Source organism: Gymnodraco acuticeps, unplaced genomic scaffold (genome assembly GCF_902827175.1).
Source record: "Gymnodraco acuticeps unplaced genomic scaffold, fGymAcu1.1, whole genome shotgun sequence".
NCBI classification, from domain to species: domain Eukaryota; kingdom Metazoa; phylum Chordata; class Actinopteri; order Perciformes; family Bathydraconidae; genus Gymnodraco; species Gymnodraco acuticeps.
In genome coordinates, this window is record NW_022992205.1 from 1,144,387 (window position 1) to 1,214,032 (window position 69,646).

At 44.9% G+C, this 69,646-nt stretch overlaps 3 protein-coding genes across 3 annotated transcripts; 1 reads left to right on the top strand and 2 right to left on the bottom strand.

Annotated features, from left to right (window-relative positions):
* Positions 1–22,478: 22,478 nt before the first annotated feature.
* On the bottom strand, positions 22,479–25,691 carry LOC117539425 (transcription factor Adf-1-like). Its single transcript, XM_034205607.1, has 3 exons — positions 25,554–25,691; positions 23,370–23,523; positions 22,479–23,193 (listed from the first exon to the last, which is right to left on the bottom strand). Exons 1-3 carry the CDS (start codon positions 25,684–25,686, stop codon positions 22,557–22,559), a joined length of 924 nt encoding a protein of 307 aa, XP_034061498.1. The 5' UTR covers positions 25,687–25,691; the 3' UTR covers positions 22,479–22,556.
* A 9,003-nt stretch (positions 25,692–34,694) lies between these two features.
* LOC117539473 lies at positions 34,695–45,243 on the top strand. The gene is made up of 4 exons (XM_034205659.1): positions 34,695–34,961; positions 37,915–38,674; positions 44,492–44,758; positions 44,996–45,243. Exons 1-4 carry the CDS (start codon positions 34,695–34,697, stop codon positions 45,241–45,243), a joined length of 1,542 nt encoding a protein of 513 aa, XP_034061550.1.
* A 2,374-nt stretch (positions 45,244–47,617) lies between these two features.
* LOC117539426 lies at positions 47,618–48,826 on the bottom strand. The gene is made up of 3 exons (XM_034205608.1): positions 48,773–48,826; positions 48,497–48,623; positions 47,618–48,382 (listed from the first exon to the last, which is right to left on the bottom strand). Exons 1-3 carry the CDS (start codon positions 48,778–48,780, stop codon positions 47,660–47,662), a joined length of 858 nt encoding a protein of 285 aa, XP_034061499.1. The 5' UTR covers positions 48,781–48,826; the 3' UTR covers positions 47,618–47,659.
* Between the last annotated feature and the right edge of the window lie 20,820 nt (positions 48,827–69,646).

The following is a 69,646-nucleotide window of genomic DNA, read 5'->3' on the forward strand; positions in this document are numbered from 1 at the left end:
CCTGTCAGCGCCAGATCGTTGTTAAACCCCAGTGGTAAAACTCTTAGCCTTCTCAGCCTTCTTAAAGTATAGTGACTATTTTCGCTACACCTGAATATATTCTTACCTGTTCTTCTTGTGCTCCAGGATTACGCTTCAGTGGATTACGTTCCAGTGGATTAAAACTCCGGAGGATACTCTTCAGTGGATTACGCTCCAGTGGATACTCTCTAGCCGGATTATCTCCTCCAAATAAAACCTTTGTAACACACTGCCGTGTCCTGCGTTTGGGTTCTCTCAGATAACCGTAACAGAACGATCTGGCCAGTATGGACCCAGCGGACACCGGCTACCAGGCCAAAACTACGGACGAACTCTGCCAAGCCCTGGCCAGTCAAGGTGCTCTCGTGGGGCATCATGATACAGTTCTCCGTGAGGCATTGGAGACTCTCCGGAACCTCTCCGTTAATGTGCAAAGGATCGGCACGCAGGTAGAACTGCTCACTTCACAGGCTTTTCCTCCGCAGCACGCTGCACAGCCGACAGCCCCCCCCCCCCCCTCCTGCCGCACTCCTCCATCAGCTACGAGAGGCTGTCATTCCCACACCTGAACGATACGCTGGAGATTTGGGTAATTGTAGAGCCTTTTTGTTCCAGTGTACGTTAGTTTTTGAGCAGCAGCCTAGTACTTATCACACAGATGGGGCTAGGGTAGCATATGTAATGAGCCTGTTGAGGGGAGGGCTTTAGATTGGGCTACAGCTGTTAGGGAGAGCCAGCCACACATTTGCTGGTCATATGATACTTTCATTTCCGAAATGAAAAAAGTTTTTGATCACCCGGTACAGGGGAGGGATGCTGCTAGGCGCCTTCTTTCTCTCCGGCAGGGCTCCCGTAGTGTAGCCGAATTTTCAGTGGAGTTTAGAACAGTGGCTTCTAGGGCTGTGCGATTATGGCAAAAATCATAATCACGATTATTTGGGTCAATAATTGATATCACGATTATTTTGACGATTATTCATTGACCATTTATTGAACTTTAAAACAAATAATATTTTACCAATAAACAAGATCAACAAATATGTTGGAGCGCACTTCCAAAACCATACTAAACATATATTATTAATATGATAAATAAAAATAAATTAGACCAAAATAAATGAAATCAAACATGTTGCAGTGCACTGTCACAACCTACTGAAAACTCCTTAACATATAGCCAACATTTTGGTAAAACATATTCAACATATTCCACTCAGTTAAACGTTGAAGGCTGGCCAACCGTCATGGTCCAGAAGTAACAGGAAATAAATGTTGAACTACAATTTAAGACCAAATAAAAATGTTTAGGCCACCATGGCAAATGCTGGTAGGGCTGCTCATGTCATCTCTTAAAGATTGTTCGCAAGAAACACCAGCCTGTTTATATGGTCTGGTTTCAGAGATGAGCGCAGGCAGGTGACAATATTGCCACCTGTACTGAAGACCCTCAGCCACGCCCCGACACATGGGGTGACGCCGGCCAATCACAAAGCTTTGATGTGTTCAAGTGCATTATTCTGGCACAGGAAGATTATGTTACAGGACATTAACGATAAAACAGAATATTGTTGTTCTATTTTTAGACACATCTCGCGATCGACTGGTTGGGCACCCCTGGGCTAGACCATAGGTCTGTTGTGGTAGCAAAGTAGTCAGCTGAAGCCACATCTCTCTCAACTTCCCCACGGCATTTGTCATATAGCGCAGGCAGCGCAGACCTGCTGAAATAATACCGAGACGGCATCGCGTAACGCTTGTCCAACGTGTTGACAAGTTGCTTAAAGCGCTGGTTGCTAACAGTGCTAACTGGACACATATCTTTAGCGATGTGAAATGTAATGGCACCTGTAATATCTCTGTGTCTCTGCGAGCTCGTCGCGTAGGCCGTTGCTCTGTACAATGCGTCCTGAATCGATGACTGTGATGATGTGGTGGATGAAGTCGAGCGGGCATCTGCTTTTTGTTGTATTATTGCCTGGTCGTATTGCACTTTGTGGTTGTATTTCAGATGATTAAAGAGATTGGTTGTGTTAGCGTGTGGTGCCAACACAACCTGGTAACAAATCCTGCACTGTACTTTGTTTTGCTCCACGTCGGACTCCTGAAAGCCAAAGTACTTCCAAATAGTGTAAATAGTTGTACCCTTCTTTTTAACGAGTTGCTGCTCTTGATCTGACATCTTCGCTAGCGCTGAACACTCACAACACATGTCACTCCCACGTGGCCGAGTGGGCTTTTAGGGAGGGGCGAAAGCGCACCCAGCAAAAATAATCGTATTTTGTCAATTATGCTGTTTTCATAATCGTCGCAAACCATAATTGTAATCGCGATTAAAATACGATTAATTGCACAGCCCTAGTGGCTTCCGACTCACGCTGGAATAACGAGTCACTACAGGATGCTTTTCTTCAGGGGCTGAACGAAGTAATTAAAGACGAGCTAGCGGTAGCAGGTAGCTTGGATAATTTAATTGCCACAGCCATTAAGATTGATAATCGCCTCAGAGAGAGACGTAGGGATAGGGCTAGCCGTCACTCCAATCCCAGCGACTTCTCACTTGATCCCCAAATTGGAACTGCCACTACCCCTATTCCCCGATCTTTCCCGACTCCTTACTCAGCCTCATCCCATGGAGAGGAGCCCATGCAAGTGGGAAGGGCCCGCCTCTCACCATCTGAGCGTGCTAGAAGGATCCATTCTGGGAGTCATCTCGTTTCCTCCTGTCCTAGTCTGCCAAAAGGTCAGGCTCGTCAGTAGCTGTGGGGATTCTGGCGAGCCCTTCCTCCTCTCTCAACCCCCGACCCAGAACACAGCTAGAAGCCATGCTTTGCTGCAACCAACAGTCCCTACCCCTGCTCGCCTTAGTGGACTCGGGGGCGGATGAGAATTTTTTGGACATTGACATTGCAGCTCAGGCAGGAATTTCCTGCGAAGTGTTAGATTCACCTCTTAGTGCTAATGCTCTAAATGGAAAATTCCTGGCCCAAGTCACTCACCGCACCAAGCCAGTAAACCTCATTCTGTCTGGAAACCATCGTGAGTTTATTCAGTTTCACCTAATTTCCTCACCTCAGGCCCCCATAGTGTTGGGCCATCCCTGGTTAAGAACTCACAACCCCCAGATTGATTGGGTAACTGGCAAAATCATTAGTTGGAGTTCTTTTTGCTTATCCTCATGCCTGCAGTCTGCCCTACCGCCAGCAGAGGCCGCCTCTCCACCACTCAAGATCGAGCCGCCTGACCTGTCATCTGTTCCCACTGAATATCATAACCGAGGAGAGGTGTTCAGTAAACAGCGAGCTCTTTCTCTTCCTCCTCATCGACCCTACGACTGTCCCATTGACCTCCTTCCCGGGGCCCCTCTGCCTTCCTCACGTCTGTTCAACCTATCTCGCCCTGAGAGAAAATCCATGGAAAATTACATCCATGACTCCCTGGCTGCTGGTGTCATTCGGCCATCCTCCTCCCCGGTCGGTGCTGGGTTTTTCTTCGTCTCCAAGAAGGACTGCTCACTGCGGCCCTGCATTGATTACAGGGGTCTCAATGCCATTACTGTAAAAAACAAATACCCACTACCCCTCATTAACTCCGCCTTTGAACCCCTCCAGGAAGCCACATTTTTTTCCAAACTGGACCTCCGCAATGCCTACCACCTCGTCAGAATCCGAGAAGGGGACGAGTGGAAGACGGCCTTTAACACACCACTCGGTCACTTCGAGTATCTGGTGATGCCTTTTGGACTGACGAATGCCCCTGCAGTCTTTCAGTCAATGGTGAACGATGTGCTCCGTGACCTCCTCAACCGGTCAGTCTTTGTCTACCTGGATGACATCCTCATATTCTCTCGTAACAAGGAGGAGCACATTATCCATGTCAGGCAGGTGCTGCAGAGACTCCTGGAGAACAGACTCTTTGTAAAGGCGGAGAAATGCGAATTCCATGTCAACACAGTCTCATTCCTGGGCTACATCGTTGAGGAAGGAAAGCTTAGGTCCGACCCTGAGAAGATCCAAGCGGTGGTGGGGTGGCCCAAACCAACCTCAGTCAAACTGCTTCAACAGTTTCTTGGTTTCGCCAATTTCTATCGGCGCTTCATCAGGGACTATAGCAGAGTGGCGGGTCCTTTAACCAGACTCACTTCCCCCACAACTGGCTTTTCCTGGACCCCAGAGTGCGATGCAGCCTTTTCAGAGCTAAAGAGACTCTTCACCACTGCCCCTGTGCTCATCCACCCTGATTCCTCTCGCCAGTTCGTTGTGGAGGTCGATGCCTCCAACACCGGGGTAGGAGCAGTTCTTTCCCAGCGCTCGGAACGAGACCAAAAATTGCATCCTTGTGCATTTTTCTCTCGCCGCCTCACCCCAGCTGAGAAGAACTATGACGTGGGTAACAGAGAGCTGCTGGCTGTCAAACTTGCCCTAGAGGAGTGGAGGCACTGGCTGGAGGGAGCTGAACTCCCTTTTATTGTATGGACGGACCACAAGAACCTGGCGTACATCCAATCTGCCAAGTGCCTTAACTCCCGTCAGGCTCGATGGGCCCTGTATTTCGGCCGCTTCTCATTCACCCTCACCTACCGTCCAGGGTCACGGAACCTCAAGCCTGACGCCCTCTCTCGCCAGTTTGCTTCCGATGGAACAGCTGCCAGTCCAGACACTATCCTGCCTGCCTCCTGCGTGGTGGGGGCTGTTACCTTGGAGATTGAGTCATTGGTCAGGGAGGCCCAGCGAGCGCAGCCTAGCCCAGGTAACTGCCCAGCTAATTGTCTTTTTGTGCCTACCCCTGTTCGCTCCAAGGTCCTGCAGTGGGCACACACCTCTCGTTTCTCATGTCATCCTGGTGTCCATCGCACACTGTTCATTCTCAAACAACGCTTCTGGTGGCCTTCCATGGCTCAAGACACCAGAGCCTTTGTTGCTGCCTGTACAGTGTGTGCCCGCGCCAAGTCCTCCCACCAGCCTCCCGCTGGCCTGCTTCGCCCACTGCCAGTACCTAGTCGCCCTTGGTCGCATGTGGCATTGGATTTTGTTACTGGACTTCCACTTTCACAAGGAAATACCATCATCCTAACTATTGTGGACAGATTCTCAAAGATGGTACACTTTGTGGCTCTTTCCAAACTTCCCACTGCCCGAGAGACTGCAGATCTTCTGGTCAACCATGTAGTTCGACTTCATGGGATCCCCACCGACATCGTCTCTGACCGGGGCCCCCAGTTCATTTCCCACGTTTGGAAGGCCTTCTGTCAGGCTCTGGGAGCATCGGTGAGCCTGTCATCTGGCTATCATCCTCAGACGAACGGGCAAACAGAACGGGCCAACCAGGATCTGGGGTCGGCCCTTCGTTGTGTGGCTTTCAAGAACCCTTCGTCATGGGTCCCACATCTGCCATGGATCGAGTATGCCCACAACTCCCTGCCAAGTGCAGCCACAGGTATTTCACCTTTTCATTGTGCCATGGGTTTCCAACCACCTCTGTTTCCAGCCCAGGAAGAGGAAGTTGCTGTTCCCTCCGTTCAGGCCCACCTTCGTTGCTGTCGTAAGGTGTGGAGGTACACCCGAGCAGCCCTGCTCCGCTCCGCTGCCCGCAACCGCCTCATCGCAGACCGCCACAGGACCCAGGCCCCCAACTACTTACCAGGTCAGAGTGTTTGGCTTTCGTCCAAAGATCTCCCACTCAAGACAGAGTCAAAGAAACTTACCCCACGGTATGTCGGCCCCTTCATCATCGACTCCATTATTAATCCATCTGCAGTCAAACTCAAACTTCCCTCACACATGAAGGTTCATCCAACATTTCATGTATCTCTGTTGAAACCTGTTGCCAGCAGTCCTTTGTCTCCTCCAGTGAGTGTTCCCCCACCCCCCCGCATCATCAATAATCATCCAACCTACACCGTCAGGCGATTGTTGGACGTTCGTCGCCGTGGAAGGGGATTCCAATATCTGGTGGATTGGGAGGGCTATGGTTTAGAGGAGAGGTGTTGGGTTCCCCGGCGAGACATCGTGGGCGCATCTCAGATACGGGACTTCCACCGGGATAACCCTGGAAGACCTGGTAGACCGCCTGGAGGCGTCCCCAGGGGGGGGTACTGTGGTGGTTGCATTCTCCAGCCACCTTCCTTGTGTGTGTGTTTTCCCTTTCCCTGTCTGTGTGGGCGTGGTGCCTGTCACTCCTGGCTCCCGGCTCAAATCTCCACCAGCTGCAAACAGTTGAGCACTCTCCTCCGCGACACACCTGATTCCCATCAGCCATTACGGATGGTATATCAGCGGAGGCTCCACAACCTGTCAGCGCCAGATCGTTGTTAAACCCCAGTGGTAAAACTCCTAGCCTTCTCAGCCTTCTTAAAGTATAGTGACTATTTTCGCTACACCTGAATATATTCTTACCTGTTCTTCTTGTGCTCCAGGATTACGCTTCAGTGGATTACGTTCCAGTGGATTAAAACTCCGGAGGATACTCTTCAATGGATTACGCTCCAGTGGATACTCTCCAGCCGGATTATTTCCTCCAAATAAAACCTTTGTAACACACTGCCGTGTCCTGCGTTTGGGTTCTCTCAGATAACCGTAACACCTGCCATGCCATGGAAGCACTGGCCATGGTTACTACTGTGACCATGGCCTACGGTTTTATGCGGGCTGTTCTATTCCATAGAAGCTAATTATGGTCTTAACATTGTGTTTTGATTTGGTTGCTTGATTGTTAGCAGCAGCAGCTTGGCTAACACCTTGCATGTACTGTTAAGCTTAATTATTTAACTCAGCCGGTGAGGGTAGTGCTCTCGCTCCCGCTCCCGGTAACGTATGGTTTTGATTGCAGTAGCGCTATATCATGGTATTTACTGCTCCGAGTACTAGACTCTAGTCTACTACTACTGTACTAGGATGATATGCAGATAACAATCTTCACTGTGTGTGCTGTGTGCTCTGCATGTGTGGCCATTAAAGAGGATTTCATCCTCCCAATATTATATTATCTAGGGTGCAGCCGTTGGCTGACACTTTTAGGCACCGGCCAGAGTTACTACTGTAACTACGGTTCTAAACCGTGTAAGTACTGGCCAGAGTTACTACTGTAACTATGGTTCTATGCCATGTAAGCACTGGCCATGGTTACTGCCGTAACTACGGCTCTGTGCTGTTCTCTTCTTTAGAAGCTAGTTGTCTGGTCTTAAACATTTGTGTTTGACTTGATCTCGCTTGATTGTTAGCAGCAGCCGCTTGGCTAACTACTTGCGTGTACTGTTAAGCTTCATTATTTGAACTCAGCTGGTGAAGGCAGTGCTCTCGCTCTCGCTCCCGCTCCCGGTAAATTTATTGTTTTGATTGTTAGCAGCAGCCGCTTGGCTAACATCTTGCATGTTTTGTTACAGCTTCTTTATTTAAACTTAGCTGGTGAAAGCAGTGCTCTCGCTCCCGCTCCCTGTAACGTATTGCTCTGATTGTTAGCAGCGGCCGCTTGGCTAACATCTGGCGTGTTCTGTTGAGCTTCGTTGTTTAACTCATCCAGTGAAGGCAGCGTTTTTCGCCCCCGCTCCTGGTAGACGTGCTGCTTGATTCTTAGCAGCAGCCGCCTGGCTAAGCTGCCCCGTTAAGCTTCTTTATTTAATCCAGCTAGGTGAAGGCAGTGCTCTCGCTCCCGCTCCCTCTGCCGGTAACGTTGGTGTAGTTACATCCCTCTCTGTGTTTGGCGGGTAGGAGCATTGCTCTACTCTTTCCGTTCAGCAGGTAGCCGGTGAAGGCTGTGTTCTCGCACCCGCTCCCGGGTACGTTGCACCTGGCATTCGTTATGAACTCAACCAGTGAAGGCAGTGTTCTCGCCCCTGCTCCTGGTAGACGTGTTGCTTGATTCTATTAGCAGCCGCCCGGCTAAGCTGTCCTGTTAAACGTCTTTATTTAACCCAGCTAGGTGAAGGCAGTGCTCACGCTCCCGCTCCCTCTGCCGGTAACGTGAGGGTAGTTACATCCCTCTCTGTGTTCGGCGAGTAGGAGCATTGCTCTACTCTTTCCGTTCAGCAGGTAGCTGGGGAAGGCTGGTTCTCGCGCCCACTCCCGGCTACGCTGCATCCGGCTACCTATAGACTGGTTCATTCATGTAGCGCCTGTATGGCTTCTCTTGAGTCCGAGGACGGCCATGACCGCTGCCCCCCTCTAACTTGGCCTCGAGCATTTGAGGGAGGGTCTCACGCAAAGCGCCTGCATGAGCTGTAGATTCATGCCTCGGGCTCTCAGAGTGGCTAGAGTCGCAGAGGTGGCACCTCTCCTCGTCACAACTTCCTCCAGCTCAGTCTGACCATTCCCAGCGACTTGATGGAGGGATGGCTATGGGTTCACCCCCTAGGTAGAGGGCTAGAAACAGGCTGTCCTCTAAGGTGGGTCGGTTAGCTGCCGTCATGGAGCAGACGAAGTCGCTCATGTTGGCCCTTCAGCCAGGGGCCGGTGCGGGGGCTACTAGCTTGCCGCCTGGCCCTCCTTCAGTTGCCACACCTCTACTTGAGGATGCCATGTCGCTAGCGGCTCTGGACAAACCTCTTCTATGAAGGGGGGGCGGGGCTCCGCTCACCCCCGTGGAGGATTCCCACTCCTCTGCTCAGAGCTCTCTGCAGGGCACGGAGGACGCCTTCATGGCGGCCATTATTCGTGCAGCCCTGGTACGCTTGCAGCTTCAGGTTCCGCAGGCCGACTCGGCTCATGCTAGCGCCTTTTTCAGGCATAACCCTGCCCCTTTTCACTCCCACTGTTCCTCCTTCAGAGGAGTACCTGAGGGAGCTCCATGCAGGCTGGAGAGACACCAGGGCCCTCTCCCACTCTGCTGCCAGGCAGGATCCGGCGAGGGTGGGGCTGGGTCGCTTGCCATCCATTGAGCCTACCATCGCCTCCCCGATTCGGGCTCCTGATGCCAGGTGCCCTCGGCCTCAGTGCAGGGTCACAAACGAGCTGCTCTGTAGGGCCTACGACACAGCGGCACGCATCTGATACTGGCTTTCTCTACCTCTCTGCAGCAGGCGCCGGCTGAGCCTTCTTTGCTGGGCCTCAGTGATGCATCACTGTAAGCCTTTGCCCTAATGTCTAGGGAATGGGGACGAGTTATGTCCTTATTGGTGCAGACTCGTCGCCATGTCTGGCCTACGACCGTCCCCTCTGTGACGGTCGTCGGCTGCTTTCCCAGCAGCAGCTCAGTTACTGGGCTGTCTGTACTTCCGACCCTTGGGTGGTTTTCACCTTAACCCAGGGGTACGAACCGCAGTTCCGGCCCCTAGCCTTCAGCCGGGCCAAAATGACAGTCGTTAGCGATCCGGCAGAGGCCCTAGCTCTGGCCCAAGAGTTGTCCGTCCTTCTGTCCAAGGACGCAATCGAGCCAGTAGACCCTCTGCTTAGCCCAGGGGGTTCTACTCGGCGTACTTTCTCGTGAGCAAGAAAGTCAGCGGATTTCGCCTGATCTTGGACCTCAGAGGAATCAACAGATTCCTGAAGGTGCTTCCACTCTATATGCTGACCACAGCACATGCAGAGCCGTGGAATTGAGGGATGCCTACTTCCACGTGGGCCGGGCAACATGGTGCCTTATATTCAGTTCCTTCGGCCCTTGGGCAGGCTGCCTCGGCCATTGGGCCCTTGGGCCCGCTGGGGTTGCGCCCCATGCAGATGTGGCTGAACAGCCTTCACTTGGACGCCAAGTGGCACAGGCGCAGGGAAGTCAGGGTGTCGCAGCGTTGCCTCCACTCTCGGTCACACTGGAGGGGCAGGGCCTATCTCCTGATGGGCGTGCCCATGGGCACCATCCCATCCTGCCAGGAGACCGTCACCATAGGTGCAGGTCTCTCAGGGTGGGGTGTCAGTAGTCTGCCCAGGAGGGTGCACGCCATGCCAACGTGCTAGAGCTTCGGACTGTGCAGCTTGCACTCACGCACTTTCTACCCCTACTGGGGGGCAAGAATGTGCGTGTTCCTTGGGACAGCAGGTACGCTGTTGCCCAGACAGCAGTCCCTTCTAGACAGTGGGCGTTCTCACTCCACTCTGAATTTATGTGGCTGCTATTTCTGCCCGACATCTTCGGGTCGACGGTGCCACGGCGGGGTGCCACAGGTCGGTGTCCCTCTTCCTGAGAGGGGCTTTACGGCAGCATCCCCCTAGCAATTTAATTTCCCCCTAGCAATTTAATTTCAACTTAATGGCTAGACCCTCCTTCTCTACAGTGGAATATCTGGTCTCACGGGGTAGCATCTTACGACTCAGGTACAGGATTGGTCGTTCTTCTCCAAGGTCCCCTTGGACCAAGACTGCTCCAAGGCCTACTGCAGAGGCGTCCACCTGTACCAGAAACCTTTTGGTGAAGTCTGGACTTTTAAGGACAGGGGAAGAACACAGGTAGTCTTTTAAGGTGCGGAAGGCTGTTTCACAGTCTTCTGACCAGGTTACTGGGTTCCTCTGATCCTTGCTGGTCAGTGCTGTGAGTGGCGCTGCGATGGTGGCAAACTGAGGCACAAATCTCCTGTACCATCCAGCCAATCCAAGGAAAGACCGGACCTCCTTTTTGGTGCGAGGTTGAGGGCAGCTTTGGATAGCTTCAACCTTATCCACTTGTGGCCGTACCTCTCCTCGTCCCAGTTAGTAGCCTAGGTACCGTGTCTCCCGTCGTGCCCACTCACACTTGGAAGAGTTGAGTGTCAACCCAGCTTTGTGGATCCTACCCAGTATCTCTGAAAGGTGTTGGACATGCTCCTCCCACGAGTTGCTGAAGATCACCACATCATCGAGGTAAGCAGAGCTGCAGTTCTCACAACCCTGGAGGAATCTGTCCATCAGCCTCTGGAAAGTAGCTGGTGCTCCATGAAGTCCAAAAGGCATCAACGTAAACTGGAACAGCCCTATTGGTCTTCTGAAGGCTGTGTATGGTCTGCTTGACTACTCCAGCCGCACTTGCCAGTACCCTTTACACAGATCCTGGGTAGTGATATACTTGGCAGCTCCAACCCGCTCCAGCAAGTCATCAATTCTTGGCATGGGATAGGCGTCGAACTCTGAGATGGAGTTGAGCTTCCAGAAATCCATGCATATCCGTAGAGACCCATCCTTTTTGAAGACGATGACCACCGGGCTGCACCACTCTGAGTTGGATGGCTCAATCACTCCAAGTTTTATAATCTATTCTACCTCTTTCTGCAGTTCTTCTACCAGTTGTTGTGGGACACGGTAGGGACGTTGGCGGATTGGTTGTCCATCTTTTAGTCGGATGACATGCTTAACAAGGGTGGTCTTCCCCGGGCTGGCAGCCAAGAGTGAAGGAGCCTCCTTGAAAATCTGGAGGATCCGTGCAGCTTGCTCAGGTGCAAGGTGCGTCAAAACAGGAACGGCAGCCACAGTTAAGGTATCCAACCCACTCTCGACCTCCTCCTCCTCATCCAAGTTCAACTCCTTCACCAACAATGCCTTTTCAGGGGCCTGGACAGAACATTCCTTCCACTCTTTCAGCAAGTTCACGTGGTAGGTCTGTTTGGTTTTTTTCTTCTCTGGGTGATTGATCTCATAGGTGACTGGACCCATCTTCCGTGTGATGACATATGGCCCTGGCCACTTTGTCAAAAGCTTGCTGTTGGATGAGGGCAGCAGCAAAAGGACTTTCTGGCCAGGCTGGAACTCACGATGCCGAGCTTGCTGGTCATACCAGGTCTTCTGGCTTTTCTGGGCCGAACGCAGGTTGACTTCAGCCTCCTCCTGGTATCCTGCTAACCGATCCCTCATCTCCAGCACAAACTGCACCACTCCTCTATGACTTGGAGTGGTCGTTGGAGCCTCCCAGCCTTTTCGGAGTAGATCCAATGGGCCCTGAACCTCCCATCCATATAGCAGCTCGAACGGAGAGAATCCAGTTGAAGCCTGGGGTACCTCTCGGTAGGCAAAAAGCAGGAATGGGAGCCAGCGGTCCCAGTCCTTACCTTACCTCTCGGTACCTCAGCTGTCAAGGACTCCTTGTCTTCGCTAGCAAATATTTTATCGCAGCTAGACTACAAGGAAATAGTGCTACTTGGAGATTTTAACTGGGACTGGTCAGAGCCATATAATAGAAGAGTTACGACAACGGAAGTCCAAAAACGGTTATCGTCACGTGGTTCATGTAGAAGAGGATCGTTCCCCGGAAGTTCATGGCGGGCAATGTGAATGCATTGATAACAGGAGATAGAACTACGATTTTTGGTAATTATTAGTGAATAAAGGTTTTGATTTGCAATATTTATACAACAAATCGATATGTGTATGTATTCACGTTGTTTTAAAAAATAAAATAGAATTTGCTAATATTAAGTGATAATATTAGGATTAGTGTGAACAACTAGTTTACATGCTAGGCTAACAGTGCCTTGGTTAAAGAGCCTGTTGCTGTTTATATATTGCTTTGAATTCTTTAAAACCAATATTATCTTCTTAAACTTGTATGGTAGTCAGGAGCATCACTTTCTAATGTTTATTGATATATTTAGAGGGAGGGGATCTAAAGTAATGCTTTAAAATTCAGATTAGATTAATGTCTACCATTTTCTTAAATTCATGGTAGTTTCAGTAATCCCATGGTAATGAGGACACAAGTTATCTAAATGACTAATGTCATCTTTATGGCTTTCAGAAAGGACAGGAGACCGACAGGTGACTATCAAAGGACTAGCAGCAGCAGCAGCATGATGATGATGTTAAATGTGTTGCTTTAGGAACATCCATTGCAAATACATGGAATTCAATAAACATTGAATAGCATATCATGCAGTTTGTCTGTGCCTTTTCCTCCGTGTTGTCCTGGTTTGCTGTGCTGCCTCCTAGTCGCCACCATGGTTTGCTGTGCTGCCTGGGGATGCTCAAATCGCTCCGAGAAAGGAGTACGAATGTACGGCTTCCCCACTGACACAGAGCGGAGGAAAAAATGGCTGGCTCAAGTCAGCAGGAGCAATTTCACAACCAACAGCAAAAAAATATGTGATGTAATTATATACAAACACTGCATTTGCACTTTTTCACAAAACGAAAACCACACCATTGGGAAAGCTTAATGTTTTTTTTAATACAAAAAAACAGGGAACGGCTTGAAAAACAGAGTTGAGACTCAGGGTGCAGGGTGAGGGTCTCAGTGCAGGTATTCAGGCTCCATTGAATCCCCCCCTGGTTCTTGTGCTGAAAGAGGGATAAACAGACAGGAGAAAGGGTTATACACACCTATATAGCACACCTATTGGATGGGAAATTGCCTTGGGGAGATAAGGTGTGGTCTTTGTTCCCAACTGAAGTTATGGAACTTTATTATTTGTGAGTTTAACAAAGTATGACAAATGGCATCAGTAACAGATGTGATATGAATTTCTATAAAGTTGTCTCACATTCTTGGTCATATTTTATATACCGTATGTAATGAGTATAACATGTCCAGTAAGTATAAAGTGTTTCCTAATACTGTGTATTCAACCACTATGGAATATGTATGTGGGCAGACAAGATTCAGACACAGTTGTTCTGTGTGTGAAGTAACCTCAAGTCACTCCGCAGGCACATTTTGATGCAGACCAGTTGGTCAAGACAAAAAAGGGCAAGACTAGGCTGAGAGCAGAGGCTATACCCACAATCTTCGTGCATCGCCCTGTGGTCAAAAAGAGAAGGGCCCCTGCACCACGATTCACCCCGGGACCTGTATCTACAAAGCCCATAGCTCATGATCACAGTTATAGTGTGAAAGGTGACACAGGTATAATAAGTATGAACTCTTAGTAACAAAAGTAATATTTTTTATTTTTAAGTGGTATAATATTTAAAATGTTCGAAAATGTACAGTGCCATGTCTTCTACTTACATTAGTCTCAAAGATTGAGGGAAGAAGGGATGAGGAGACTGAGAGAAAGGAAAGTGAGGGTGAAGAAAGAGAGGACATGGCTAGTGAGGAGAGACAGGGAGGGCGGACACCACCCACTCAGCCAGCAGCCAGTCAGCATACGAGGGAACCAGCAGCCAGTCAAACAGATCTATTACAACAATTAAAGAGAAAATTAAAGAGCCAAGAAGGAATCACCAAAAAAGCAAAGGCTGCACTAAGAAAAATCAGGAAGGAAAATGCAGCTCTCAAGAAAACAATGAAAATTAGGGACAAGAAATATAAGAAAACGTTTTCAAATGACCAACTGAAGGCATTAGGCAGACTCACCACAAAGGGGATGAAATGGAGCAATGAGACAATTAAGAAGGCTTTAAAAATGCGCTTTGCGAGCGGACCAACAGGTTACAAAACTCTGCAGGAATTGAAGATTCCCCTTCCAGGAATAAGGACACTGCAAAGAAGGATGCAATGTGTTAAGTTTGAGCCTGGTGCGTTGACAGAGGTCTTTGATTTCCTAAAATTGAAGGCAGATAGATTGACAGACCTTGAAAGGGAGTGTGTGTTGACCTTGGATGAAATGGCAATCACACCAAGTGTGGAGTTAGACATGATTACAGGCAAACTGTACGGTGATGTGACTTTACCAGGTCACACAGGGGTGGCAACACATGCTTGTGTGTTTATGTTGGCTGGAAACACAACACGGTGGAAGCAAGTAGTGGCATATCATTACACTGGCAATTCTACCAATGGAGCAGAGTACAGGCCAATCATTATTGATATAATACAGAGGGCAGCATCCATAGGGCTACATGTGCTTGATGTCACCACCGACATGGGTAGCCCTAACCGAGCCATGTGGAAATCCTTTGGGGTGGACCAAAATAAAACATCGGTGCCACATCCAGCAAAACCAGACAGGCAGCTCTATTTCATGCCCGATGTCCCACATCTGGTAAACATTTTAAAAAGTGCCCTTGGCAGGTCTTCATAATTCCTGAGGATGTTGTTAACAGAGAGAACCTCCCCTCTAACGAGGTTTCTGTGGTCCCCATTAAGGACTTATTGACCTTTCAGGAAGGGATGGCCTTAAAAATAGCTCCCCATCTTTCAGCTGCAGCCATCGAGCCTAGTCACTTTGATAAGACGAAGGTTGGTCTTGCTCTAAATGTGTTCAGTAAGGCTCCAAGTGCTGGGCTGAAATACATGGTGCAGCAAGAAAACCGCCCTCTGTCATACCTGACGACAGCGTGGTTCCTGGAGCAGGTTGATCGTTGGTTTGATCTGTTGTCATCTCGCCATCCAATTACAGCCCTGAGCAGGCTCAAGATGGAGGAGTACCAAAAGGCCATCACCTTCCTCCAGAACATCGTCCATCTGTTTCGTGGGATAAAGATAGGTCAAAAGGGAGGTTGGAAGCCTGTTCAAACAGGGGTGATAATGGCAACAACATCAATTTTGGCCATACAAGAGGAGATGCTTACACAAGGACACAGGTTTGTGTTAACGTCAAGGTTCACACAAGACTGCCTTGAAAATACATTCAGCTGTGTGAGGTCTAAAAATCCTGTCCCAACTCCAGTGGAATTCCATCATGCACTGAGAATCATATCTGTGGGGCAGTTCCTCACCACCATCAGCTCTGGGAGCTACCAGGAAGACCACAGTAGCTTTTTGGCAGACTTCCTGGACACAGGGAAGCCAAACATCACTCCATCAGTCAGAGTGGAACAGCTGATGGCGGTGAACAGAGCAGCAGCACCTGACCTCACAAAAACTGAGAAATGTATTCTCTTCCATCTTGCAGGCTACAACGTCCAAAAAATCATCAAGTTTGCCAGCATCTGTGAAAAATGCAAAATTGCAACAGAGCACCATGATGAGAGTCCTTCTGGTGACAACAGCTTGTTAGTGGACTTGAAAGACTTCAAGGCAGGTGCTCTTTGTCGTCCCTCCCAAGAAGCCTTTGACTGCATTCACCAAATTGAGGAACTATTTAGGACCAAGACTGGTTCCTCCTTCATGCAGCTCCCCAACGCAGTGGGTGTCTTGGAGAAAGAAGCTCAGGCCCTCTCCAGCAGGCTTCCGTCATGCTGTGGAGTACAACAAAAACTCGTAAAAAGATTCATACGGCTGAGGCTGAGAATTGAGGCCAAACAAATCAGAAATGACAGAAAAAAAATAAAATTAAAAGATGGCCATTTTGGAAGCAAGAGCCAATCCAAAAAGGTGAAAAGGAACAACAGCAGCCAAGCTACCACATCCAGCAACCCCCAAACAGATCCACAGCTGCAATCATTTCCATTAGCCGTTGCAATGGAAATATTTGGACTAAACATTGCTCTTCCACCTGCCAGCACCCAGCTAACATCACTGCCCCTCCACCCGTAACATCACTGCACCTCCACCTGCCAACATCACTGCCCTCCACCTGCCAGCACCCAGCCAGAGGAGCGCAAACAACAAAAACAAGCAAGGTGTCCCGTCATGTACCTGGAAGTTTGGGTTGGCAAAATGGAGTAAGAGAGGGACTTGAAAAACCTTGGTGGCTCTCTACTCATGTTGTTACAGTTGTCTTGGTTACAGCTCTCTCTTTTTTTTTTGCCATTTCCACATCTTTAGAAAATATGAAATAAAAAATTGAAGTGAAATCAACCTCTTCTCTGGAGAACAAACTTTGATTTCTCTGTCTTGTGAGTTTGCAGTCTTGCAGTTTTGCTCCTCCACCTGTAATATCACTGCCCCTCCACCTGCCATACAGTAGGTTACTAACAAGATTACTTATATAATACAGTGATAGAATACATGTTTAGTATGCTTACTTATATAAAACAGTAGTATTAAACTTACCTTGTGTTTTCACACTCACTTAAGTCCCTCTCCCTTTGTCATCAATCCAAAATCAGCTGAGCTGCAACATTATACAGACAGGTAATAATCAACATAATCACAAGGACACAATATGGCTCTGCTAAAAACACTCACTCTTACACGCACCAAAGTTATATTTATCTAATATTTAACTCCCTCCACCCCCGCATACAATCCCGTTTAGAAGCCCCTCTTCTCTAATTCAACAACGTTGGACGAAATGACATTAAGAGAACGGAATTTACAATTAAAAGGCTGTTCAACGTCTGTTGCTAACTTGCTTCGGTATCCTAGCTTAATCTGTTATCTGTAAACGTTCCCTAAATCTACTAATTTAGGGATAATCCACTGACATCCTTTAATACACATGTTCATTTGAATCAGATGTACTGATAATATCCGCAATATAAATCTTTAAACTTCTTCTTACTTTTAAAAGTCCGTCACGAACGGTCTATTATGCTGCAACTCTACAGCTCTGCTAGCCTTGGCGCTAACTTCCTGGGAACGATTGAGAGGCTCCACGATCCGCCATTGCTGTAAAAAAAGTGGTCCATTGGAGTGAACGGAGATGTCGTAACTCTTCTATTATATGGCTCTGGGACTGGTTAACTGCAGTATCAGAGGATTTTAAAAACCTTTGTATCTCTTTGAATGTTACTCAGATTGTTGACAGTCCTACTCGCCCTAACATTAAGTCCCCTAATAAATCCTCCCTAATTGATCTCATTCTAACTAATGTTCCCTATAAATACTCATCTGTGGGAGTATTTGCGAATGATGTGAGTGACCACTGTGCTGTAGCCACAATTAGGGACACTAAGGTCCAAAAGGTTAAACCTCTTATTATTATTAAGAGAGACATAAAACATTTTGTGGAGCAGGGTTTTGTTCATGATCTGTTTGGGTTTGATTGGGGAAAAATCGATCTGTGTGCTGATGTAGAAACTGCATGGTCTTATTTTTATCTTGGTTTTATGGAGATCATTGATAGACATGCTCCCCTGCGTAAATTTAGAGTAAAGGGACGAGACAACCCTTGGTTTTCTGCTGAACTGTCTAGTCTCCTTCATGAGAGAAATAAGGCCTAGGCAAAGGCTAGGAAATCAGGCTCAGAGGTAGAATGGCTGTGTTTTAGGCATCTAAGGAATAGCTTCACTTCACATGTCAAAAGTGCTCAGTACTATTTGTCAGTTACCACAGAAAACCTAAATAATCCTAGGAAATTTTGGAAAGCCATAAAATCGATATCCACCGGTGATATCCGTAATGAGCTACCTCCTTGCCTTACCACAGCATCTGGCTCTATATCAGACAGGGCCACCATGTTAAATTGCTTTAATAAGCATTTTGTGTCCTGTGGTTCTCTGTTTGATTCTGTTTCTAACTCTGCTTCTGTGAACACCCCAATCCGTGACTCTGAAAAACGTGTTTTGGAAAACCCTTTTAGTTTTACTCCTTTTACTGTTAATGTTGTTCATGAAGCCTTAACCAAGCTAGATCCTAAGAAACCGGCTGGCCCGGACAACGTAGAACCTTTCATTTTAAAGATAGCTGCAGATTGTATTGCTCCTCCTCTCACTACTCTTTTTAACCTCTCCCTCAGCACAAATGCAATTCCAAAAGTATGGAAGTCAGCTTATGTCTTGCCTTTACTAAAAGGAGGGGAGGCAACTATTTTAAATAACTATAGGCCAATCTCTAAATTGTCAGTTCTGGCGAAGGTGCTCGAACGCCTAGTGAGTGAACAAGTAAAGGTGTTTTTATGTGAAAATGATATCCTGTCTAAACATCAGTCAGGCTTCAGAAAGCAACACAGCACCATCACTGCGACAATGAAAGTGGTGAATGACATTACGAGTATTTTAGATAATAAGCAGAGTTGTGCAGCTCTATTTATTGACCTTTCCAAAGCGTTTGATACCGTCGATCATCGCATCTTAAAGCAGAGGCTACTCAGTATTGGCATATCCAGCCATGCGGTGGGGTGGTTTGCAGGGGCGGACTGGGACTAAAATTCAGCCCTGGAAACTGACCCAGTCCGGCCACATGAAATATCAAATGTTAGAAATTCGCTGTTTATTATTTAAAGTTTTACGTCCGATTCGCTCCTTTTTTCCTCTCTGTACACAGCTCCAGTTTGGGCATTGGCCTGTCATCAGATTTCATTTTTAGTTGCTGCTGTAGCAGAAGTTTAGTACAATTATTTTTTGATGAAATTCTCCACCCTCCATAATTGCAATTGCTTCAGTTGCTTACTACTTTTTAAGGGTGGTGATGACAGTTACAGTACGAACTGAAGTTGATGCGATTTGATTGGATTGTGAGGCATGAGTGAGCCTCATCTGATTGGTCAATCCCTCAATTTCTTTTCAACAAGGGAAGCCAATTTTGGCTAGCCTCCTCTCGCAACAGAGAGTGCAATACTGTTTCATCATAACATCTAGAGGGGCGCTGTTTCACTCTTTGTAAAATACTCAATGAGAATGGGGGAGAGATGGGCCGGCAGAATAATTACCGAAACTAAACAAAGTGTTTTTATTTATTTATTAAAATTATAACTACAATCCAAAAAAACAGGGGAAGCCTGGCTTCCCTTGGCCTCCAGGAGAAAACGCCACTGAGTTCAAGGGATAATTCTCACCCACCTCTTGCTCTTGCTCTGCACTTGTATGTGCCAGTTGAGATGGTTCTTCCACCAGCTCAACTCTCTGTCCCTCATCATGAACGCAGGAGGCTGGCTGTATATCTGAACTCGCGCCCTCATCATTCTCATCATCATCTTGCACTTGTTCTAAGCTGCTGATGATAGTGCTTGTAGCAGCGCTGCTGCCAAAAAGGTCTGTCAATTTGCGACATTGATATGCTTCACCTGCGAGTGACTTCACCTTTTTCTCTCTTGCCTTCTCGGCCCCACCTTTTTCTTTTTGTTTTCTTTGATTTGTATCCATGTTTTTCATTCTCCCTGTCTGCCGCGGCGTCTAATCCCTTCGCTTCGTGTGGCCGGTCTTTTTTTCTTCTTCGTGTGTGATTATTTGACAGATAAGAACCACACAACTGCATTAGCGCCCTCTGTCGGCCGTCAGTGCAATTTAAATGATGACGTTAAACTATTTTTTTTTTTTTAAAGGGCCGGCCGGCCGTCAACGGACCTTGACGGCCGGCCGTTCTGTGGTTCTCCAGATTCTACAGATGGCCAGTCCGCCCCTGGTGGTTTTGTGAACTACCTCTTTGAAAGGTCCCAATGTGTTCACTTTTGATGGGCTGTCTTCTGAGTGGTTAAACATTGCTAATGGTGTTCCTCAAGGTTCTGTTTTAGGTCCACTTTTGTTCTCCATATATATCAACAGTTTAGGTGAAAATGTGAATGAAGCTACTTTACATTTCTATGCGGACGATACCGTGATGTACTGTGCAGGTCCCTCCATTAAGGAGGCTGGTGTTAAATTACAGGCTGTTTTTAACATTATTCAGACTCAGCTCTCTGAGCTTAAGCTTCTTTTAAATTGATGATTGTCTTACTTTTAAACTTCATGTCAATAACCTGCTTAAAAAGCTGAGGGTTAGGCTAGGTTTCTTTTTCAGAAACAAGTCCTGTTTCTCGCTTGAGGCCAGGAAAAGGCTAGTCACTGTGACCTTTTTACCTGTGCTGGACTATGGTGATTTGTTGTATATGAATGCACCTGCCTATTGCCTGAACAAGTTAGATGCCGCCTATCACAGCGCACTGAGATTTGTCACAAATTGTAAAGCACTTACTCATCACTGTACCCTGTATGCCAAGGCAGGTTTGCCATCACTTACTGTAAAGAGGCTCAGTCATTGGTACACGTTTATTTATAAAGCTTTGTTGGGTAAACTCCCGTATTATATCTGCACTCTGATAACACAGAGAGTTGCAAGCAGCTATTGTCTGAGATCGCATGATGTAGTATTTTTAAATGTGCCAAGAGCAAGGACTGTCTTAGGTAAGACAGCTTTTATGTGCGCAGCTCCACTTGCTTGGAACAGTCTTCAACAAGAATTGCAACTGAGCAATCTCATTCCTCTGTATGTCTTTAAAGCTAGGCTAAATGAAATGCTCGTTGATACTATGGGCACTTGTAAATATCTATAACTATGTAAATGTATCCTGTAAATATAATGTATGATGTCTTTTATTGTTTTATGTTTCATGTGGAACCTATATGCTGCAGGTCTCCCTTGAAAAAGAGATCTATGATCTCAATGGGACCAATCTGGTTAAACAAAGGTTTGAAATTAAATTAAATGAACACAAGATACTACCACTTGCCTAAAAGATTCACATTTAGTCATTAAGTTAGCATGCAGCAGCTACACCTGACCTTAGAACCAATGAATAGTTAGCAACAAGCTAACTGTAGGCTACTCTGCAAGATAACAACCACAGAGGCCGGCTTCATCACCCTTTCAACATTTGAACAAGCTGTTAAAATCACCAAAGACTTAACTGACATCATGCAGCAACAACAAAGTGAGTCCGGCTTCTTATCATCTCCACAGATTCATAAGCTAAGAAGCTAAGTCACCTCTTTCTACTGGTTTAACTGGGCAAAGCATTTAACTTACAGTAACTTTACAAGGACAAGTAAACAATTAACTGATTTTGTTTTAATTTACACAAATATGGTGCCCCATTCAGGTGCTTTAATATAGAAGCAGTCCTAATATTTAATAACTATATTTGATTAAAAGTAATTATTTTATGACTTTTGAGCTACTGGATCGACTTCATTGTAATCCCAGTTTATTATCAACCCCATTATTAATCATTATTTATTTTTAACACAAACCGCTCATACCAAACCAAAAGAAAAGAATAGCTTCTTCAGAATCTTATCTCAGTGTGCAAGGCAGTATACACTTTTCCCATTGTCCTCGCCTAGAAAACAAAACATAAATAATGAGAAAACTCATAACCCTGACCCCCTGATCCCACCGGAAGCGTCTGCGCTGCGTTGCGCTGCGGCTGCGCCGCGCTGCGACCTCATCCTGCGTCATAACCCACCAGGCGCGTTTCAAAACGTTGCGGAAGCGGAGCGTCGTGTGTGCAGCCTCGCAGTTGTTGTTGATTTTGGAATATTTCCTGGACATTTGTACTTCTACAAGTAAGTAGGCTACGTAGTTAAATGGTTTATGTTTGTGTCTGTTTAAATCGTGTTTATTGTTGTTATTTCCTATTTTGTTGTGTTGTAGACTACAGACACAGTTAATAATAATTGTAATATTCCAGTTATAAACGACATGAATCAAAGATGCGTTGCTGTATTTTAGTGGTAAAAAAATATGCATTCATCATCATAATTATTCTATATATATATAATTTACAGTGCCTGTAAACCGGAGGAGAACGCTGGCATGTATTCTCCTACTTGAAAGACTACGGGGGGGTGGGGGGAGGAGAAGGAGCTGGTTTTAGGTGCACCCCCTCAACCAGCAAAGGAGACAACAAGGTGATTTTCATCACCTCGTGGCTGAGCTGAGGCTGGACAGCCAACGACATCACCAATATTTTCGGATGAGTGCAGAGCAGATGGATGAACTTCTGTGCCTCCTGGGCCCTGAACTGACCAGACAATCCACAAATTTCAGAGCTGCCATAGAACCCAAGCAGAGACTGGCTGTTGCACTAAGATGCACATTTCACAGACAATAAATCACTGACCACAAGTATAATAAACGTTTTAATTAGAAACATATCACCCAAAACATCATTTTAAACACCAACATCAAATAACAGCAAATCAACACAAAAAAGGAACTATTTACAGTAAAAACAATATGTATTACAAGTCTTCATATTGAGACCCATCCTGCCATGAAGAGCCACTGTTGGAGAACAGCATGTTTGCGAATGGCCCTGTTGATTGGGCTTGTGGGGGTTGGGGTGCAGTTGGCCGAAGGGCTACTGGCCTGGAGGTGTGAGTGGAGTGTTGTGACGTGGGGGGATGGAAAATTGGCTGCCAATGTTCCTGTGGTTGTGTACTCTCTCTTTCAAGACTATGGAAGGTGTTTAAAATAGCTATTTTTGCCCGATGTTTCCTGTCTATGTCCAGCCTTTGTAGCATAGGCACCAGACTCAGAGCAAAGTAGTATGACTCTTCAAGTGGTGAGTCTGGCATATGTGGTGTGGCTGGAGGTTCCTGCAGTAGAGAAATGAGTTGCTCCCCAAGGTCTGTGCTCTGTGGCCTCCTCTTTGTGGAATGCTGGGCCGCCGCTGCTGGTGTGGATCCCTGGGGGCTACGGGACCTAGAGGGCCTCCTCTCTGCAGAGGTTGTGGGTACCAGAGGTGGTGGGGCTGTAGATGGTGTGGGTGTAGGTGGTGTGGGTGTGCGTGGGCCTGAATATCCAGATGCTGCTCCTGGTGTAGATGCTCTTTCTATCTCTTCTAATGGGGAAGGATTTCCCAAGCTGCTTGTAGAACTATATTAAAAGAAACAACAACATGAAATCAATTAAAATATTTTTTCCTGGGATTAATTTATGCAATATGAACATATTTATGTAATTTCAAATAAACTCTTTCATACCCTTTGCAATACATCATGACAAATTACAAAGTTACAAAATTATATAAATAAAAAAATGTGCATACATACCTCCTTTGCTGTATATATGGCAAAATGAAGGACATTATGTCTGAATACTTCCAGGCCTTCTGCGAGCCACCTGCAGATCCACTTGGGATGGACTTCTTCCGGGTTTTGACGAAAGCATCCCTCAGTGACTTCCATTTCGCCTTGCAAACCTCGACTGAAAAAAAGAATAGATTCCGATTAATAAAATGATATCACTTATTAATTCTTTGCTTGTTTTTCCCTTCACAGATACTTGGCTTCCGGGGACTCACTGGTCAGCCTAGCATTCAGCTATCGCCTAGGATGCACTACTGTGAGAGACGCTGTCCATTTGGTGTGTGCAGCCATTGAAAAAATGATGATGGAGAGGTTCCTACCCAGGCCAACAGAAGACACGTGGAAGGAGGTTGCACAAGGATTCTGGGAAAAATTGAATTTCCCAAATTGCTTGGGAGCAATAGACGGAAAGCACATCGTCATCCAAGCACCACCACTGTCTGGGAGTCAGTACTTCAATTATAAGAAGACTTTTTCCATAGTGCTTTTGGCACTTGTTGATGCTGACTACAGGTTCCGAGTGATTCAAGTGGGGGACTTCGGAAGAACATGTGATGGTGGGGTGTATGCCGGATCGGATTTGGGGAAAGGACTGGAGGCCAGAACACTTCATGTTCCAACCAGTACCTCTCTACCTGGTGCTGCTCACCTGGGTGAGATGCCATTCGTCATGGTGGGTGACGCAGCTTTCCCACTCAAGCCATACCTGATGAGACCATACCCTGGAAAGAACCTCACTCAACAAAAGAGGATTTTAAACTACAGACTTTCAGAGCAAGGATGGTGGTGGAAAATGCCTTCGGCATTCTTGCTTCCAGGTGGAGAATCTTCCATCGTCGCATCAACCTGCACCCGAAAAACGTGGACAAGCTTGTGGTGGCTGCATGCATCCTACACAACTTCCTGCTGGCCCCTAGTGAAAACCAGAGGTTGCTGGATGAGGAAGAGCAGCAGGGGAGACACATGGCACCAGTGAGAAACATGGGAGGAAACAGGGCATCAAGAGAGGCCTGTAATGTGAGGGAGGCTTTCTGCACATTCTTCAACTCTCCTGAGGGCAGTGTGTCTTGGCAGGACATGATGGTGTGATTACTGGAACACACAAAAGTTACTACACTGACAAAATGATTAAAAGATGTGTTTTTTCATTCCAGAGAATTTGAAAAAGCAAAAAAGTATTAGTTGTTGTACTCCCAAAGACAGGTTATTGTTGCATTTGTAAAAAACTGTTCTTTATTTTTAATATCCTATGTTATTATGTATTTTTTTGATAATACATTTCATAATAAATAGTTTTGTCTGACAAATGACTGCCAAATTATTCTTGTCTGTCCTCACAATTTATCTGACTATAAATACAAGGTTATACTATGGGTAGTTGTTTTTTCAATGATGTAAAAAAATATTACAAATCAAAATGTAGTAGCCCTATATTTGATGAATTACTGTACTATTGTACAATGGCACTTGTGAAATACAATTTCCTGTTTTACTACAATACACCTCAGAGGGAAATATTATTTCTTAATTTTACATTTTTCTGATAGCTATACTTTAAAATTAATACAAAATCAATTGAATATTAAAATATATTATCATTATAATGGGTTAAACAAAATTATTGATCCCTGGGCAAAATTCACAAGCTAAAGTATAGTTAAAAAAACAGTATATAACAATATATATGATGGGAATTTATGAATGTAGGTTTCTACAAAATGTTCTCAGACAGAAGGGTGTCGCTCTGACCATTGTCAGGCAATTATCATATGGATGTTGGGGGTTGTAATTAACATGATGCTTCCCCTTCTGTCTGCCCCATGTGTATTGGCTTCAATCCTGTGTCTCATCTGTATGCATGATTGATTCTGTTAAATGCAATAACTCTTTATTAAATAACAACTTTGTTTTAAGCTGTGGAATTTCAAACACAATATAAATACAAAATCATATAATATATATACAGTATATATACATATATAAATATATATATATATGTTTATATTTGGATATAGGAAATAAGATCTTACTTTCTTGTGAAGTGCAAGTTTACTAATTTTTTTAATGACTTTCACAACATGTTAAACTACTGAATGGCTCTGTACTGTACATACAAGTATTCATTAACTTTAAAACATTAATATTTACCTTCCACTCCAATAACTCCACCGACTAAACACCAGACCTTGTGCTTTCTGACGTTGTCTTTGTAGTATTGATGGGTTATGTCATACAAAATAGTGTGTTTTTCCACTTCGATGATGAAACGCTCTTCGTCCATTTTGGGTGTCGTGTTGTGAAAGGGGGTCTGCAACACGAGTTTATTTGGGGGATGGGCCTGGGCCGGATGAACGTTCCACTTCCTGCCTGCGCCGCGCTGCGCCGCGTCAAAAATAGGATTCATCCTATATTTTAGAAATTCCTTGCGGCGAGGAGCTTCTGGGACGCTTCGAGCCGCGGCGCAGCGTGTCTGGTGGAATAGCACCCATTGACTAGAGTGGCCGCGATCGCTAAAAACGCCGCAGCCGCAACGCAGCGCAGACGCTCCTGGTGGGATTAGTATGGGCATAGATATGTCTCATAATTATTTGTGTGAACATAAAAATTATTTGTGTGTAAATATGTGATTTGTAAATGTAAAACAACATCCACAAATGCATTTAAAAGATTTGCAAACTCACAAATACATTTGCAAGTGTAAAACGGATCTGAAAATAAGCTAAATATGTTCACAAATAAAAAAAAGATCTGTGAATATCTCTTTAACATTTACACCTTTCGATCAGGCATTTGTGAATCCAATTTGTATTTGTGGACCAAAAATGCGCTTGCGGATCTCAAATCTCTGTTCACGGATCTCAAATCTCGGAATTTTGAGACATATTTTCCGCCGGTCTCGGCTAAAATCTACTCGTGTCACTCGGTTATTTTCGGAAACCACGTGATGGCCTGCTGATGGCGACATTTCCGCATGATTTCTGAGCTGTTTCGCTGCCAGCTGCTCCCCCGGAGCTGCTCCCCCGGGATCCGAAAGTGGCGTATAGCCTGCACTTCAACATCAACGAAAGTGCTCGATATATGCTATATTGAATCAATAACACAAACTAACTGTATCACTATAACATGATGATGATGGTGATGGTGATGAAGAATGCATCTAACGTTCCGCTGTTCATTATAATACAAAAACAGAGCATTAAACAAACCATCATGCTCTTACTTTGAAATCATGCGGAAATGTCGCCATCAGCAGGCCATCACGTGGTTTCCGAAAATAACCGAGTGACACGAGTAGATTTTAGCCGAGACCGGCGGAAAATATGTCTCAAAATTCCGTGTGTGTAAAAAGACGATCCGCGAACAGAGATTTGAGATCCGCAAGCGCATTTTTGGTCCACAAATACAAATTGGATTCACAAATGCCTGATCGAAAAGTGTAAATGTTAAAGAGATATTCACAGATCTTTTTTTTATTTGTGAACATATTTAGCGTATTTGCAGATCCGTTTTACACTTGCAAATGTATTTGTGAGTTTGCAAATCTTTTAAATGCATTTGTGGATGTTGTTTTACATTTACAAATCACATATTTACACACAAATTATTTTTATGTTCACACAAATAATTATGAGACATATCTATGCCCATAGATTAGGGGGTGAGAAAAGAAAACAGGCCCACTCGGTTCCAACTACATTGGGCCAGAGGGGCTGTATCCACAGTCCTCACAGGCTGGTCCTTTAGTAGGTGTATAGGAACTGTTAAAATGACCCACAACTAAATGAAATACTATTGTTGAAACATTTTTGTTAAATGTGACAAAGGGACCAACTACTCCCAGCTTCAATGACACAAACAATGAGTGCAGTTGCATCAGTATGAGAAATGATCCACTGTGTATGCTGTTAACAAATATGAATGTCTGATTTCTGAATGAGATGCCTCTCTGACTACCAAATCGTTATCAAATGAGAGGTGCATATTTGAGTTCTCCTGCACTCAAGCACCATGAAATAAATCTCTTAGAATCATGCAGCATTGTTTCATACATTTATATGGCAGTACAGACGGTATAAATTAAAACTGTCTCTACTGTTGCCCGCTGTTGTTGGCAGTAATGTGCTGCTACAAGATATCCAGGAAGTTGGCAATAGTTAGGTGATGACCTGCTACTGCTGCTAGTCAGTGTTGGGCAAGTTACTTCCAAAATGTAAAACAGTACATGTCTTATTACTGTCTTTTTTAAGTAATAAGTTACATTACAATATTACTGTCTCTGAAATGTAATGAGTTACACTACTTTTATATTACTTTTGAGTTACTTTCACCAAAATAACCTTAAAAGAATGGATAGGTATTTGAAATGCTAAAATGTAGTTTAGTGCAGCTCATTACATCCAGTGAAGGGCAATGTGGTATAGCATAACAACTGTGTAGGCCATTAAGGCTACTAACAACTTTTGCACGGCTTAGTTGAATACTCGATTCTGATTGTAAATTCTTAACATGTGACACGTTGTTAATACAGTAGTACAGACCACTGTCAAGGACTATAATGAAGGTTACTAAGGAGGATCAACAAAGAGAAAGGAAAATAGGTTAAAAGACAGAGTGCTGGACGTCAGATAAATAAGTGTATAGGTCTAGCCTCCATATATCTGTGTGAAATTGTTCCATCTTCAAAAACTAAAAACGAATACTCCTGCAGTCTAGCTGCAGCTTCTAGCAACGGTCCTCTGCTCGAAAAAAGGACACCGAATGTCCTGAATGTGGCATCACTAACAGGACTTTAGTCTGAACACAGCAGACAACAGGAGTATTTACAACAGCATATCAAAACAAAAATACTGCATTTGGGTGCACACTTATTCTCTGTTTTACTGTTACATAAATCCCAAGAATGTATGAGATTAGCTTCATCATATCTCAATCAGTGATTAAGTGAATAATAACTTATCTATCAGGTTACTATCAGCCTGTCACTCCTTATTTTCAGGGAGGGGGTGGGGTTTGGAGGAACAGAGCAGAGGAGATACTTTTCCTCCTGCCTTCACAAACTATACACACGTATTTATCGTCTGAAAATAGCAAAAGGACATTCATACTCTGCAATCCAATAATTGATAAAAATCTACCGGTAGCTCGCGGATCGACGTGTTGGAGACCCCTGCACCAGTTTTACTAATCTACCCCCACAATTTTTCTCTGGTGTCGGAATGTCTCGCGATGTTAGTGAATACTTAAAAAACAAAACACCATTTCATTTTGGATTAAAATGTGTTGTAACTTGTTACTGCGTTACTTACTGAGCATTGTAATGGGTAATATAATACGCAAAATTCATTAGTAATGCTTTACATTACTTCGTTACAGCAAAAAGTAGTACATTACTGTAACTCTGTATACTTTTGTAACGCGTTACACCCAACACTGCTCCTAGTAGGGATGGGTATCGTTAGGATGTTATCAATACCGATACTGCTTATCGATACCGGTATTTTTCGATACTCTTATCGATACTTTTCAATAATTTGGTGCTCAAAATTAAAGACATGATTACAAGATGTGAAGATTAAACAACAGTCATTTTATTGAAATTAATTTTTTATTTAATGTAACTTTTGCAATGTCATACGAAGCAGGTATGAGTGTGTTTGACAGTGTGTCTCTGGAAGGGGGGCGGTAATTAGGGGCAGTTCATAAATCCATGTAAACATGACCATTATTCAGTTAACCTGTTAAGCCCGAGAGACCCCGGTACCGTAATGCTAACACACTTTGGCGCAGAACTCAAGATAAAAGATACCCTTATTACTTATCGTAGCTGCACATACAATATATCCGATTAAAGCTGAGGTTCCACAGATTATTATATATCATCACTGAGTGATCCGAACTCGCGACAGGGGAAGCAAACACAGACATCACAACACGTACCTTTACGTAGCTTTTACGGGAGATCCTCTCACCGTAGCTGTCAATCTGATCAAAAGACTTGTTCAATGGCATTAAAACGAGAAAAGACGCAGCTGAATCGGTTAATCCATAGGTTGATAATGTTTCTGTGTTATAATTTTTTTAATTTATAATCCATAATTCCAAAATAAATTTAAAAAAAAAAAAAAAAAAAAAAAAAAAATATATTATATTATAATCCATAATTCCCCTCTCTGAAGAACCAGCACCTTACCGTGGTAGAGAGGTTTGTGTGCCCTGATGAACCTGGGGGCTGTGTTGTCTGGAACCTTGTGTTCCTGGTAGGGTTTCCCATGGCAAATTGGTCTCAGGCAAGGGGCCAGACTAAGATTGGTTCAAAAGACCTCATGAAAGACGATACAAGAAGTGAGGATACCCGGCCCGGAGGAAGCCCGGGGTCCCCTTCTGGAGCCAGGCCCAGAAGGAGGACTCGTCGGCGAGCGTCTGGTGGCCGGGCTTGCCACGGAGCCCGGCCGGGCCCAGCCCGAAAAGGCAACGTGGGCAACACCTCCGCTTCTCCGTCCCGCGGGCCCACCACCTACGGGAAACATCAATGGGGTCGGGTGCGCTGCCAGAAGGGTGGCAGTGAAAGCGGAGGGTCTCGACGGACCAGACCCGGGCGACAGAAGCTGGCTTTGGGGACGTGGAACGTCACCTCTCTGGGGGGGAAGGAGCCGGAGCTTGTGCGGGAGGTGGAGCGTTACCAGTTGGATCTGGTTGGGCTCACCTCTACGCACAGCGTCGGCTCTGGAACCTTACTTCTGGATAGGGGTTGGACTCTATTCTTCTCCGGAGTTGCTCAAGGTGTGAGGCGCCGGGCGGGTGTGGGGATACTCACAAGTCCCCGGTTAGGTGCTTCTTTGTTGGAGTTTACCCCAGTGGACGAGAGGGTCGCCTCCCTACGCCTGCGGGTTATGGGGGGGAAAACTCTGACTGTTGTGTGTGCTTATGCACCCAACAGCAGTTCAGAGTATACGGCCTTCTTGGAGACCCTGGAAAGAGTCCTGTATGGGGCTCCTGAAGGGGACTCTTTAATCTTGCTGGGAGACTTCAACGCACATGTGGGCAATGATGGAGACACTTGGAGGGGCGTGATTGGGAGGAACGGCCCCCCTGATCTGAACCGGAGTGGTGGTTTGTTACTGGACTTCTGTGCTAGTCATGGATTGGCCATAACAAACACCATGTTCGAACATAAGGATGCTCATAAGTGTACGTGGTACCAGAGCACCCTAGGCAGAAGGTCCATGATCGATTTCGTTATCGTATCATCGGACCTGAGGCCGTATGTTTTGGACACTCGGGTAAAGAGAGGGGCGGAGTTGTCAACTGATCACCATCTGGTGGTGAGTTGGGTCGAGTGGCGGGGGAAGCCTCTGGATAGACCTGGTAAGCCCAAACGTGTAGTTCGGGTGAACTGGGAACGTCTGGAGGAGGCCCAAGTTCAGGAGGCCTTCAACTCACACCTCCGGCGGAGCTTTTCGGGCATTCCTGTGGAGGTTGGGGACATTGAACCAGAGTGGTCGGTGTTCAAAGCCTCTATTGCCGAAGCCGCGGCGGGGAGCTGTGGTCTCAAGGTCCTAGGTGCCTCAAGGGGCGGTAACCCTCGAACCTCCTGGTGGACACCGGTGGTCAGGGAAGCCGTCCGACTGAAGAAGGAGGCCTTCAGGGATTTGTTATCCCGGGGGACTCCCGAGGCAGTTGCAAGGTACCGACAGGCCCGAAGGGCAGCAGCCTCATCCGTGGCCGAGGCAAAGCAGCGGGTGTGGGAGAAGTTCGGAGAAGACATGGAGAAGGACTTTCGGGCGGCACCAAAGTTGTTCTGGAAAACTGTCCGACACCTCAGGAGGGGGAAGCAGGGAACCATCCAAGCTGTGTACAGTAAGGATGGGACGTTGTTGACCTCAACTGATGGAGTGTTAGGGCGTTGGAAGGAACACTTTGAGGAACTCCTGAACCCGACAACTCCGCCCTCTATGTTAGAGGCAGAGCTGGAGTATGACGGGGGATCAACACCAATCTCCCGGGGGGAGGTCACTGAGGTCGTCAAACAACTCCACAGTGGCAAAGCCCCGGGGGGTGGATGAGATCCGCCCGGAAATGCTGAAGGCTCTGGGTGTTGAGGGACTGTCATGGTTGACACGTCTCATCAACGTTGCGTGGAAGTCGGAAACAGTACCGAAGGAGTGGCAGACCGGGGTGGTGGTTCCCCTATTTAAAAAGGGGGATCAGAGGGTGTGTGCCAATTACAGAGGCATCACACTACTCAGCCTCCCCGGGAAAGTTTACTCTAAGGTACTCGAAAGGAGGGTCAGGCCGATTGTCGAACCTCAGATTGAGGAGGAACAATGCGGATTCCGTCCTGGTCGTGGAACGACGGATCAGCTTTTTACTCTCGCAAGGATCCTGGAGGGGGCCTGGGAGTACGCTTATCCGGTCTACATGTGTTTTGTAGACTTGGAGAAGGCGTATGACCGAGTTCCCAGGGAGTTACTGTGGGAGGTGCTGCGGGAGTATGGGGTGAGGGGGTCTCTACTCAGGGCCATCCAATCTCTGTACTCCCAAAGCGAGAGCTGTGTCCGGGTCCTCGGCAGTAAGTCGGACCCATTTCCGGTGAGGGTTGGCCTCCGCCAGGGCTGCGCTTTGTCACCAATCCTGTTTGTAATATACATGGATCGGATTTCGAGGCGTAGTCATGGGGGAGGGGGTCTGCAGTTCGGTGGACTAAGGATTGCACCACTGCTTTTTGCAGATGATGTGGTTCTAATGGCTTCATCGGTCTGCGACCTTCAGCACTCACTGGATCGGTTCGCAACCGAGTGTGAAGCGGCTGGGATGAGGATCAGCACCTCCAAATCTGAGGCCATGGTTCTCAGCAGGAAACCGATGGACTGTCCACTCCAGGTAGGGAATGAGTCCTTACCCCAAGTGAAGGAGTTCAAGTATCTCGGGGTCTTGTTCTCGAGTGAGGGAACAATGGAGCGTGAGATGGGCCGGAGAATCGGAGCAGCGGGAGCGGTACTGCAGTCGCTTTACCGCACCGTTGTGACGAAAAGGGAGCTGAGCCAGAAGGCAAAGCTCTCGGTCTTCCGGGCCATTTTCGTTCCTACCCTCACCTATGGTCATGAAGGATGGGTCATGACCGAAAGAACGAGATCGCGGATACAAGCGGCCGAGATGGGTTTTCTCCGCAGGGTGGCTGGTGTCTCCCTTAGGGATAAGGTGAGAAGTTCGGTCATCAGGGAGGGACTCGGAGTTGAGCCGCTCCTCCTTCGCGTCGAAAGGAGCCAGTTGAGGTGGTTCGGGCACCTAGTTAGGATGCCACCTGGGCGCCTCCCTAGGGAGGTGTTCCAGGCACGTCCAGCTGGGAAGAGACCAAGGGGTAGACCTAGGACCAGGTGGAGGGATTATATCTCTTCGCTGGCCTGGGAGCGCCTTGGGATCCCCCAGTCAGAGCTGGTTGATGTCGCCAGGGAAAAGAAAGTTTGGGGCTCTCTGCTGGAACTGCTACCCCCGCGACCCGACCACGGATAAGCGGGAGAAGATGGATGGATGGAATCCATAATTCCATTTTTATGTAAAAATCGGAGAGTAAAAGTTAGCTAATAATGGTAGCCTCCAGAGTTATCGCAGCTTCCGGTCTTGGCTATGCGGCAGTCTCACACACACACATTACCAAATAAGGAGTATGTGGGAGTTCCCCTTGATTCCATTGGCTCTGACGGTTAGAAAGAGATGTCAATCAGCAAAATCGAGCAAGGGGGGCCAGAGATAGGTCAAATTCACCCAAATGACCCCAGAAGTGTTTTTTTTTTTGCTAAATCTCTCTAAAAAGGTCAAATTTCACTTGTTTTGCATCAATCTTGATACAGGGTACTTATTATATGTTGTAGTTTGGATTCCTAAAGCTTTTAGTCTACCATCCCATCATTCAAGGGTGGTTTTTACTATAAGTAAAAAAAAACGTTTGGACGGACACAATAATTAACATTTGTTTACTGTGTTCAATCTGAATTTACTTTAAAATAAAAACATCTATATTGATTCTGACTGTAAGGTTTCAGCGTTAGAGTCTGTGAGCTTATTGTTTTGTGTTTATTCTGGTGGCCTTGCAGTTTATTTTGATGTTGGCTCTGTCCTCTCGTTTCAGGTGTCATCACTTCCTGTCGTGGTGTGTCACTTGCCAGCTTGATTGTGATCTCCTGTTCTGGATTGTTTGCACCTGTGCCTCATTAACTGTTGTGCATATGTAGCCCTGTTCTCCTGTTGTCTTTTGTCGGTTCGTCTTGTCTCTAAACCAAGTCCATGTCTGTACTCCCTCGTGTAAACCTTGAGCATACTAGTCGAACCTAGTGAACTATTGAGTATCCTAGTAGATCCTAGAAACCTTTTTCTTTGTAAAGTCTTTTGGTACTATTAGTTGAACCTAGCGAACTTTTGAGTGTCCTAGTTGATCCTAAAACCCTTTTGTATATTAAAAGGTACTTTTTGAAATCAAGAAAGAATCGTGCATCTCAGTCTTTGTGAGTCCTTCGTGTCAGAACGAACCGACCAAACAAGATGGACACAGCCGATTCCACCGTGTTAAAGACGGCTTTGCAGGCGCAAGGAACACGCCTGTATCAACATGAGGAACCGCTGACAACAATAAATCAGGGGGTTCAGGACTTAAATGCCCGTCAGCACCACTTCCAGTCAACAGTGACAACGGAAATAAATCACCTGGCGGAGAAAATGCGTGACATACTTACGCACCTCGAGGCACGTCCTGCTGTTCCTGCGGCAGAGTTTTCCGGTCCAGCGGAGGTCGGGTTTGCTGAGATCCCCGTTCAAATACCCATGCCATCGTCTTCACTCCGCCTCGCTTCACCGGAGAAGTTCTCCGGGGATTCTGGAAACTGTCGTCCATTCCTGATACAGTGCGATCTCCATTTCAAACATCAGCCATTTCCCACAGATCAAGCTAAGGTAGCTTTCATAGTATCTCACTTGACGGGAAGAGCGGGAGCCTGGGCAACAGCAGAATGGGCCCGAGACTCGCCTGTTTGCCAGTCGTTTAGGTTATTCATGGATTCTATGAAAAACATTTTTGACCAGACAGCACCCGGGAGAGAGTCAGCGAGAGCCCTGGTGAACATCAAACAACGGCAGAGGAGAGTGGCGAATTACGCGATCGAATTCCGGACCCTGGCAGCGGAGAGTGGATGGAACTCAGCGGCTCTTTTTGATGCGTTTCTGCATGGATTAGCGGATCCCATAAAGGATCAGTTAGCTCCATTAGAGTTGCCTGTAGAATTGGACTCGCTCATCGCCATGGCTATCCGGGTGGACCAACGTCTAGCAGAGAGACGTCGGGAGAGAGGGGAGAACGCAGCTTCCACTCCACTGTTCGGACGGGAGTTACAGAGGGAACACTACGGTTGGCGGAGTAATACCCGGACTTCGTCTCCAGAGCGACCAGCGGCCCCTAGCGCCGCGGAGGAACAGATGCAGCTCGGAAGAGCCAAACTCACCCCGGAGGAGCGTCAGCGGGAGCGGCTGTGTTTCTACTGCGGCCAGCATGTTCTGGCAGCCTGTCCGGCAAAAGATCAGGCTCATCAGCGGGAAGAGGGACGCTGGTGAGCCGAGTGACTTCTTTCGACCCTTCCTCGAGAAGACTGACTGAGGTACAAATGAAACTGAATGATAAGACTGTGACTCAGGATGCATTCATTCATTCTGGGGCTGATGAGAGCTTGTTAGACTGGGAGCTGGCTAAAGAGTTGAACTTAAACATTGTCCTTTTAGATCAGCCATTAGAGGCTAGCGCGTTGGATGGCCGCCTTTTATGTACAGTTACTCATCGCACAGAACCCATAGAAATTGTCATAGATCAGGAGCACCGTGAGCATATTAGCTTTCATTTATTTAACTCAGCTCAACAGCCTCTCATTTTGGGTTACCCTTGGCTTGTTAAACATAACCCTCACATTGACTGGCTTACAGGAAAGGTTAAGGGGTGGGGGAGTGAGTGCTCTCGTTCATGTTTAGCCTCTCATACAGTTTCGAGTGGACCGCACAGATCTGGGAACTTTAAACAGGCGTCAGATAGGGACAGTGTCACTTCTTCTGAACATTCTGACTTTCCTGACTTATCCAAAGTGCCAGAGTGTTACCTTGACATTAAGGAGGTTTTTAACAAAACACGAGCTACTTCCTTGCCTCCCCATAGACCGTATGATTGCCCCATAGACCTTCTCTCTGGCTCTACTATCCCCAAAGGACGGTTGTATTCTCTCTCTGGTCCTGAAAGGGAGGCCATGGAAGAGTATATCGGATCATCACTCAAAGCTGGCTTGATTCGGCCATCATCATCCCCAGCAGCAGCAGGTTTCTTTTTTGTAGGGAAAAAGGACGGTTCATTAAGGCCCTGTATTGATTACAGTCCACTTAATCAGATCACAGTTAAGAACAGATATCCCCTTCCACTCATCTCTACGGCATTCGATCTGTTACAGGGAGCCAAGATATTTACCAAGCTTGACTTAAGGAATGCATATCATCTAGGGCTGAACGATATACCGTGTCATGGCGATAACCGCGGTATGCGCATGCGCGGTATTCACACTGCAGGGACGTGCGGTTTTATTCATTTAAAAAAAAAATGCTAACGCACTTTAGCACAGAATTCAAAATAAAGATACCCTTATTACTTATCGAAACTGCACATACAATATATCCGATTAAAGCTGAGACTCCACAGATTATTTAAGTATAGTATCTAAGCGATCCGATCTCGCAACAGGGGAACCAAACACAGAAATCACAACACGTACCTTTTACGGAGCTTTTACGGGAGATCGTCTCACCGTAGCTGTCAATCTGATCAAAAGACGTGTTCAATGGCATAAAACGAGAAAGAAAAAACGCGGCTGAATCGGTTGATCCATAGGTTGATAATGTATCTGTGGCTTTGAAGCAATTGTTTATAATCCATAATTCAATTTTTATGTAAAAATCGGATCACAAAAGTTAGCTGCTAATGGTAGCCACCTTGGTGGTATGCAGCTTCCGGTTTTGGCTACGCGTCGTCACTCTCACTCCTTATTTGTTCATGTGTTGGTGTGTGTAGAACTTCCCCTGATATTTGACCTTTTTAGACAGATTTAGCACCAAAAAAACCCTCTTTTGGGGCCATTTGGGTGGATTTTCCATATCTCTGGCCCACCTTGCTGGATTTTGACATGTGACATCTCTTTCTGACCGTCAGAGCCAATGGAATCAAGGGGAAATCACACAGTCCTTATTTGGTAATGTGTGTGTGAGAGACTTCCGCATAGCCGAGACCGGAAGCAGCAGCACTATGGTGGCTACCATTAGCAGCTAACTTTTGCTCTGCGATATTTACATACAAATGGAATTATGGATTATAAATTAAATCATTTTTTTATACAGAGACGTTAAAAACCTATGGATTAACCGATTCAGCCGCGTTTTGTCTTTCTCGTTGTAATGCCATTGAACACGTCTTTTGATCAGATTGACAGCTACGGTGAGACATCTCCCCTCGAAGCTACGTAAAGGTACGTGTTGTGATGTCTGTGTTTGCTTCCCCTGTCCGAGTTCAGATCACTCAGTGATGATACTATATACCTAAATAATCTGTGGAACCTCAGCTTTAATCGGATATCTTGTAAGTGCAGCTACGATAAGTAATAATAAGGGTACTTTTATCTTGAGTTCTGTGCCAAAGTGCGTTAGCATTTTTCGCTCAGGGGTCATTTAGATGCTTCTTATGAGACTTGTGTTTTGTTTTGGTATAAAATGGTTTGTATCGTCAGTTAGCTGAGATTATTTCCGTTAATCTGGTATAACACATTAATAGGTTTTTAAATATTACGATCCCCTGAGACACTGTCGTGAAAAAAAAAAGTAAAGTACCCGCCGGGACTTTGGGGTTTAACAGGTTAAAAAAAACGCGATATATACCGCAGGGGGGGAAAAAACCGCGATGTCAGTTTTTTTCAATACCGTGCAGCCCTAATATCATCTTGTGCGCATCCGGGAGGGGGATGAGTGGAAAACAGGTTTCAATACACCTACGGGACATTACGAATATTTGGTGATGCCTTTTGGACTTTGTAATGCACCTGCTGTTTTCCAAGCCCTCATTAATGATGTGTTAAGAGATTTCCTGAATGTTTTCTGTTTTGTGTATTACATTACATTACATTACATTGCATTTAGCTGACGCTTTTATCCAAAGCGACTTACAATAAGTGCGTTCGACCAACAAAATACAAACTTGAAGAAAACAGAATCATATAAGTACATCAGGCTTCATAGAGAAAAAACATTTCAAGTGCTACTCAACTGGCTTTAGATAAGCCAGCCCTTTATTAGTATATAAGTGCTTTGTTAATAGTTCTATCGCTCGAAGTGGAGTCGAAAGAGATGAGTTTTCAGTCTGCGCCGGAAGGTGTATCTCAATGATATTCTCATCTTTTCTCCAGATAAGAAAACTCATGTTAACCATGTTCACCTTGTTCTTCAGAGACTCCTGGCTAACCATTTGTTTGTAAAAGCCGAAAAATGCGAGTTTCATGTGAACTCCGTGGCATTTTTGGGCTTTGTGATTTACCCTAACAAGGTGGAAATGGACCCAGCTAAGGTCAGTGACGTGGCTAAGTGGCCCACGCCAGACTCTAGAAAGAAAGTTCAGCAATTCCTGGGGTTTGCTAACTTTTACAGACGGTTCATACGCAATTTCAGTGCTATTGCCTCTCCTCTCCATGTCCTTACCTCTTCCCATGTTCAGTTTGTGTGGAATCCACAGGCAGAGAAATCTTTCCTGGAACTGAAGAGGAGGTTCACCACAGCTCCCATCCTGACTGTACCTGATCGCCACCGACAGTTTGTGGTGGAAGTGGATGCCTCCAACGACGGCGTTGGAGCTATACTGTCCCAGAGGTCAGCGGGGGACAACAAGCTTCATCCGTGTGCATATCTCTCCCGTAAGCTATCTTCTGCTGAGAGGAATTACGACGTGGGAAATCGGGAACTGTTGGCTGTGAAGATTGCTTTGGAGGAGTGGCGGCACTGGTTGGAGGGAGCGGAGCAGGATTTCCTGGTCTGGACGGATCATAAAAACCTGCAATACATCAGGAAGGTCAAACGTCTGAACTCTAGGCAGGCCAGATGGGCTTTGTTCTTTAATAGATTTAGGTTCACTCTGTCATATCGACCTGGTTCGCAGAATGGAATGCACTCTCCAGGATGTTTGAAAGTCCATCAAGGTCCACCCCACGTTTCATGTAAGCAAGTTAAAACCAGTAAAAGAGAGCAGACTGGTCCCCGCCTCCACGCCCCCTCCACCTCCCCGGATTGTCGACGGAGGTCAAGTGTACACTGTGGACAAAATACTGTCTGAAAGGAAGAGGGGCAGAGGTAGACAGTTCTTGGTTGACTGGGTAGGGTATGGATTAGAGGGGAGGTGTTGGATCCCAGGCAGCTTCATTGTGGACAAGACCCTTATATCTGACTTCGATAGAGAACAGTCTCAGGCTTCAGGTATGTCTGGAGCCGTCCGTAAGAGGGCGGGTACTGTAAGGTTTCAACTTAATCAGATTGGTCCCATTGAGATCATAAATCTCTTTTTGAAGGGAGACCTGCAATATAACATATATGGTCATTTGTTCTGGGAATGTCATTTTTTAGCCTGAGACCTGAAAAACAGGCTCGGGGCTTAACTTAATAAACTATGAATGTTTTTATATCCATGTAACGGGAAGAAACTCCGTTACTGTTCCTAATTTATGTAAATGACATGTCATCAGCATGTGACTGCAACTTGTTCCTGTTCGCGGACGACTCAGCCCTGCTGGTCTCTGACAGGAGCAGATTGCAGGTTGAAAAAACCCTCAGCTCCGAGCTCGGCAGAATCTGCACCTGGCTCGCCGATAATAAATTATCATTACACCTGGGTAAAACAGAGTCCATTCTCTTCGGTTCGAAACATAATCTCAGCAAATCCGACGACTTCTCAGTTGCAGTGGGTGACATTATTGTCACAAGTAAGAAGGAAATTACATACCTAGGATCTATTCTTGAGGCAAACCTCTCCTGTGACAAAGTGGCATCCAATGTAATAAAAAAAGTCAATCAAAGAACTAGAATCCTATACCAGATCTCCTCTCTGGTAAACAAGAACACCCTGAAAACTCTGGCAGGAGCACTCATTCAAGGGTACTATGACTATGCCTGCACGTCATGGTACCATAGCACCTCCAAGGCGCTAAAAATAAAACTTCAAACATCGCAAAATAAATTGGTCAGACTACTGCTTGACCTTTCATCTAGAACCCACCTCACCTCTGCCCACTTTGACAACCTAGGATGGCTTAGAGTAGACGACAGAGTACAGCTACTTGCAATGGGCCTGGTCTACAAGATCCACTACACCTCTATGGTACCCATGTACATGTCAAAATTCTTCCCAAAGGTCAAGGAATACCATGATCATAACACCAGAGGAAGCTCCACAAATCATGTGAAACCCAGATTTGGCACAAAAAAGGGGGAATACACGTTTTGCAATTATGCCACATCAAGGTGGAACGCTCTTCCCACAACTGTAAAGGAAAGTAAAACTATACTTACCTTCAAAACCTCTCTTAAAGAGCACCTTCGGGGGAGAGCATTGCAAAACTGGCCCCGGTAATGGTACAAATCTCAACCTGTCATTCAATGGACAGCTTCCTCCCCCCATCTATGTATATACTCGCATTTTAGACTCTGTTACTAACTGTATATCTGTCGACTTGGTATGTCTTAAATGTCCGGTTAGGATGTATTAGAACGAAATCTAAAATGAAAATCGTAAATAAGCAATCTGTATGTAAAAAACCACCTGTATGTAAATTGTAAATAAGCCATCTGTATGTCAAATATGTCTTATATGTCTTAAATGATATGATGAATTGGAAATGGGGGACCCTGATGTAAACAAGACAAAAGTCTTTCTCTGGTCTGCATCCCCTTAACAATTGTATGTTTTGAGCTGTACTGTACCCAATATACAAGCTGTTAATAAACTTTGCAATCAATCAATCAATCAAAACTCATCTAATTGATCATTATTTTAATTTTTTTTAAATAAAACCCACAATGCTAACGCTGAGCCTCTGAATTAGCAACGAGCGAAAAATGCTAACAGATTACTGCACCGAAATTCACTCACAAAACCTTATTATTTATATTTTCTGCACATCCATGACCTCGTTTCACATCGTGAGGTGACACAGAATTGAAGGGTACCCTCATCACTCAATTATACGAACTCGCGGAGATAATAACAAGAACAGACATCAAAACATGTGGCACTAGGTAGCTAAAAACGCTAACATGGTTTACCTGTGTCATAGTCTGGTCAAAAGTGGTCTTCAAAGGCATTAAAACGATAAAAACGCTGCTGAAGTTAATCCATAGGTTAATCCAATGTGTCTGTGTCCCTTTGAATTATTTCTGATAATCCATAAGCAATAAACCTGCTTTTCCGTTTCCAGATGTCAGAGCTAGAGCTATAGCTCTATAGCTTCACTCTCATGCAAAACTGCGTCTGCGAAGCCCCCACCTTTTTGTTTTACCATGTGTGTGTGTGGGGAAATCCCCCTTCGATTATATTGGCTCTAATGGTCAGAAACAGATGTCAATCAGCTAAATCGACAAAGGGGGGCCAGAGATATGGAAAATCCACCCAAATGACCCCAGAAGTGTTTTTTTTTTGCTAAATCTTTCTAAAAATGTCAAATTTAACTTTTTTGGCATCAATCTTGATACAGGGTACTTATTATATGTTGTACTTTGGATTCCTAAAGCTTTTAGTCTACTAACCGATCATCCAAGGGTAGTTTTCACCAGTGGTGTAGTGTGCGTTGGACGCGGGGGTAAGCCGTACCCCCACTTATTTGGAGCATGATCTTTTTTTTAATAGTCTAATAAATATAGAATCATTGCCAGTGAGATCTTGTGTGGATTCCCAGACCGAGGGTGATTGATTGTTGATTGATGTCCATCTTTTTCCTTCCATTTCCGAATAATCGCACCAACAGTTGTCACCTTCTCCCCAAGCTGCTTGCTGATGGTTTTGTAGCCAATCCCAGCCAAGTGCAGGTCTACAATCTTGTCCCTGAAGTCCTTAGACAGCTCTTTAGTCTTGCCCATGGTGGAGAGGTTGGAATCTGATTGATTGATTCTGTGGACTGGTGTCTTTTATACAGGTAACAAGTTGATATGAGGGGTACTTTCCTAAAGGAAATGGACTTATGTAACCGGTCTGTGGGAGCCAGAATCCTTGTTTTTTGCAAGGGGATCAAATACTTATTTCCCACAGTTAAATGCAAATAATTGTTCATCTTTTATATAATGTAATTTTCTGGATTTTTTTTTATATTCTTACTCTCACTGTTCAAATACACCTACCATTACAATTATAGACTGTTCATTTATTTGTAAGTGGGTGAATTTACAAAATCGGCAAGGGATCAAATTATTTCCTCCACTGTAGGTGTCATACCCGTCCTGTCCGAGTTTCTCAATCTGGTTCAGAGTGTCAATGACTGTTGCATCTGCAAGGTCTCTAGTATCCAGTACAAGAAGATATTCACTGCTTATTTCACAGAATGGATTGCCCATGTATGAGGCGAAGCCTGCGAGCTAGTTCAGGCAGTCAACTCGAGCACTTATGCTGCATTCATACATAACGCCCCTTGCCACTCTACAACCAACCAAACAGAGTCTCCTTAATATGCCGCTCTATTTAACCTGCAGATCTCTCTCCATGCATTGCTTGCTGCTGCTATTGCCGCAGCTACCTCTACGTCGCTGCTGCTTGCCTGCTGCTGTGTTCACTTGCTATTGCTGCGTTCATGTTCCTGCTGTGTTTCATGTTGCTGCTGCTTGCCTGCCGGTGCTGTCCTTGCAAATGTCTATTGCAATCTCCGACTCTGGAACCGAATCATCATACGGAAGAAGCCGTAAGAAATGCCTCATTCCCGAAACACAGGCTAGCTCAGAGCATGGTTCAGACACCGCTGGAACGAGCCACAGCTCCCGCACGACACACATTCAGGTGTCCCTTCCGTACTCATCTGGAGTAGCTTTTAATATCCTTTGGGCCAGAGGAAGTCCCGAGTTCTACGCCAGCTCCGGTAACAACCCCTTTCTTGTGTGTCAGCTAAGAGTCTCTCGGTCGGCGGGTAATTAAACACCAAAAAAGGCAGGAGCAAGCTGACCCCGGCATTCCCAAAGTACCTGCCTCCCTGTCCTACCTTCTCGAAGTAAAATCAGCGCTTGAAGCCTTTAATTGCACGATATATTCCCGTGAACAAACTCGATTTCCTCTGCCTGCATGTAAACAAATGTTTCTACTTCCGCGTTCAACCACTTGTGCCACTGACGTCACACTCCCGAGGATTCTGGGAATTGGAGTCCCAGATCCAGCCACGAGTTCTAGCTTCCTGCCCCCTGCATCTTGGCAGGTATATAATACTATTCTGCATAAGCAATGTTTTATTATGGAAATATTTGGCCTGCAGTAAGTCATATTTGAGGCAATTATACAGAAGTTGTATGTGTATAAGTATTTATACTACTATAAATCAATTAAATTAAAAATGGAAATAAATTAATAATTTCCATCACGGGAATATGAAGGGAAGCTCGATACATTTTTGACCATCATTTTAGACTTCAATCTCTCCAACAGTGTCTTTTCTATGAATACCATGAATCATTCTCTGCCAAGCGGCCATGTACATTTAATCACCTACCAAAGAAGAGTTTTTCCTTACAGGAATTAAGCTCTACCTGCAATATTCTGCCCCTCGCTGGGTGTGCCTCAGGAGGCCACATGCTGCAAATCGTTTTCAAGCTCTTTCTAATCACAGATGTTCGTCAAATGACCTTATCACAGGCTTAAATCAAGGTTTCTTAGCAGGTTAGGCTGGCTCCCAGGGACCCATGTCTGTTGAAACCTGCACTCAAGACTGAAGTTTGCACTGAAGGAGCCAGGAGTATTACACGTGCTGCTATTTAAACGTTTAAAAACACGACAGGCCCCTAGCCTAGTGCTAGGAGGAATTATTCTAGCAACGTTTCTTGAGCCGTTAGTTCCTCACGATTATTCTGTTAAGAGTATTAATAACTACTAAAGATTTTCCCGTTTCTTTGCTCTGTAGATGACATGGCAGGGAAAGCAGACATCCCATATGCCTTCTGTGGCATATATATTTTAAGGTTTTACAATCAAATGTGCATTTGGTTTCCATAGTAGCCCACGTTTCTTTGACACCTCATCAGAAGCAGTATGCTGGATTCTCTGCAACACCTGCAAGCACCCCTTGGTGTCCATCTTTTAACCATTTCCTAGTTAACTTTCCCAGATAAAACTTTTTAACAGCTAGGCCTACCTCTTTCAGAACAGGAACTGGAATCCCTTCCACACGTCTAGAATTATCGGTATCATTCTCGATAGTGTGCTGATGCAAGCTTCACTACTACCAGACAAGCTGTCCCGCATCAGAACAGCCATAATTACAATTCATGTTATTTATTTACCCCCTTTCCAAATGTTCAACGTGCTCTACGTTATTTAGACTTGTAATACATTCAATAGCTTGGTTTCACGTGACGTCACACCGTTGCGTTCCTTTGGCGCGAAATTCCATTGGAGGTCAGGAAGTAATTTTCTACAGAGGATCTAGCTGCTGTTACCATTGTGAAAATGCCGGTGTGTTGTGTAGTTTACGGTTGTTCCAATCGATCCGGCCGAGAGAAAAACAAGAGGTTTTACCGAGTGCCGAAGGTTGTCGTCCATATAGCTGAGCAATTTAAGAGGCTAACCGAAGAACGCCGGAAAAAATGGCTTTCAAACCTACATCTGCGGTCGGGAGGAGCAGAGTCGTCTAATGCACGGGTCTGCAGCGACCACTTCATCAGAGGTATTAGCTAACTTGGTTTTTGTGGCTTTGTTTAGGTATTATTGGGTTGTGGTTAAATGCGTATTTACTTAGTAATACTGATCATGTTTAAGTTACCTGTAGTCTAATATGGACTTTGTTGGGACTTTTTAGGGTGCCCTAGCACTTTGGGTGACGTTGAGTCGGTAGACTGGGCTCCCACTGTTAGCCTCGGTTACCACACAACAAGTAAGCCCAGATCAGAGGCATCTCTTCGACGAGAGCAGTGGATGGAGCTCAAGGAAGACCAACAAAGACAATCAGAATGTGTAGAGGCTTTGTTGGATCTCCTGCAGACAACCGAGAGCCCAGAACCGACGCAGCCCCCATCTGACAGCCCACAACCAGAGGACACCAGTGGGATATTAAATGACCAACAAGGTAAATTAACCACCAGCATTATTATTAAATATTACAAATGTGATTGTCAGAAAATCAATGCAAACTTTGAATTAGGTTTAGAAAATAGAGCACTAATTTGAAAATCTGCAATAATTGGAACAGAGAACTTGCATGTCTGTAAAAAGGTTGTCAAAAAGATAACTTCACAAAAATTCACATTCATATTTGACTATTTTAAATAACTAATTATGCTTGCTACTGCTATATTGTATGCAGATGCAGGATGCCAGACTGATTTAACGATGGAGGACATCGAGAGGATGGAGGATGTTCTGAGACAGAACACAACAGAGCTGGGAGATCTTCGGACAAAGGCACTGGACACAAAGTTCAACCAGGAGTCCTTTGAGAACAACGAAGAGAAAACAAAGTTTTACACCGGGCTCCCCAACTTCTTAGTTTTACTTCAGGTTTTTCAACTGTGCGAGCCCTACATCACCTATGTCTGTGCTCTCCAAATTTGAACAGTTCATTTTAGTTTTGCTGAGGCTGAGACTAAATCTCCCTCTGAAAGATTTGGCTTTCAGGTTCAACATCTCTCTCTCCACTGCTTCTAGAATTTGGCATAAGTTAATTGACATACTTCACGAGAGTACAGAATTTATAATTGAGTGGCCAGAGCGACATGTACTTCAAGCTACAATGCCAATGGGATTCAGACAGGCATTTGGATGTAGAGTTGCTGTGATTGTTGACTGTTTTGAAGTTTTTATTGAGAGGCCCTCTAATTTACTAGCTAGAGCACAAACATGGTCCAACTACAAGCATCACCATACTGTTAAATTTCTGATTGGTGTTGCTCCCCAAGGCTATGTTACCTACATATCTTGTGCCTGGGGAGGAAGAGTTAGTGATAAACAGATCACAATACAGAGTGGGCTCCTAAAAAACCTGTTACCTGGAGATATTGTCCTAGCAGACCGTGGGTTCGATATTGCCGATAGTGTGGGATTTTACTGTGCTTCACTAAAGATGCCTGCATTCACCAGGGGGAAAAGTCAGCTGTCAGCATACGAGGTGGAAGAGACAAGAAAAATAGCTAATGTGCGTATTCATGTCGAAAGATTCATAGGATTAGTCAGATTCTGCAAAGCAGGGCTGTGCCCATAGAGCACATGCTAACAAAACCAGGTGAGGCACTAGCATTAATTGACAAGATTGGGGTTATTTGCTGTGCCTTGTCTAATCTGTCAGTGTCTGTCGTCCCATTGGAGTAAAGTCATGGAGCTGTAGTCTTGTAAATAAGAAACCATGTATTATTCAGTATCATTTAATCTTTTCAGTAAACATCTTTTTGTGTTGAAAATTGTGTAGCCCTACTCAATATACAACTTTCATCTACATTCAGGCTTAATTCATTCAACAATATTCTAGAGATGACCATTGGTCTGGTGACGCTCCCATGTATGGCCATTGAGGGTTATTGTAAATGTAAATAAGAAACCATGTATTATTCAGTCTTAGTATCATTTAATCTTTTCAGTAAACATATTTTTTACAATAGCAATATATCACACAGCCCTACTTCCTCTAGTGAGTGTGGTCAGTGAATATGAAGGTGCTGTAATGCAGGTTAAAGAGCTGCCACTGTGCAAATGTTACGTTCCCTTGTAAATATAGGGGTACAAAGGGAAGTAGCGACACACAACATAACCGGCCGAGAGAAAAAGGAGAGGAAACTGATCTCTGACGCCATAAAGTGGTCTTTTAATTAACACAACGAAAAAGGGCTCACCAGCCAACTTGTCAAACAAAGCTTAAGATAAGGGGAGAGCGACTGCAACCTTCCTCATGTCCTATATGGAGGCGCTGATTGGAGATTGGGAGCACCTGGGGAGATCAGAGGGAGAGAGAAAAAGACACCCACCCAAACACCAGCACCCACTACGGCACGTAATAATAATGCAACAAGGAGAGAACCACAACTTCCGGGACCAGGACAGACCACAGGTGCTGGTAATCTCGCCTTCTCTCCCTCCTGATCATCTTGCAACTGAAACTGAAAAATGGAATAGCAGACAGGGAGAGGAGGCTTTTAGTCACCTGATAGTTATGCACTAACATGTTCTTGTGGAAAAAAATGAGCACACCAACTCTTTATGACTTTTACCTTTCCCCTTGTAAGTTGCTGTTCCAACACTTCAGGGAGAACACAGTCTGAAGAAACGCTCAACTCTGGGAATGATGTTGTCCCACAGGTCCACATCACGCACAATTCTCTCTACAAAGAGGTCATTTTTAGTCCAGACAACAAAGTCGCAGTAGTCAACATCAACGAGGTGGAGCTGAGCCTGTATTTGATGGTAGTAGGCATGTCTCCTGTCCAGCTTCACAGTGCCCCTATCGTTGACGAGACAGAAGCCCTGTTCTCCAGCACACAGGCGAAGATTGGCCTCCTCTTGTTTGCTGTGTGGGCACTAAAAGTTCAATGAAAAGAAAAGTAATATATTGTACTGTAAATAAGTGTCTGCAGCTCAAAATGTATTGGGAGAGGATCCCCAGACTCAGGATCACGTCACAATCCTATACTTACTCGCTTTACTGTAGCACAATACTGAACAAATAACTTACCTTTATCTCACAGATACCAGTTCCATGGCAGGTGCACGTGACACCTCCGTCTGGCGACGCTGCCATGTATGGCCATTGAGGGTTCAGCCAAAGCCCGCTGTCTTTACAGCTTAAACCCTGGTGGTGCAGACTTGGTACTCCTTCATACTGCTTTATGGCAGTTGCCTCGTATTTGCATCCATACCTGACTCTCTCTCTCTCTCTCTCACACACACACACACACACACACACACACACACGCACACACACACAGTATTTGTATGCATTGAATATTTTGTGAATCATGTTTTGTAATGATAATGAATTTAGTTATAAGTTACTTGTACTGTAACTTACTGATATACGTGATATAATCAGCGTATACCACGGGTAGAATTGTAAGTTACTTTTCACAACAAGTCGGTATCCCTCCGCGTCTGAGAAAAACTGTATAGAGTTTGCTTTTCTGATTGGCTCCCTAATCCCTAATAAATACCTTGTTGCAGCTGTAGAGAACTTGTATGCCTCTGGGTAGCATATGGACTTGATCAAGGACTTTGATGGCTGTGCAAGACTAGTCTGTAGAACCTGCTTCAGTCTTGAGGCTGTGATCCTTCCTGCTCTTTGGCTAAACCATATTGCTGATAAGCTCTGGTTTCTGGTCTCCTCCTCTACTGCCTGGACCTGTGGCTGTGTCAGCTCTTCCTGTCTGAAGTCCTGGCATGCATTCTGCAACTCTGTTGGGGATAGCTGTAGCATCTCTGGTGTCCTATACTGAGGTAGTGGTTTAGGTAGCTTGCTCACAGATTTAGGGACAAATTCTCTGTAATATGGTTCCCTGGACATCAGTGCAGCACTTCTTGGGGAATTTCTGCTCAAAGTCTTGAAAAACTGCATATACCTCTCTGATCCTCGCTCCAATTTTGAACCCTGGACTGTGGGACGCTGAAATGTGTGCTTCTCACCTGTCCTTCCAGCAATGGCATCATCCAGTTTTTGCTTTTTGGATTTTGCGGATGAAAAGTCTATCATCGCAACTGGAGCAGCAGGAATCTGCACATGTGAGAGACAGACCAACATGTATGTGAACATACATGTAGGTGCAGTGTAACAATGAGAAAGGCAAGGAATGCATGAACAGCTGACTGACCACTGGGGTCTGAATACCTTTTTGACATGTGATGGCATTAGCCACTTGCACTTCTCAGTGGTGCAGGATGCAGTCTCTCTCATCTTCACACCTGCTTCGATTGCAAACAGAACTGCTCCAACATGTGAGCAGGATTCTGACAAACTGTATAGACAGAGACATACTAGAATAACTAGATTGATCGTAAAAGCTAGTAATGGTATAACATGAATATTATAGCAGGCATTATTTTGTCTGAGCTTAAGTGTTGTGTCAAATATGCTTTGGGTTGGGATATTTATTTTATGACTTACCCAGCCATACAGTTACAGTGTGCTGTAACAACCTCTCCATCTTCTTTAGCTACAATCCACATTTTTAATGATGTTTCTCCAGACCTCTGGGAATGGTTGACCTACACAATTGAAGCTCCAGTTCACAACTTGCGAGTTGGTAACATACATTTAACAACATCACAAGCAACACATAACCAGATGGTCTTGGTAAAGAGGTTGTTTTTAATATTAACCTCAACATAGAGTGATATAAACAACGTGCAGGCTGTTCAAAGGCTCTGAGCTGTCTATACACACAAAACACAATATATCCTAAGCTAAACACATAACAAACATACACATATACAATACACTCACAGGCCAGTTAATGCTGAAGGCAAGGCGACAGCCGTAACCCTGCCTTACATGAGTCCATGTAGCTAAAGTTAGCTAGCTAGATGTCTCCTAATAATGCTACTTAGAGGTAAGAAGGTATAGGTAGTTAACACTCACCCGGGCAAAAACAAGGCGACATTTGTTTAATGCCTCTTTGGTGCCGAAGTCATTCACCCATCCACACACGAAGTAGTTGAAACCTTCCAGGCTTTATGAAGGAGGTATGAAGGACGAGGTAGCTGGTGATATCCATCGCCTGGACAGCGGGCAAATCGGATAAATCACGAGAAAAGTCGTTTTTTTTTCAGCTGATACGGATCGTATCCGATGTGTGCTGTGATTTTTTCACGATATCTGCGGCGTGCAGGTTCATTTAATTGTTTGACATAGTCGGTGTCCTCCATGATTCCTGCGTTGATGAATGATTGCGTTTTCACTTCCTGACCTCCACTTGAATTTTGCGCGTCATAGAAGTCACGTGACTGAAACCAAGCTATACTGATTACTGCCTTCAATTATGGTCTCCCACTGGTAGTCTCTCTAAAAGAGATGTTTTATATTTATAAGGAACAAGCGCTAGCCTTTCTGTCCAAACCTTAAGGCACCATAGTCTTAGGTCACGTTCACACCTGCTTGGTTAGTACTATTGAATCGGTCCCTGTAGCGTTAACCCCTTGATGCGGTTCGTTGGATTGGTGTGGAAGCAGTCCGATACCTCTGCTCCGCTAAAAGAGGTGGTCTCGGGTCGCTCGCTAGCAGGGGCGGATCTAGACAAATATTCATGGGGTGGCAAGAGGGTGGCAGGAGATTTTGTGGGGTGGCATCCCCTGGCAGAAGTATATGCTGATTTAAATCGCAATCATATCAATCAATTAGGGGTGTAACGGTACACGTACCCATACTGAAATTATTCGGTATGGGCCCTTTGGTTCGGTACACGTGTGTACCGAACGAATACAGCGTTAAACGTACAAAATTGAGAACATGAACAACTTTCTGGAAGTAATCTCAGGTATATATCATAGAGCGAGCAAGTCATTTCATTGGACGAGAGGCATACTATGAGAGCTGGTCAGAGGGATGCGTTCAAATTTAGTCAGTCATTTGAGGAACTGTCGAAATGGCGAACGCAGATAAAGTTGAGCTCGAAAATCCTCCAGCATCATTGAAGTCTCCGGTTTGGGAACATTTTGGTTTCGCAGTTACGTACAAGGATGACGGGCAAAGACAGGTGGACCGAACCAAAGCTGTTTGTCGGCATTGTTCAACTAAAATTGGTTACGCGGCTGGCAATACATCAAACTTGCACACTAATTTGAAAAGGCATCACCCGAACGTGAATATCACCGGTACCAAAAGAAAAAAGACTGTGCAAACCTAACTCCCGCTAGCATTTAATTCTCCACCACTCGCAAAAAGTTCAGACCGAGCCAAAGCTATTACAAACGCCAAATATCCTTATGTTGCCGTGTTAGCAAAGCGCTATCTGGCTGTATCTGCTACCTCTGTCCCTAGCGAGAGGGTGTTCTCCACAGCAGGAGACATTGTTAGTGCCAGCAGATCTGCCCTTTCAGGAAGCAATGTGGACAAGTTAATTTTTCTTTAAAAAAACATGAAAATACAATGACAAGCAAGTCATAATGTCAAACTGGCTACTTAGGTATTAGTACAAATACAGATTATTTCAGTTCATCGAAATGCTGCACCTTAATGTTTATTTTATTATATTTTGTATTTATTTGAGTGAATATTCAGTTTAATAATAATTAAAAACCCAAAACTAATAGTTTATGTTTTGTGAGTACTAGTACAGTAAAGTTCAAATACAGATTATTTCAGTTCATCGAAATGCTGCACCTTAATGTTTATTTTATTATATTTTGTATTTATTTGAATACATTATTCAGTTTAATAATAATTTTTAAAAAATATATATATATTTAGTGTTTTGTGATAATTTTTTCTGCTGTACCGAAAACGTACCGAACCGAACCGTGACCTAAAAACCGAGGTACGTACCGAACCGAAATGTTTGTGAACCGTTACACCCCTACAATCAATGTTAACTTGGAAAGCCACAATATTAATATTTTAACTCAATGACATAGGTGATATTATTGTGGCACATCAGTAAAGCCTTACATATACATATATAAGGTGGCAGACGTAATTTAATGAATTTTAACTGAACAATAACTGAATGACTTTGTTTCACTCTTAGACCAGCAGGGGTACCAAATCTATGAAGACTGCTGCAATAAGTACATTAATTAACTGTCTCATCGATGTTTGTCTGTATGAATATGATAATATTAACAATCATATTATTCCTATCAGCTGTCAATCACTGTTAATAAATAATAATAATAATAATAATAGATTTAATTTGTTAGCGCTTTTACAGGTGCTCAAAGACGCTTTACAGATATAGTGAAGAACTGGTATGATTCACATATTCATTTAGTATTGAATAAACTATATTTTTTGGAGGAGTTAATGATGAATGTTCATCAAGATGCTTGCTCACCCTCCTTCAAATTTGAAAAACAAGTAATTATATCATTATTGATATACAGTTACAACCTTGACTTTACATCAGAAAAAACAAATATTAAAGAAGTGACTAACTGCATCAGTTAGGCTTAAAAAACGTGTATTCAGCTAAAACATAAACATCGCTGCAGTTATTATCCAGTGGAAAGTCCTTACCTACTGGCCTAGTTAAATCAAAGTGGTTACTTTTTTTTGGCTGGGCAGTGTAGTTTTACACACCGTCTTATTTTACTTTCTCAGGACTTAAAACAGTTTTTTGGGGGCAGAACCCTACAAAGAAAAAAAAAATATACACGCATACAAGGTCATCATCTTAACAGTTTTGTATGCTCATCGAGTCATCCGTGAGCAGAGCAACAAGTTGGCATGCCTATTACAGCTGAATGCGGCGATTACCATCTTGTTCAGCAAAACGCCTCACAAACGTATTAAGATCAACAGCTGTAGTGCGTTTTGATTCATTGCTGAGTACAGCCAAACTTGACATTCTCTTCTCTGTCATTGTAGAATGCAAACACCTCATTCCTTCCGTCTACTTGAGTCCGAAAGGCTTCTCATTTTGCGCCGTCCCCCCGTTCAAGTGAATTCGCCACCAATCATATTTCCACTCTCGCACGTCTTGTGCTGCATTCACTTGCACTCGGACATTAGAGATTTTCTCTCATAAATGTCCGATGAGCCACAGCTTTTCTTTCAAAACAAAGATGCCAACTGGGGTGGCAGCTGGGGTGGCAAGGCTATTGTTTAGGGTGGCAGTTGCCACCCCATGCCACCCCGGTAGATCCGCCCCTGCTCGCTAGTAAACTCCATAGAGGTTCATTGCTGGTGTGACGCAGTCCGCATCAAAACATGGGAAACAACTATTTGTGCGTCATCGCTTGTTTTGCTATCGATGCTGTGTGCAACATCCAGTAACCTATAGGGTCATGCATTCATCTGGTGACTGCTTACTTCACTGGTCCCCTGTGTACAGAGAAAAGGCAGTGGTACAATCTCATCAGAGCCACCTGTCATCGGTGAAACCTCCTCACTGCATAACGTCGCATTTTGTGTTATAATGTCTTTAATGCACGTTGTCTGATTTATAATCCTATGCGCTGGCCGCAGAGTTTGCTGATGCACTCTCCAGATTAACAGCAGTATGAAAATAACCTGCCAATGCTCCATGATGCAGGCTACTGTAGAAATTGCTGGGATCTGCATTTTATCCGCTTGATGTCCCGCCAATTGTTGAAAAAGCATCTCCGTACAACGACTTTAGTTTACAGTTCATAGTCTATTTGAAGTTGCCTGGGTGAACGCAAACCCAACCTTCTGCAAATGAAACGATGTAATACACTTGTGTCTGGTGTAAAGATGCGGACTATTCGGCATGAATGCAATCTTAGAGATGGTTATTGCTCAGATCTTTGGTCCTTAGCCCCTCTGCGACGAGTGGAATGTTATGTTCATTCTTTTATAATGACCTTGCGGTGTCCTCAGATCCTCTCTAGTTACTTACAGATGCTGCACCTTCTGCTGGTTCGGGGGATTTCACAATGAGTGGTTTGCCCCACCAGCTTGCCATGCCCTTCGTTCAACCAAATGACTCTGGATCTACACGTCAAGCCCCTCAAGGATTTCCCATATTCTGCCTCCAACCAAGAGCATGATTCAAAGCATACAATTCAGCTTGGTACTTTATCTTCTTCTGTCCCAACCTCCTCTGTGTACTTATGCAATAGATATAATAGTCGTTCATGCATTATAAATTGTATTTTCATTCGAATCCTGCAATCTTCAAGTGCTAAGTATTAAGCCACGCTAGAGTTCATTAATTTGCTCCTCAAGGGCCTTAAGAAGGCACGTCCTCCACGCAATGATAAAGACTGGCAAAGGGGTTTCACTATACATTGATAAACGTCAGATGCAGTTGTTACAGCTTTCTATTGGTTTCTCAGGTGGCGAATATACACAGACCTCTCACCTTTTAATCCTCAGCATAATATCACCCTTACTGAATTAACGTTGGAGATCAAATATACACATTTTTGAAACATTCAATGTCTGACAGTTCTGTCTGGGGAGTCAAGGAACCCCGAATAATCATTGCTAAAACTAACACTGTTTTCTTTGTCCTTTATCTTCCATGCTGAACTTCTCGCATCATTGCCCTCTGACACATGGGTCGGCACCCATGTTTATTCGATGGCTGCAAACCCAACGACGAGGGTTCTCCTCCAAGCTGTGCGATCTCTGCCTAAGCTGCGATCTGCCCCCAGATCGCTATTCCCACTGTTTAAGAATCTGCACAGCCACAACCGCAGCTCTATATCCGCCTTCCGTGTATCCTGGGCCGTCGGTCATCTTCTGCCCACCAGCGCTATATCATGCCTCACATGAATGAGATCCTTTCAGAACAAACAACCATGAGCTCTTGCATTACTCGATGATGAGTAAACGTTCAAATATGTATATCTGTAGAATTCTGTTATTGCATACCAGGTGGTTGCTGGGTTAGATTATATTTATTTCATTATAGTATATTCCCCTCATAGCTGCATGCTTGGGGGGGAAAGCTCATTGTCGCTGCCTCAAAGACCTAGATACAGCAGTCTTGATAGGTAGTATATTCCCCTCAAAGCCGCGGTGCTTAAGGGGGGATGGCTTTTCTGGCTGTTCCCGGGCCTTCACATAGCAGTTTCACTAGGTAGTATATTCCCCTTAAATCCGTGGTGCTTAAGGGGGATGGCTTTCGGGCTGTTCCCGGGCCTTCACATAGCAGTCACTAGGTAGTATATTCCCCTCAAAGCCGTGGTGCTTAATGGGGATGGCTTTTCGGGCTGTTCCCGGGCCTTCACATAGCAGTTTCACTAGGTAGTGTATATAGGTAGTATATTCCTCTCCAAGCCGCTGTGCTCAGGGAAGAATCGGCTCTGGGCTATTCCTCAGGCCTACACATAGCAGTCTCACTAAGTAGTATATTCCCCTTAAAGCCGCTGTGCTTAGGGGGAATGGCCACATGGCAGCTCGCCAGGCCCTCTACTTATCAGTCTTACATCACCAGCGTCAGGCTCGGGCTACGCAGTTTTGGGGGATAGTATCTAATCTCCATGCAGTTTTGGGGGTTAGTTATTTAATCATCACTCATCGTGCTATGTATATCTATGGAGTGATGATGCCCGAGCCTAGTCGCCAAACTCAACTATATGCTGCTTCTAATAAACATGTTAAAGGAACACGTGAGTTGTCTGACTGAAATGAGGCGAAGCCTGCGAGCTAGTTCAGGCAGTCAACTCGAGCACTTATGCTGCATTCATACATAACGCCCCTTGCCACTCTACAACCAACCAAACAGAGTCTCCTTAATATGCCGCTCTATTTAACCTGCAGATCTCTCTCCATGCATTGCTTGCTGCTGCTATTGCTGCAGCTACCTCTACGTCGCTGCTGCTTGCCTGCTGCTGTGTTCACTTGCTATTGCTGCGTTCATGTTGCTGCTGCTGTGTTTCATGTTGCTGCTGCTTGCCTGCCTCACCACCACCCCAGCTTCCACCCCAGCTTCCACCTGTAGGCTCGGGGGTTAGTTATTTAATCATCACTCATCGTGCTATGTATATCTATGGAGTGATGATGCCCGAGCCTAGTCGCCAAACTCAACTATATGCTGCTTCTAATAAACATGTTAAAGGAACACGCGAGTTGTCTGACTGAACTTATATAGTACCAATTAGTGCTTTAACATCTTGTGCAAATGCCATTTGTGCATGTTTGGTCTGCTCATGGTGCCGGGTGTCAGTCTTCTTTCTCTTCTCAGTGGAGGCCTCAAACTCCCCAACCACACGTGCCATCTCGGGGCCAGACACCATCCAGCGTCGCAGAGCTGCAGGGTTCTCTGTCAGGCCTACAGCACCACCATCACCTTTCACAGAGGCATTGTTCTGCTCGTGGGCCTGGTCAATGACAATAGCAGAGAAGCTGCATGTCGTCTTCTTCACAGCAAAATGTCCTTTCAGAAACTGCCCATGGACATCAGGATGGTTATCTTTTAGGTCAAGGCATTTACGTAGAGTAGGAAGTCGGCCTCTCTTATTGATCACACATAGATCATCAACTCTATTTCCAGCTCTAGGATGATAGACCAGAAGTGGAACTGGGGACATGACACTGCTCTTGTCCACCCGTTACCCCTCCAGGAGGTCGCCAAGTACCTTGAGTGCTGCCATCTCAATGTGAAACCCAACAAACATCACAATAAAATGATCTTCACTGTGAGTTGCTGGCTAGCTCCACTGAATTTGTTTAGCCACAGCGTATAGAGGTTGATCCAGAGTGACCTGACCAGGATTCAGAATCTCTAATGCCTGCTTTACCACATTGATGGAATGACGACTCATGGCCACAGATTTGGCCTGGTTGTAGAAGAGGGGAAGTAGAGAAGTGAGTGTGACACTGCTCTCTGGTATTGTATGACCACACTAGCAGTCAGGAGTCAGTCAATCAAGCAGCTCTTCACCCAGAAAGGTACAATTGAAGGACTCCCCCCAACACAAGCAGCATTGATTCAGCACACAAAGAGAGCTGCCTTCCAAGCTGGTCACTGCTGGGGACAGATGATGTTTGCAGCCCCTGAACTCCCATCCCCAGGTGACTGGGGGTGGAAGAGGAAGGCCACAGGTGGATGGGAAGTTTACTGGACCACATTACCAGGCCTGTCGTGAACTCCTCCGCTGTGGATGCAAAAAGGGGTGCAGTGGACAATGCAAATGTGTCAAGGCAGCAATTCAGTGCAGTGCCCTTTGCCACTGTGGTGGACTGTGTTTTCAGAACTAAGTCTGCATTTAGTTGAAAACCTGTAATATTACATATATATTATGCAACATGTATTACTTCATCATAATACATATGTTAATGGTTTTACTGTGTATTTTGTTCCCTGAATACCAGATAGATATAGTTAGCTACATGTTGTAAATAGTACCAATGCATTCCCCATCCTTGAAAATGAAGGATTAGCCACCAGAATCAAGATCCTAGGTGGTCTAGATCCTAAGCTACTGGTAAAATAACAACCAATGGCACCATTGGACAAATTTGCGATGGACCTATAGCCAAAAATCTTCCTTAGGGCATGCTCTAACAGTGTGCCAAATGTCATGTTTTTATCATCAAAAGCACAATTCTTTCACATATTTCACATATATGCTGGACTATTAGGGGTGTAACGGTTCACAAACATTTCGGTTCGGTACGTACCTCGGTTTTTAGGTCACGGTTCGGTACGTTTTCGGTACAGCAGAAAAAATTATCACAAAACATAAAATATTTTTGGGTTTTTTTAATTATTATTAAACTGTGAATAATGTATTCACTCAAATAAATACAAAATATAATAAAATAAACATTAAGGTGCAGTATTTCGATGAACTGAAATAATCTGTATTTGAACTTTACTGTACTAGTACTCACACAACATAAATTAGTTTTGGGTTTTTAATTATTATTAAACTGTGAATATTCACTCAAATAAATACAAAATATAATAAAATAAACATTAAGGTGCAGCATTTCGATGAACTGAAATAATCTGTATTTGAACTGTACTGTAGCCTACTAGTACCTAAGCAGCCAGTTTGACATTATGACTTGCTTGTCATTGCATTTTCATGTTTTTTTTAAGAAAAATTTACTTTGCCACTTACTTTTAGTCCACATTGCTGCCGAAAGGGCAGATCTGCTGGCACTAACAATGTCTCCTGCTGTGGAGAATACCCTCTCGCTAGGGACAGAGGTAGCAGATACAGCCAGGTAGCGCTTTGCTAACATGGCAACATAAGGATATTTGGTGTTTGTAATAGCTTTGGCTCGGTCCGAACTTTTTGCGAGTGGTGGAGCGGGTGCATTCACACCTAATAGTCCGTTTTCTGGTGCGCACAAGACTACAGTTTGTTACATTGTTTGGTTTTTCAGAAGGTTCGGTTTGCGTTCACACGGGCAAAACTCAAACGGACTATAAACTTTAAACACAAATCATGTGCACGGAAATGCTGTTCAACCATTGGTCAGACATTAAAGGGGTAAAAACGCAAATTCCGGCAATTACTACCGGAGCCTCCGCCATGGAGCATCGGCACTTTCGGCAGGTTATTCTCATGCTGTTGTTAATCTGGAGATCACACATACAGTGGGGCAAAAAAAGTATTTAGTCAGCCACCAATTGTGCAAGTTCTCCCACTTAAAAAGATGAGAGAGGCCTGTAATTTTCCTCCTAGGTATACCTCAACTATGAGAGACAAAATGAGAAGAAAAAAAAAATCCAGAAAATCACATTGTCTGATTTTTAAATAATTTATTTGCAAATTATGGTGGAAGTATTTGGTCAATAACAAAAGTTAATCTCAATACTTTGTTATACCCTTTATTGGCAATGACAGAGGTCAAATGTTTTCTGTAAGTCTTCGCAAGGTTTTCACACACTGTTGCTGGTATGTTGGCCCATTCCTCCATGCAGATCTCCTCTAGAGCGGTGATGTTTTGGGGCTGTCGCTGGGCAACACGGACTTTCAACTACCTCCAAAGATTTTCTATGGGGTTGAGATCTGGAGACTGGCTAGGCCACTCCAGGACCTTGAAATGCTTCTTACGAAGCCACTCCTTCGTTGCCCGGGCGGCGTGTTTGGGATCATTGTCATGCTGAAAGACCCAGCCACGTTTCATCTTCAATGCCCTTGCTGATGGAAGGAGGTTGTCACTCAAAATCTCACGATACATGGCCCCATTCATTCTTTCCTTTACACGGATCAGTCGTCCTGGTCCCTTTGCAGAAAAACAGCCCCAAAGAATGATGTTTCCACCCCCATGTTTCACAGTAGGTATGGTGTTCTTTGGATGCAACTCAGCATTCTTTCTCCTCCAAACACGTCTAGTTGAGTTTTTACCAAAAAGTTCTATTTTGGTTTCATTTGACCATATGACATTCTCCCAATCCTCTTCTGGATCATCTAAATGCTCTCTAGCAAACTTCAGACGGGCCTGGACATGTACTGGCTTAAGCAGGGGGACACGTCTGACACTGCAGGATTTGAGTCCCTGGCGGCGTAGTGTGTTACTGATGGTAGCCTTTGTTACTTTGGTCCCAGCTCTCTGCAGGTCATTGACTAGGTCCCCCCGTGTGGTTCTGGGATTTTTGCTCACCGTTCCTGTGATCATTTTGACCCCACGGGGTGAGATCTTGTGTGGAGCCCCAGATCGAGGGAGATTATCAGTGGTCTTATATGTCTTCCATTTTCTAATAATTGCTCCCATAGTTGATTTCTTCACACCAAGTTGCTTACCTATTGTAGATTCAGTCTTCCCAGCCTGGTGCAGGTCTACAATTTTGATTCTGGTGTCCTTTGACAGCTCTTTGGTCTTGGCCATTGTGGAATGTGACTGTTTGAGGTTGTGGACAGGTGTATTTTATACTGATAACGAGTTCAAACAGGTGCCATTAATACAGTTAACGAGTGGAGGACAGAGGAGGCTCTTAAAGAAGAAGTTACAGGTCTGTGAGAGCCAGAAATCTTGTTTGTTTGTAGGTGACCAAATACTTAGTTTACCGAGGAATTTACCAATTAATTCATTACAAATCCTACAATGTGATTTCCTGGATTCTTTCCCCCCATTCTGTCTCTCATAGTTGAAGTGTACCGAAGATGAAAAGTACAGGCCTCTCATCTTTTTAAGTGGGATAACTTGCACAATTGGTGGCTGACTAAATACTTTTTTGTCCCACTGTATAATGAGACGTTCTGCAGTAAGGAGGGGCGTTTCACCGACGACAGATGTTCTTACTTTTATGTAGCTGATGGAGAATTTTTACTTTACACGACACTGTTCAACACTTCATTCTGCTTCACTCTTTAACTAAACAGGCGCGGATGTCTTGAAAGACTCTTTCGCTAAAGATTTTAAAGGTATCCGCGTTCTTGTGACACGTAAATACTACGCTTCCTATGTTTTGGTGCGGACTGCGTTCACACCAGCAATGAACCGCGCCAGAGTTCGCAAGCAAGTGCTCCGAGACCCAGGGGCGCCGCCAGGGATTTTGGGCCCCATGAAAATATATCCCATTGGGCCCCACCACCAGGCCCAGGCCACGCCAAGCCAACCAAGCACAATGCTGTAACCACAGCTCCAGAACCCAACCGACTCATTTATGCTTTAAATAACTACCTGTACAGGCTTGCTTCTATCTTGTAGTCCAATACTAACTGCACAATATTTACTGACACTGAGCGGTGAACATATAACACTGTGCTGTTAAAGCACAGGCACTTAGGAGGTAGGACCCAATTGCACGACCCGGGAGACAGAGGTAAAGTATTGGTAGGATACTTTATTTTCCAAAATACAGCAAAAAATGGTCAATAACTAATCTCAGGATGAGATGAAAAGTTGAAAACAAAATGATAATCGCTCACGTGGTGAGGAACAAAACTTTGAGAGCACAAAAGAGCATAGACCTGACCAAGGCAAAAGACAAGGAGCATAGACCTGACCATAGAAAAAAACGAACTGACACTGGGAGACAGGGTAATTTAAACACAGGGTAACAAGACACAGGTGGAAACAATCAGGGGCGGGGCTGACACTGATCAGCACAGGAGACACAGAAGGGGTGACGGGGGAAAACAATCAGGAAATTAGACACACCAGGGAAACTAACGACAGACATGAAAACACAGGGGAAAAGACCAGACAATACACCGGGAGGAAAACATGACAAGGAGACAAGCAAAACACCCTCTACCAGACACACAAAACTAAAAACGTGACACAACACAAGAATCATGACAGAACCCCCCCTTCAAGGAACGGATTCCAGACGTACAAAAAAAAAAATCCAAAATGGGTGGGTGGAGGGGGTCCGGAGGACGAAAACCCTGAGGCAAAGCACAGTCCATGATGGGTGTCTCGGGCGGACGGCCCAGGGGCAAGGCAGAGTCCATGATGGGTGTCATGGGCGGACGACCCAGGGGCAAGGCAGAGTCCATAATGGATCTCTTGGGCGGACGGCCCGGGGACAAGGCAGAGTTCATAATAGAGTACTCGGGCGGACGGCCCGGGAGCAAGGCAGAGCTCATGATGGAGTTCTCGAGCGGACGGCCCGGGGGCATGGTTGAGTCCTCGGGCGGAACCTCCAGGGGCACGGGCTCTAGGGCGAAAGCCACTGAGAACTCAGGAGGCTGGGCACAAGGATGGGAAGGAGCTGGTGGAACCACTGGCGGGTCAGGCATAGACGAGACCCTGGACGGAACCTGGGCTGGTGTCAGTGGGACCCACGACGGAGCAAGGGCTGGTGTCGATGGGACCCGAAACAGGACAGGACACGGTGTTGGCAGGAAATTTGGCGGAGCAGGTCTCGGCGGGACCCCCAACGGAACAGGACATGGAGCCGGCAGGACCCCCGACGAAACAGGTGTCGGCTGGACCTCCAACGGCACAGGACATAGGGTTGGCAGGACCCCTGGCAGAAGAGTAGTCAGCGGGACCCCCAACGGGACAGGACATGGAGTTGGCAGAACCCCCGGCAGGAGAGCAGTCGGCGGGATCCCCAACGGGACAGGACATGAAGTTGGCAGGATCCCCAGCGGAACCTCCAACGGCACAGGACATCGGGTTGGCAGGACCCCCGGCAGAAGAGTAGTCGGCGGCGCCTCCAACGGCACAGGCCATAGGATTGGCAGGACCCCCGGCAGAAGAGTAGTTGGTGGGACCCCCAACGGGACAGGACATGGAGTTGGCAGGACCCCAAGCGGAACCTCCAACGGCACTTGAGTAGGGACTTGAGTGGGGACTCGAGAGAGGGCTTGAGAGGGAACTCGAGAGGAAACTTAAGAGGTGACTTGAGCGGGGACTCGAGGGGGAAACTGAGAGGTGGCTTGAGAGGGAACTCGAGAGGAGACTCGAGAGGGAACTTGAGAGATGACTTGAAAGGGAACTCGAGAGGGGACTGGAGAGGGAACTTGAAAAGGACCTTGACAGGGGACTCGAGAGGGGACTTGACGGGGGACTCAAGAGGAGACTCGAGAGGGGACTCGAGAGGAGACTCGAGAGGGGACTTGAGAGGTGACTTGAGACGGTCGGTAAGCCGACAGGACACAGGAAGCTGGCATCGGCCGAAGAGCAGTACTGGAGCCGAAACTGGAGTCGGGACCATGGCTACTGGGGCCGGTAGTGAAGCCGGAACCATGGCTGCTGGGGCCGGTATTGGAGCAGTCCGTAGGTGAGTGATCAAACAATTAATCTGTACAGCCAGTTGTTGCATCTGTGTAGAAAAGTTTTCCTGAAACTCTGCCTGGTGTCCTACCAGCTCTTTTATTCCCTGGGCGGCTATGCCCAGCTGTTCCCCGTGGCGATAAATCTTCTCGCCTCGTGCTGACAGGGCGGCATGAAGCGTTCTTGGGTCGGCTGGGTCCATAATGGTCAGTTCGTTCTGTTAAAGCTCAGGCACTTAGGAGGTAGGATCCAATTGCACGACCCGGGAGACAGAGGTAAAGTATTGGTAGGATACTTTATTTTCCAAAATACAGCAAAAAATGGTCAATATCTAATCTCAGGATGAGATGACAAAAATTGAGAACAAAATGATAATCGTTCACGTGGTGAGGAACAAAACTTTTCTAGAGCACAAAAGAGCATAGACCTGACCAAGGCAAAAGACAAGGAGCATAGACCTGACCATGACCATAGAAAAAAACGAACTGACACTGAACACTGGGAGACAGGGGAATTTAAACACAGGGTAACAAGACACAGGTGGGAACAATCAGTGGCGGGGCTGACACTGATGAGCACAGGAGACACAAAAGGGGTGACAGGTGAAAACAATCAGGAAATTAGACACACCAGGGAAACTAACGACAGACATGAAAACACAGGGGAAAAGACCAGACAATACACAGGGAGGAAAACATGACAAGGTGACAAGCTTGTCACCTTGTCATGTTACCCACTACCAGACACGCAAAACAAAAACGTGCTATTTTATATAACACTAACATTCCTGACAATAGACCTCAATAGTCATCTTTTATGGTGTACATGCCTTTTTAATAACATTTTTGAATGGAACATTCAAAAATCAAAATGAATATAACTTAAATATAATGTACATGACCTCTTAAATTAAAATAAAGTGAATATTAACACCAATATTATCATTTATAAAATGCTATAACAAAAAAAATAACAAAAGCAGCAGATTTTTTAAAGGTACGTGTTGTGATGACTGTATTTGCTTCCCCTGTCGCGAGTCTGGATCACTCAGTGATGATACTATATACCTACATAATCTATGGAGTCTCAGCTTTAATCGGATATATTGTATGTGCAGCTATGATAAGTAATAAGGGTACTTTTATCTTGAGTTCTGTGCCAACGCTCAGGGGTAATTTAGATGCTTCTTGTGAGACTTGTGTTTTGTTTTGGTAAACATGGTTTGTATCGGCAGTTAGCTGAGATTATTTACGTTAATCTGGTATAACACACTAATAGGTTCTTAAATATTAAGATCCCCTGAGACACAGTATCGTGAAAAAAAGACCCAGGGTCCCCGCCGGCGGGGACCTTCGGGCTTAACAGGTTGTCCCCTAATAAATCCTCCCTAATTGATCTCATTTTAACTAATGTTCCCCATAAATATTCATCTGTGGGAGTATTTGCAAATGATCTGAGTGATCACTGTGCTGTAGCCACAATTAGGGACACTAAGGTCCAAAAGGTTAAACCTCGCATTATCATTAAGAGAGACAAAAAACATTTTGTGGAGCAGGGTTTTGTGCATGATCTGTTTGATTTTGATTGGGGTAAAATCGATCTGTGTGCTGATGTAGAAACCACATGGTCTTATTTTTATCTTGGTTTTATGGAGATCATTGATAGACATGCACCCCTGCGTACATTTAGAGTAAAGGGACGAGACAATCCTTGGTTTTCTGCTAATCTGTCCAGTCTCCTTCATGAGAGAAACAAGGCCTGGGCAAAGGCTAGGAAATCAGGCTCAGAGGTAGAATGGCTGCGTTTTAGGCAGCTAAGGAATAGCTTCACATCGCAAATCAAAAGTGCTAAATCAAAGTACTATCTGTCAGTAACCACAAAGAATCTGAATAATCCTGGAAAATTTCTATAGGCTCTGGCTGCGGAACGCGGAATGGGGCGGGGTCGGATGTGGGCGGGGCTGGACGTCCGATGGGCGGGGTGTATGGATATCCTAATGACACAAACAGCATCATCTGCTGGACAACTACAAGAGTGAATGGAATGGGGCGGGGGCGGATGTGGGCGGGGCTGGACGTCCAATGGGCGGGGTGTATGGATATCCTAAAGACACAAACAGCATCATCTGCTGGACAACTACAATAAGTACAAATACAAATCTGCACTCGACTAAATATAATTAAAAAACGTCATACTAATTAAATGCATGAATGTATTTAAATATGTGGTATAAAAAGTCATATTTTCTATTAGTGTATTTAAGTTCATTATTTAATATTTGTTTTAATTGATATATTAGTGTATTTAAGTATATTATTTAATATTTGTTTTAATTGATTATTCATTTAGTTAGTTCTGTGCATACTCATATCTAGTCCATATATTTCAAATGATACGTTGCACTGCATTTCATAGAATGATAGAAAAAGTATTTATTATTTACAACATTTATCATATAACAGAACAATCATTAAGATAACAGAACCGAAAAAGCAAATACAGTAAATATAAAAACCAAACCAAGTATACAAAAAAACAATCTATACAACAGTGAAAGGCTTTGCTGATGCAAACATTCAACCGCGCTCTTCAAAACAGGCATGAACCTTAAGGTTTACTTTGTCAATGCACTGCTCAAAAAACATTAAATAGTCCGACTCAAATTTGAACCTGAACATAAATGGGTCCATCCTGTCTTCCCAGCTGTCTTCGTCCCGCAGGTTGCTGGCTTCACCAAGGTTATGGAGAGCTGCTTCTCTGTCCAGTGGGGCCATGGAAATAATTTGTGGCAGGATGACTTTATCTCCCATATTCTTTGCAGAGCACCACTGAGATGCCGCCATAGCACTACTTATAAAGGGGTGCTTCTCCTACAGCAGTGGTTCTCAAACTTTTTCTGTCATTCCCCACTTTGAACAGGTGGGCCTTTTCAAGCCCCACCTGTTCCTCTTAAGCTTAATTTTTAAATCTTAAAATTGTCAAATGTATCGTTCTATAACAGTCTCCAACCTTTTTTAGGATGAGAGCTACTTTCCAAAACTAAAACGAAAAAAAGAGCTACTTTTACTCCTCTTTTTTTGTTGCACATTTTAACATTATTATATGCTACCTTTAACCTTTGTGTGCTGCAACTGACAGTGGCTGACAGTTAACAATAGTTTGCAGCTCTTTTTGGTAGCAATACATGTATGTATGTAGTGCTTATAGATGCAGTATATTTACAGTGCATATTTAAGGCTATTTCTGCTGTACACCAGTATAAAGGTAATACCTCAGTTTTCTACTTGTTTACTTTTACCCTTTACTAGTATTTTAAATATGTATCTTTCTACCTTGCTTGTGCATCACTTTCCTTTGGGATAAATAAAGTACCTATATATACATATGTATGTTTTCTGTTCACATGCATTTTGTTTGTTGTTCAAGTTATGCCCTAACATTGGCTTTTACCTTTATGTTTCACCGTTGCATGATTTTGTATGTGGTTAATCACCAAATGCCTTTCTGCAGTCTTATAAGAGCAGAATGGGCACTGATAAAAAGGTGAATCGGCAGACTGTAGGGGCACAGGTTCTTCTCCCTCAGTAATAATGGTATGGTGTCTGAGGAAGAACACAAAATGGAATACATTCAAATCAGAGTCTACATGTATCAAATGTTGTTATTTCTTTAAGCAGATCGATTCAGTTGGTTTGTAAGAATTTAAAAACACATCAAGATGAACAATGTAGATATTCTACATCTATGGATTCTTACGAACACTTCAAGACCAAGCATGCTGCGCTAACTTATTGGTACGGCCATACAGACAACTTACAAGGTAGGAACTTGGCAGCGAATGTCTACTGGGTTGCATAATACATAATTTATTACCTTCGGTCGTTCCCTTCCATGATAATGATGATGTATAATCGTCTTCAAATGTAATAACGCGGACAAACAGACCAACTAGGTGATCACATGGTTATTCTTCTTCTTCTTCTTCTTCTTCTTCTTCTTCTTCTTCTTCTTCTTCTTCTTCTTCTTCTTCTTCTTCTTCTTCTTCTTCTTCTTCTTCTTCTTCTTCTTCTTCTTCTTCTTCTTCTTCTTCTTCTTCTTCTTCTTCGCGGTAGGGAAACAGCTGATGTGTAATGTGGACTCACAAGGCGGGGTCGCGGAATGGGGCGGAGGAGGGGTCGGACGTCCGACCCCGCCTTTTATCCGACCCGCCCCGTTCCGCAGCGAGGACCTTCTCGAACATTTTGGAAAGCCATTAAATCGTTATCCACCGGCGATATCCGTAATGAGCTACCTCCGTGCATTACCACAGCATCTGGCTCTATATCGGACAGGGCTACTATGCTAAATTGCTTTAATGAGCATTTTGTGTCCTGTAGTTCTCTATTTGATTCTGACACTAACTCTGCTTCTGTGAACACTACAGTATGTGACTCTGAAAAACGTGTGTTGGAAAACCCTTTTAGTTTTACCCCTTTTACTGTTGATGTTGTTCGTGAAGCTTTAACCAAGTTAGATCCTAAGAAACCGGCCGGCCCGGACAACGTAGAACCTTTCTTTTTAAAGATAGCTGCAGATTTTATTGCTCCACCTCTCACTACTCTTTTGAACCTCTCCCTCAGCACTAACACAATTCCAAAATTGTGGAAGTCAGCGTATGTCCTGCCTTTGCTAAAAGGATGGGAGGCCACCTTATTAAATAACTATAGGCCAATCTCTAAGTTGTCAGTTCTGGCTAACGTTCTTGAACGCTTAGTGAGTGAACAGGTAAAGGCGTTTTTATGTACAAATGACATCCTGTCTAAACATCAGTCAGGCTTCAGAAAGCAACACAGCACCATCACTGCCACAATGAAAGTGGTGAATGATGTGGCGAGTATTTTAGATAATAAGCAGAGTTGTGCAGCTCTATTTATTGACCTTTCAAAAGCGTTTGACACCGTCGATCATCACATCTTAAAGCAGAGGCTAGCCAGTATAGGCATGTCCAGCCATGCAGTGGGTTGGTTTGTGTACTACCTCTCTGAAAGGTCCCAATGTGTTCATTTTGATGGGCTGTCTTCTGAGTGGTTGAACATTGCAAATGGTGTTCCCCAAGGTTCTGTTTTAGGTCCACTTTTATTCTCCATATATATCAACAGTTTAGGTGAAAATGTGGATGAAGCTACTTTACATTTTTATGCGGATGATACCGTGATGTACTGTGCAGGTCCCTCCATTAAGGAGGCTGGTGTTAAATTACAGGCTGTTTTTAACATTATTCAGACTCAGCTCTCTGAACTAAAGCTTATTTTAAATGTTGAGAAAACCAAGGTAATGCTCTTTTCTAAAGCTAAAAAGACACCAGAGCCTGTTTTAGATATTGTAACTACGCAAGGAATAAAACTTGAGGTGGTTACCTGTTACAAATACCTTGGTATCTGGCTTGATGATTGTCTCACTTTTAAACTTCATGTCAATAACCTGCTTAAAAAGCTGAGGGTTAGGCTAGGTTTCTTCTACAGGAACAAGTCCTGTTTCTCGCTTGAGGCCAGGAAAAGGCTAGTCACTGTGACCTTTTTACCTGTGCTGAACTATGGTGATTTGATGTATATGAATGCACCTGCCAATTGCCTGGTCAAGTTAGATGCTGCGTATCACAGTGCACTGAGATTTGTGACAAACTGTAAAGCATTAACCCATCACTGTACCCTGTATGTAAGGGCTGGTTTACTAACTGTACGGAGGCTCAGTCACTGGTACATTTTTATATACAAAGCCATGTTAGGGAAACTTCCATCTTATATCTGCTCCCTGATCTCACGGAAAATTGTAAGTGGCTACTGCCTGAGATCGAATGCTGTGGTTTTATTAAATGTGCCAACTGCTAGGACTATCTTAGGGAAGACAGCTTTTAGATGCGCAGCTCCTCTGTCTTGGAATAGTCTTCAAATTAAATGGAAACTGAACAATCCGGTGCCACTAAATGTTTTTAAAGCTCGGTTGGATGCTACTCAATCGGAAGCTATTGGTACCTGTTTATGTGGATAATTATGTAAATGATGCTGTATGATGTCCTTTTGTTGTTCTATTTATGTTTTTATGTTTCATGTGGAACTACTTGAGCAGGTCTCCCTTGAAAAAGAGATCAATGATCTCAATGGGATTTATCTGTATAAATAAAGGTTTGAAATTAAATTAAATGAAACTGCGAAACCAAAATGGTCCCAAACCGGAGGCTTCAATGATGCTGGAGGATTTTCGAGCTCAACTTTATCTGCGTTCGCCATTTTGCCAGTTCCTCAAATTACTGACTAAATTTGAACGCATCCCTGTGACCAGCTCTCATAGTATGCCTCTCGTCCAATGAAATGACTTGGTCGCTCTATGACGCGTTGAACCCAATGTGAGCAGATTACTTCCAAAAAGTTGTTCATGTTCTCAATTTTTTACGTTTAACGTTATATTCGTTCGGTACACTTCGGTACACATGTGTACCGAACCGAAGGGCCCATACCGAATAATTTCGTTACGGGTACGTATACCGTTACACCGCTAGTATGCATCATTAATAGGTTGTTAAAGGTCCCATGTCATGCTTTTCCGGTTATTACCCGTCCCCTTGTGTGTTATGAAGGTTTGTATGCATGTAAACGGTGTGCAGAGTCAAAACCCTCAAAGTACACCCCGTAGCGAGTAAAACTCTAACATAGAAAATACCTCCCCAAAACGCCTCATTGAAGATACGTCATTGTCCATTGTTTACTTCCTGGCTATTGTGACGTAGGAATGGTCATTAGCCGCACCCAGAGCTATGACGCGATACGGTCATGCGTTACCCGGAACCAAATGGACCAATCCGTGGAGCCGTTACGCTACGTCCGCGGAGCCGTTACGTTAAGCCCCCGCTGATTGGTCCAAATTGACCAATCCACGGACTTCCTCACACACACACTCAGTGTAGGCAGCTCTGCTGATTTCTCCTCCCTGGCTGCAGGCTGATAACGGACAATTGGGATCGCGGCGAAATTCTCTCTGCAGACCCATTCTCACAGCGTTTATCAACCTTTTTCTTACTCAATATCAAGCCACACTTATTGTTTTTACTTCAGCTGTGACTTTGTGTGTGCTCAGGATGAGTTTGGCTGTGTTTCGCTGTGTATCGCTAAACAAGGAAACCACACCTCCACGGAGCTCAGCGTGATTCACAACGTCCCGACCAATCAGAGCACACTGTGCTCATAGGGAGGGTGGGGGCTGGAGCTATTGGAGCTACAACGAGCCGTTAAAGGCAGAGAGTGAAATTCAGTGAATACACGTAGTTTACAGAGATTCTGTATGAGAAACCAATGTGAGTTTGGAAAATTGCACAATATAAATCTATTCTAGTAGACCTCAACAATGGAATCATGATCAATGGAAATGACCATGACATGGGACCTTTAAATGTTAAGAAGCCTTGAGACGCAGTTTCTAGCAAGATGTTGCGTCTGCCCCTATGGTCTGCCCCCGGGAGTCTCACAATAATAAGAGCACTGTTAGGAGAGGGAGTGGCATTCACAGTGGCCAATCAGAGTGGTACTCAAACCGGATACGTCACACGGGATGAGGGTCCCCAACCAACCATAATTGTTTTAACTAAGGAAGTAGCGTAATTCATATACCGATAGCAGCACCGTTTGTCCAGCGGCTTAACGGTATACCAATACCTTCCAATCAGGTACCGGTACTGACTTAGTACAGGTTCTC

Coding starts and splice junctions, on each gene's coding strand:
- LOC117539473 (XM_034205659.1), top strand. CDS start 34,695: ATGGCTATCCGGGTGGACCAACGTCTAGCAGAGAGACGTCGGGAGAGA. Junction 38,675..44,491: donor AGGTCCACCCCACGTTTCAT/GTAAGCAAGTTA, acceptor GGGACTTTTTAG/GGTGCCCTAGCACTTTGGGT. Junction 44,759..44,995: donor GATATTAAATGACCAACAAG/GTAAATTAACCA, acceptor TATTGTATGCAG/ATGCAGGATGCCAGACTGAT.
- LOC117539426 (XM_034205608.1), bottom strand. Junction 48,383..48,496: donor TGCCATCACATGTCAAAAAG/GTATTCAGACCC, acceptor TCACATGTGCAG/ATTCCTGCTGCTCCAGTTGC.
- LOC117539425 (XM_034205607.1), bottom strand. CDS start 25,686: ATGGACGAAGAGCGTTTCATCATCGAAGTGGAAAAACACACTATTTTG. Junction 23,524..25,553: donor TGGAGTTATTGGAGTGGAAG/GTAAATATTAAT, acceptor TCTTTTTTTCAG/TCGAGGTTTGCAAGGCGAAA. Junction 23,194..23,369: donor CCATATATACAGCAAAGGAG/GTATGTATGCAC, acceptor CTTTTAATATAG/TTCTACAAGCAGCTTGGGAA.